At 40.8% G+C, this 72,089-nt stretch overlaps 3 protein-coding genes across 4 annotated transcripts; all 3 read right to left on the bottom strand.

Annotated features, from left to right (window-relative positions):
* Nucleotides 1-14,323: 14,323 nt before the first annotated feature.
* LOC133974901 (TNF receptor-associated factor 2-like) lies at nucleotides 14,324-27,339 on the bottom strand. 2 transcript variants are annotated; one of them, XM_062412716.1, is made up of 12 exons: nucleotides 27,151-27,339; nucleotides 24,769-24,915; nucleotides 24,283-24,492; nucleotides 23,683-23,761; nucleotides 21,730-21,828; nucleotides 20,913-21,074; nucleotides 20,747-20,821; nucleotides 19,931-20,005; nucleotides 18,808-19,380; nucleotides 18,416-18,593; nucleotides 17,717-17,865; nucleotides 14,324-17,351 (listed from the first exon to the last, which is right to left on the bottom strand). In XM_062412716.1, exons 3-12 carry the CDS (start codon nucleotides 24,468-24,470, stop codon nucleotides 17,133-17,135), a joined length of 1,797 nt encoding a protein of 598 aa, XP_062268700.1. In that variant the 5' UTR covers nucleotides 24,471-24,492; nucleotides 24,769-24,915; nucleotides 27,151-27,339; the 3' UTR covers nucleotides 14,324-17,132. The 2 variants fall into 2 exon arrangements, with proteins under 2 accessions (XP_062268700.1, XP_062268699.1); XM_062412715.1 differs by lacking the exon at nucleotides 27,151-27,339 and having other exon boundaries at nucleotides 24,769-25,316.
* Nucleotides 27,340-28,749: 1,410 nt separating this feature from the next.
* Nucleotides 28,750-36,599, bottom strand: LOC133974902 (GRAM domain-containing protein 2B-like). The gene is made up of 14 exons (XM_062412717.1): nucleotides 36,370-36,599; nucleotides 35,853-35,969; nucleotides 33,990-34,077; nucleotides 33,833-33,902; nucleotides 33,625-33,728; nucleotides 33,431-33,526; nucleotides 33,278-33,349; nucleotides 31,726-31,806; nucleotides 31,429-31,540; nucleotides 30,919-31,035; nucleotides 30,085-30,175; nucleotides 29,814-29,918; nucleotides 29,569-29,653; nucleotides 28,750-29,191 (listed from the first exon to the last, which is right to left on the bottom strand). The coding sequence occupies exons 1-14, from the start codon at nucleotides 36,456-36,458 to the stop codon at nucleotides 29,153-29,155; spliced, it is 1,266 nt and encodes a 421-aa protein (XP_062268701.1). The 5' UTR covers nucleotides 36,459-36,599; the 3' UTR covers nucleotides 28,750-29,152.
* A 12,644-nt stretch (nucleotides 36,600-49,243) lies between these two features.
* LOC133974563 (zinc finger protein 703-like) lies at nucleotides 49,244-54,110 on the bottom strand. Its single transcript, XM_062412180.1, has 2 exons — nucleotides 53,476-54,110; nucleotides 49,244-52,353 (listed from the first exon to the last, which is right to left on the bottom strand). Exons 1-2 carry the CDS (start codon nucleotides 53,710-53,712, stop codon nucleotides 50,824-50,826), a joined length of 1,767 nt encoding a protein of 588 aa, XP_062268164.1. The 5' UTR covers nucleotides 53,713-54,110; the 3' UTR covers nucleotides 49,244-50,823.
* Between the last annotated feature and the right edge of the window lie 17,979 nt (nucleotides 54,111-72,089).

Genomic DNA, 72,089 nt, shown 5'->3' with positions numbered 1-72,089 from the left:
AAAAAACTCCTAAAACAGAAATTAAAGTGTCAAAAACTGACTCAGTAATGAGTAGCTCCACCATTATTGTTGATCACTTCAAAAATTAATTTTGGCATGCTTGATGCAAGTGTTTCCAAAAGGCTAGTGCGAATGTTGCGCCAAGTGGTGAAGATGGCTTCACGAAGGGCATCCACTGTCTGGAACTGAAGTCCATTTTTGTAAACTTCCTTGCCATCCATCCCCAAATGTTCTCAATTGGATTAAGATCAGGGGAACACGCAGGATGGTCCAAAAGAGTGATGTTATTCTCCTGAAAAAAAAGTCTTGGTCAGACGGGCATTGTGAATTGGAGCGTTGTCCTGCTGAAAAACCCAGTCGTTACCACACAGACGAGGGCCCTCAGTCATGAGGGATGCCCGCTGCAACCCTCATGACTTGTGCAGGGGCTGCTGTTTGACGCCCCTGCACAACCTGGAGCTCCATTGTTCCATTGAAGGAAAAAGCACCCCAGATCATGATGGCGCCCCCTCCACTGTGCCGCGTAGAAAACATGTCAGGTGGCATCTCCTTGTCATGCCAGTAACGTTGGAAGCCATCAGGACCATCAAGGTAAAAAAAAATCTCGTCAGAGAAATAAAACTTTCTTCCACCTTTGAATGCCCCATGTTTGGTGCTCCCTTGCAAAGTCTAAACGGGCAATTTTGTGGCATTGAAGGAGACGTGGGCTTTGAAGACGTTTCTTGTTTTTGAAGCCCTTCCTTCGCAGATGCCGTCTGATGGTTATTGGGCTGCAGTCAGCACCAGTAATGGCCTTAATTTGGGACGAGGATCGTCCCGTGTCTTGACGGACAGCCATTCGGATCCTCCGGCTCAGCGCCGGTGAGATTTTTTTGGGTCTACCACTTGATTTTTTTGTTCCATAACCCTGAGGATCTTTTAAGAAATGCAAAATGACTGTCTTACTGCGTCCAACCTCAGCAACGATGGCACGTTGTGAGAGGCCTTGTTTATGCAGTTCAACAATCCTACCACGTTCAAAGACGGTGAGCTTTTTCGCCTTTGCCATCCAGAGATCTTCACAGTGTGATTACTTGACAGGAAATGACATGGAATCCACATTTTGGCACAGATTTTTGCTTTTAAAGGCTGTGGTCTTAAACTTTTGATCAGCTGATGAACAGCCTATTTGAGTTAAATTGTTGTTTTCAATAAATTGCCTGCAACCACAACTTTTGGTCTCTTGTTCCCATTTCTTCTTTTTGCATTTTGAAGCTCTGCTTAGAACCTTCCTAAGATCCAACAGTGCAAAATGCAAATTCATTCAATTTCTTAACGGGTCTTAAGATTTTGATCAGTAGTGTATATATGAAATGCAGGTACCATTTTTATTGTGTGCCTACTGCAGCTTAAACAAAAAGTCTGTGGCCCCTGTAGTCATTTATCTAGCTACCTGTATCTGTTTCTGTATACATGTCCTGTAGCAGGCAATCCATTAGTGGATACCAAAGCTCAAACTACAAACATTTTCTCTTCCGCAGGAGTCTTTCCAAAGAGCACAAGGCCTCCGGTGGCCCTGGAAGATCTCAGGAAGTTGTTCAACAAAGCTACTGGATCCAAGCACATTAATAAAAACATTGCAGTTTATTTATGGAACACTGCTATTTTGGAAACAACAATAAAACTGAATACATGTTATGTTAAGCTAAACATTTATTTGGATATCAATATTGTGATGTCACCCTACAGAATATAATCTATATGTCACTTCTTTAGTTGTCAATGTTTTCCATTATCCTAGTTATAGTTATACTATCCTAATGGTATAATTAAATTTTAGCTTACAAAAACTTAAGACATTTTGATCAAAAAAAATGTCTCAAATGTCTCATGTCTCACTTTGTCTCATTTTCATCTATTTACTTCATTATTGCACTTTAATTTAAAATATTTTATATAGCTTTAATTTGTAATAGTTTGTGGGGGTTTGCCATTTTTCATATTTTAGTATTTATTTGCACTGTTCTTGTTGCATCTACTATTACGCAGCCTGCTTCCTCTTACACTGCTATAAAACATTGTCACTAAGAGAGCACTGTCGATATATAACCGCACAATGTCAATCACGGTATGTTAATGTATCTTGTTCACAATATTAAAAAGTGTAGGTAAATCTAGGAAAGGAACATAAGATTGTTGATAGTAATATAATGAGGTGCTCTCAGTGTCAATGGATATTGGCTAGGCTACAACAAATGCATTGGCAATGTTCAATTAATGAACTGAATGAAAAACAGGTCTAATTATCAAGACAGAGCTAAGAAGCTAGTTTCCTGACCCCAAACCATACATCATCGATACCACTTATCCTTTGAAGCTTGCGGGGGGTCTGGAGCCGATCCAAGCTGACATATGGCGAAAGATATGCAGTGCACCCTGGACAGATCCGAAACATGTATAGACAAATAACCCGGCATATTCATATAGAGGCAATTTAGAATCTCCAATCAACATAAGTAGCATGCATTTGAACTTTTGGAGGAAGCCAGAGTACCTCGGGGAAGACAGTCACATCGTGTGAAGGACCCATACGCAGCTGATGTCAGCTGAATCCTTCATCGGCTGCATAAACCACATCGACCAAACCCAAATGAGATGTTCTGGTGTACCTGTTGGCCTTCTTCGCTTAATACAAAATGTTGAACATGTTTTTTTCACGTGTACCTTTAGCTATTCAGTTGAGTACTTCATTTTTGCCGTCATTAACTCTTTAAAAAACAGTTTGTAACTCAAGCCCAATGAATCAAGGGATATGTTGAACCGGGAAGGATCTACCCTGTGAGCCTTCATTGCTCTGGGCTGGAAGGACACATTTGTCAACCGCATTTGGAGGAGACAAAGGGGACAGTCCGCCGTGACATATCGGCGTGACATATCTAAAGCCTGAAACATGCTTCTGCGACTGCGTCTGCGTCTTTTCACGCCGCTGTGGCGCAAGACTCATTTTCATTCATGCTTCCCCAACCGTTGCGCATCTTACAAAGCAATTCCGTGCCAGAACACTAGGCGGAGTAATGCTTTTTGTCGAAGACGACCTTAGAGACGCCTTCTTTCTTCTTCGTCGATTGTTTATTTACATAGCCACTGCGGCTCCTCTTAGCCTTTTTCTGGCGGACAAATCCGCCAGTCAGTGACAGGTTATACAAGTGATCATACTATCGGATCTCTTCTGCCAAGTGCTCTTCTATTTGGTCCATATTCGTTCTTCTAAATCTTCCGTGATTTCTGCCGGTATCATGGGGCATGAAACCGGAAATGCAGCTCCAGAAGGGATGTAGAGCAGACCAATCACAGCCTTGCGGGCTGAGTGAGCTTGCGGAGCTTTGCCGTAAATTTTAGAAAAGGGGGTCGACACCCGTCAGCACGTAAGGAGGGATACAGAAGCACGTAAGGGACCTGGAAGGGCTCTTGCGCTTACGGGCCCGTGAAAACGCAGAAGCATGTTTCAGGCTTAATTTAGGACACAGCTAAGGAGAACATGCACACATATGGAATTGCTTAGGTCTGGCCTTAAGATTCTAACCTAGAACTTTCTTTCTTTGCTAACTACTCGACACCATCCTAGAGGAAATACAGCAAATAGCTATTTAACTATATCTGTCATCAATGAATGAAATCTTAATTTCCAATTTTCATAATTTTTTGGCAAATATTTATCTTCCTAAATTATATTATTGTGGTATGATAATTTGTTCTGCTTCATCACATCTCTACATTAGTGGGGAAAAAAACAATACTGCTCTATGTGAAGGATCAAATGACCCTCAGCTTAAGATACAATTCATTATGTGATGCAACGTGAAACAAATTATAATATATTGTCTCAAATATTGTACGGCAGGCTTACCAAAGAGGACACACACATTTCTGAGTTGTATTTTAGAGAGAGACAGAAACTATTTATTGAATGAGCTCACTGGCTTCCAGGTGGAGGATAAATCAACTGCAGGGGAGTAACATTGGTCATGTAAACGTTTCAGTCACAGTGGCGCCACTGACATCAGCCGAGCCCTTCATTATTCACTCCTTTACTTCAGATTTGATGATTGTTATTTAATTAACGAGAATATTATGGAGAAAATGTTTCTTATCAACACTCAAATAAGACTTATTTACATTTTCCAAAGACTAATTGAATGTTTTTAACATATGACCTGATACATCCACGATGGTTTGCTTGGTGCAAGCAGAGTGTGCAAGAGACGTTTATCTGTATCCTGTCTTTTTAATTATGTATTGACAAGACCCTGGGGAGTGACCTAATTTCATAGCTGACAAGCATTTAGTGAAGCCATGTGGGACATGGAAGCAAACAAGAACACGGCACAATACAGCACAAAGATACGTTAACCATTCTCAGACAGGAGCCTCTTAAAAGCTTTTCTACGTGCTGGTAATAACAAGAACACACAACATCAAGAACACTGAGACATGTGATTTAAAAGGACAGTCTGTTGATGTCCTACAGTGAGAGGACACAGTGGTAGGAGGAAGTAAGTGTGATTTGCCTTAATTAGAGACAACTCAATGATGCACAGTAGCAGGTTTGGTTCAGTAATCGCTTCATTATACACTGTATTCAGTACAGTAAGTAAATATGAAATTAAAACAATGAAAAAGCAAGTAAATTATAAATTTTGAAACATTCAATTTTAAGGATTAATGTGCATTGCACTTAAGAATTATAATTTATTAGCTCACAGTCATAATAATGCATGTTATGTTAGATAATATCATAAAGCAGAAAATCATCACAATGAGGAAGCTGCCATCAGATGGATTTTTTGCTTGAACTATTATTAAAACCAGTACTCATCTTTAATATGTTCTTACCTAATTAACAAATAATTTCAGCACAGATTTTCTTTTTATGTAAATTATTTTAGGCTCTATCAATGTCACTTACAATAGTCAGGATTTATCTATGTATCTGTATCAATCATATATTACTATTCGACAGCTGAGGCATTTTGATGGTCTTAATCATGCTAATAAACTCTGGGCACAGCTCATTTGGCTTAATCCCAAGCAGTAAAACAGCATCCAGGAAACGGCAATGGAAACTGTGGCTCCTGTAAAATCCACAAAATCACCATGTTGCCGCAGTTCACACATCGTTTACAGCCTGAACTCAATACTTTAAACAGACTTTGCATCTGTGTGAAATAATAACTCTGCAGTTCCTCCGTATTTTCGCAGATTTGTGTGAACGCAAATGTCGGCGTGAGACACTCCGCTTTGCCCCCATAAAGTCAGTAGATATCCAAGAGAGGACAATATTTGACCCCCCCTCTGCTGTGTTCACAGAGAGCAATTGGGAAGGTTGATGACGCTCTAAAGAAAACCAAACCTCCAGGTTAAAAAGCAGTGATAAGCATAGAAGAAACCAACAAAGATGTCAAGAGTTTGTGGTGATAAGACATGTGTAAGATGTGTTAATGTTGTGAAGGCGTCTGTGCAGAGAACCTCCCGCTGTGTTGTTCATGTGTGAAAGGCAAACCCTCCCAGCCAATTCTCCAGATTGTCCTAACATTTCTACAGACATTAATATCCAGTGGGCTTTACACGAGCCTAATAGAACTTTGACTGTCGTGCTTCTTGGCAGCCTCAAACTGCCTCGTGCTTGGAATACTACTTTTAGAGGTATGAAGACTAAATAAACAGAGGATCTGCAGGTGTTCTTTATAATCCCCTCTGAATAATACAACTGTGATGGTCCTTTACAAGTCTGGGACTCAGTTGCAGAAAAGAAGCACGGGAGACAGCCAGATAAAGTATAAAAATCAAACTTTACTTTAATAGTCCATTCAGGGGTAAGGCAAAATCCCAAGTCATAAATCCAGGCAGAGTCAAAAAGCAGATATTCCAAATCACGGAGGAAAAAGCTGGCGCGCATGCAAACACAACGGAGACAATGGCAATCTGGCAGAAGGTGAGGGGAAACACAGAGTATAAATAGGGAGTGCTTAATTACAAACAAGGTACAGATGTGTGGGGAAACCGACAGAAAGTAAAGCTAGACACAGGACACAAGAACCCGGACAACAAAATAAAACAGGAAGTGAATACAAACAAACAGACTAAACAAATGTTACAACAACAAACATTGGAGACCAAACGTGCCATGACAATCACCATCATTAAAACATATTTGTGGTCATTCCAGTGAGACAAAGGCAGCATACGTCACCCATGAGAGCACAAGTAAATGTTTAGATGAAAAAGGATACTGAATTCTGGAACAGTCTTTTTCCAAAGTTCAGGAATGGTTGCCATTAGTAAAGCTATGAAGACATCCCCTAAAGCTATGGAGATATGTGAGGCTGTACTACAGAGTGATACTTTGAACTAAGTCCTAATGCCAACAACAGGTCCAAATCTAACAGTGCTAGCATGCAGATGTTAAGCAGGTATCATTCCCGACTATGTCCAGACACCCATGTTTGCGGTATTTGCTAGCGCCACTTGTGTTAAGTATTTCCTGTGACTGCCTCGTTTCCCACATGTGTCTGTTAAGAAAAACATGTGTAAATTAACCATCACGGCACACATTTGTTCCATATGGGAATGCTGTCACTGAATCAAATACAAATACTGTACATGGCAAAAGAGGTCAGATGATTTGAAAGCCTGACTCTGATTATTAGGGGAAAATAAGTATGATCACCTGATCAATTTAACAGATTAAATAAATGCAAAAACAAATGTTCAGGTGTTGAGGAGAAACATGATTAAAAAAGAAATTAACAGGATAAGTCCTGAAGCACAAAAACTATTAAAAAAAAACTTTTGGTCCAATTAAAATGTCAAACTTAATCTAGTGTCAAATATGCAGTTATTTTTAATCTCATCATGAAGAACAAAAAATGTGTTTACATAGCCAGATCTCTGTCCACAGCTTTGTGTCTTAGTATTTATTTTAACACAGCTAAGGATTATGGGAATATCTGCTTATGTCATGGATCACAAAGAGTATTTTATATAATCAATCAACCTAATGATGATGCTAAATGGAAAGTCATTGCATCAGCAAAGATAAATAATCCTGAGGGGAACATGAATGTATACTAGAGCCGCAAATAAGAAATATTTTTCGTATCAATTAGTCCGAAATTAGTTTTAGTCCGTTAATAAAAAGTCAGACAATAGTAAAAGGTGTCTGCTTTGATTTCCCAAGGCTAAAAATATATTCAGATTGCTATTCTATTTAACAAACTGTCCAAAAAACACAAAAATCTGTTTATAGATATGACAAATAAAAGCAGTGAATAATTACATGTCAGAAGGTTAAAATAAGACAAATATTTTCGAATTATCATAATGAATTGCTGATTAATTTTGTTGCGGTCTCTGTACCCCAGTCTGTACAACATTATTGCCACTTCATCGAATGCATAATCAACATATTACACGTGATAAGACGTTTGCTCTGCTCGTAACTCAAGGAAAATTCCAGCTATCAACAAAGTCACTACAATTCATCATCTGGGGACCATGAATAGTTGTCAATGTCCATTCCTATTTACGTCACTGCCTCCGAAAAAAACATGAAGGCCTGTAGCTGCTAACACATTGATGATACCTAACACATCACATCACATTCTTCACCTAACAGACCAGAGACTGTGACATCCTTCAGACCACTCTATTTTCAATTCACTAATGCTGCAGGCTCGATTCTTTAAACAACCGCATAACCGGGAAATGAGTGTCCCAGCTTCACCTCTTGTTAAAGTTACATTGTACAGAGTCTCTACAGTAGTGAGGTCATCAGACATCCACTGCTGCTACTGTATACATGACTATGAGAAGAGTATTTCGTGCTTCCCACACTGCTGACCTCAATCTCTGGGAAGACAAAGAGCATGTAAAGCAGGCACAGGAAAATAAATTCAGACCCAACTCCTAACTTCTTTTCATCATCAACCAGATCCAGATAAAAGTAGTATGTTCCATGAAACCAAATAACACATTCATTACTCTCGTTGTTTAGTCTTAGGGATGCCGCTGGCATTAGGAGCTTGATGTCAGACTAAAAGAGAGCGGTCCAAAAGTGGAGAGGTGTTCAGAATATGCTGTTCTCAATGTCTGGCTTATGTACAAGTTACTGCTCCATCATTCTTGTTTGTTTTGTTCATTGTGATGTGTGTCTCATCTGTTCTCTGTCAGCTTAAAGCTACAGTCTCATGAAAATATAATAGTTGTACCTTTTAAAGCTAAATTATTAAATGCATTGTGTCAACTTTTTTTTTTTATGCTACACTTTGTTTTTTGCTTCCTAAAAATATACCCTGAGTAGGAGATAAGGCATCAAAGTTCACATAAAGCAGGCAAAGCTCTACTTGATATAGGTATTCAAAAGTAAAAAGATTAAGACCCTTAAACCAGGGAGGACACAAATGGCGTCTTCTTTAGAGAGCTTTATAGCATCCATCAACCAATTCCCCCCCAATAACAAATAATATCCAGTGTCCATCATGTTTCCACAAATTCAACATCTCCACACATATAAACCTCTGTGCGGAAATGTATGGAGGACCATACATGACATAAGTAAAAATAAATAAATAAATAAATGTATAAATAAATACAGAAATAAATAAATAAATGAATAAATAAAAATGGAAATAAATAAATAAATACAGAAATAAATAAATACATATGTTAATACCAAAAGAAATGTCAAAAGAAATGTCTTAAATATATTTTAACATTTATTTTTTCCCTGATACATTTCCTTTGCATTTGCAGTGTCCTTATGCTAATGAGAAAGGCGGGCCTAACCGCAGTGTCATGCAGGATTGGTCACAGGAGTGTAATGATCCAGCCCTACTACTTCTGCCTTTCAATGCTGGTGTCCAGTAGCTGTTTGCAGCGTCGAGCCAGTTCACACTTAAAATGAACTAGTTCAAGTTCAGAGGGTTAGTTAAGGTTATTTTTTATTGGGATGATTTAGCTGTCAGTAGTCCTGACTGTGAGCGTCACGTCTCGTGTTGTACTGAGCACAAGGAGCGAGCCGAGAGGAGGAGGAGGAAACATAAACTCCAGCTCGGTACAAACCACCTGCAGCTTCTGCTGTGATCATGAAGCCGCTGATCTCTGAGCAGATGTGACCAGAGAAGCTCTGTGTTTCCACTGTTTCCACTGTTTCCACTGTTCCACAGAGTCACTAACTGGCTGTTGCACGGTGAAGAGATCAAGTCTCAGTCACTGCCCGTGTCTCTGAGCGAGTGTGTGACGGAGCGCAGGGGCTGTGTGTGTGTGTGTGTGTGTAGTTCAGTTGACCAATCCTGCTCGAGACTGAGGTTAAGCCCGCCTTTCTCATTAGCATAAGGACACTGAAATGTGGAAATAAATAAATGTGGAAATAAATAAAAGTTGCAATAAAAGTGGAAATAAATAAATAAATGTTGAAATAAGTTTAAGACATTGATTTATTTAATTCTGCATTTATTTCCATATTTATTTATTTATTTCCACATTTATTCCAACTTTTATTTTTCGATTTCAGTGTCCTTATGCGAATGAGAAAGGCGGGCCTAACCTCAGTCTCGAGCAGGATTGGTCAACTGAGCTACACACACACACAGCCCCTGCGCTGTGCCACACACTCGCTCAGAGACACAGGCAGTAACTGAGACTTGAGCTCTTCACCATGAAGCAGCAAGTTAGTGACTCTGTGGAACAGTGGAAACAGTGGAAACACAGAGCTTCTCTGGTCACATCTGCTCAGAGATCAGCGGCTTCATGATCACAGCAGAAGCTGCAGGTGGTTTGTACCGAGCTGGAGTTTCTGTTTCCTCCTCCTCCTCTCGGCTCGCTCCTTGTGCTCATTACAACACGAGACGTGACGCTCACAGTCAGGACTACTGACACCTAAATCATCCCAATAAAAAATAACCTTAACTAACCCTCTGAACTTGAACTAGTTCATTTTAAGTGTGAACTGGCTCAACGCTGCAAACAGCTACTGGACACCAGCATTGAAAGGCAGAAGTAGTAGGGCTGGATCATTACACTCCTGTGACCAATCCTGCATGAGACTGCGGTTAGGCCCGCCTTTCTCATTAGCATAAGGACACTGCAAATGCAAAGGAAATGTATCAGGGAAAAAATAAATGTTAAAATATATTTAAGACATTTCTTTTGACATTTCTTTTGGTATTAACATATTTATTTATTTATTTCTGTATTTATTTATTTATTTCCATTTTTATTTATTCATTTATTTATTTATTTCTGTATTTATTTATACATTTATTTATTTATTTATTTTTACTTATGTCATGTATGGTCCTCCATAGAAATGAGGCTGTTCACTACACTGATAACAACACTGATGTGTCATGAAACTGTTTCTCTCCCGGCATATAGAGGAATTAGAGGAGAGCATGGCCTAGGGGATAGAGCGGGTGTTCTGCATCAAGAAGGTTGTTGGTTCGAATCCCACTCTTTCCCGTCTGCATGCCTAAGTGTCCTTGGCAAGATACTGAACCCCTAAAATGGCCCCTCATAAATGCTGAGTGTTCTAAAAATGTAAGTCGCTTTGGAAAAAAGCGTACGCTAAATGACATGTAATGTAATATGTCTAAGTGTAGTTGGACAAATAAACACTGTAAATGTCTGGGTTACCACTTCCACACAGATTCATGGTAAAGGTCCCTCGCTGCTTTCCAGATAATAATAAGATCTGCTGTCTTTCTGCTTTCTAAGATCATGAAAATAATGTTTGAGTGACTTAAGATAAGAGGACTTCCTTTGAAGCAGGAAACAGAGGAACTTGTGTCAAGAAAACCTGGAGTACAAACCTTGGATCATTCACAGCCGATGTTTGAGTGTGATTCAAACTTAACGTCCACATATTGGAGGAGAAAGGTTTCAGTCACACGTAGACGACACACTTCAGCAACACTCTTACATTTTCCTTCCGCGACCCCCACCTGCACTGGGACTGGGAGTCTGTCAAACATCGGACAGCTGTTCCCTCCAGCTGCTGGTGACAGGTCACTGTTACACAAGTCCAATTACAAGACAAGCTCTGTTGTTACAGCAGGTTTCACTGCCCCCCCCCCCCCCCAGACACCCCCATAAACCACCGCACAGACCCAGACGCACAAAGACCAGTGTGAACAGGCACCAGGCTGTCAATCATGTCCAGTTACAGTTGTATAGAATATTCAAGACGGATACAGAAAAAAGCTGATTCACAGGAGTTATACAAAAAATGCAGCATCACGGTTTCAGCCTATAAAAAACTCAGAATCAACCAGACCAATGTTAACCTCTGCAGGACAGCAAACAACCAGCAGCCCCAACTTAGCTCACAATGTTTCTGCATTTGTTCACATTCAAATCTGACTGACAGCCCCAAGACATTGGCCTTAGCCTGTTAGCACAAGTAAGAGCTACTTAGCTTAGCTGGTGTGAGGTGTTGGTGTCCAACTCCACCGGGCAGGAAACCGGCGTCCACATTTTAAGTGTCTGTTTAGGAAGTTGCTAACTATCGACTAACTAAAGCGACAAACCAACACAAGCACGGTTATTTCTTCTTTACAGTGTGTTTCACTGTAGCCAGGTTAGCTTACCCGTTAGCCACTGTACAGGTAAGTTTAGCACCAGGTCAGACGCCAGGACCATTTACACTGTGTCATTGAGAAGGGTGCGTTTGATTTACAATAAGTGAGAGTGTAGCACTGTATTTAGCAAAAAGTACTAAAAACCAGTTACATAAACACAACTACAGTTCTTCAAATAGGACTAAATGTAGCATACTAAAAATGTGAGGCAGTACATGAATAAAGTACCCTAAAAATTAAAGTACCCTAGAATTGTAGATATAATAATAATAATGAATTTTATTCAGGGGTGCCTCTCGAGACACCGCACAGATATCATATCAATCAAAATGTCTCAATAGCTTACCTGCCTACAACAATTGAGTAAATGTTCCTTTCCCCAAACTGGTGGGGTTTTTTTAAAAGCTTATCTAAAGTCACCATATTGTGGATTTCTTGTCATTTTTGTTTATTGTAAATTTATACTAGTATTGCAGTGTTTTGAGTTTTATTTATGTTGCAAATAAAAAACAAACAAACATTGGGTTGCACAGGGCTGCACAAAGAGGAGAAAAAGTGTCAGAGAAGAGTCAGTGTTAACGGATGGGGATCGTGAAAAAAGTCACTTGCGTCACTGTCCCTATCGATTCACCGACCACATCCTGTAGAGCTTCATCACAGCCCTTCCTCCACCAACCAGGCCTGTGGTAGCACTGTGAGGTTAACATGACATCTGCAACACGAGGGCACATACTTCACATCTAAAAATACAAATGAGAAATGAAATTGCTCTTTAAGCTCTGTACATGTTTTGTACAACACGTCCCGTGTGAACACGTCCCGTGTGAACCACAGAGGTTCTGTTGTTGTCCATCTGTTAAGTAACTTCAGGAAACACCCTCTAAATGTGCATCCGGACATCAGCTCTCAGCTGTGCACAATGCACAGTGTTGTCTGGTGGGTAATGAAAGACTTGTATTTGATTGAACTAGAAATTGGAAATGGTCTGTAAATTAGACGGCCAGGAAAGGTATAATAAAGTCTATTTCAATCAGCTTTTAATTGTAATCGCTTTGGATACAAGCTTCAGCTTTATGACATGTAATGTAATTTAATGTTTTATTTTTGGGTACTGGGTATTTTCCAGAACAGCCTCCCAAGGGTTTTGTCTGTTTTTTAACGGATCTATAGTTCCCTCTAGTGAGCAGTGCAGGAAGGTAACTACATAAATTCACTTAAATACTTTACTCCTATGCAACTCTGAAGGACTACATAAGCTTTGCTTTGATATACTTCTAAATACAATTAATTAATCTTTTCTGATGAATTAATATTTTCCACAAAAAATGAAGTACAATAGGCTATGGAGGTTAAGGAGGTTATGTTTGCATCAGTGTTTCTTTTTAAAAGGTTAATAAAGATTTCCAACACTTGGTGTACGAATGGAGCTGGAGAAGACCACTTCCTTTTTTTCTCTTATATTTTTGACCTGGAAAATCATGATTATTTGGCCTCTGAGGTATGAACTCTGCTGATTGCCATTAAAGATGAAATCAAGGTGTAACAACATGTTTGGTTTGTGATCATGTACGAGGAGTCAGTGGCCCAGCAGTGCTGGGGCTCAATGTTCTATTTACAATGTCTGTACTTTCATTTAAGTGATGTGTTGTGGCCCTAACAGGAAGAATTATTGTGCAGAGAACATCCCGCTGTGTTGTGCATGTGTAAAAGGCAATCTGCGTGGCCAATTCTCCAGATTGTTATTCTGGAACAAATTATTCCATACTTCATAAAACAGTAACGAGTTGAGAAAATGAAGCCTATATAAGCTTTTTTAAATAATAACATTTTTTATTGTGTGACCCTTTAGCAGGGTCTGACTGGACCAATAGATCACACTATTAAACCATAAACAATATTTCTGTCAGACAACTCACCTTCGATCATGTAATATATTTATTACAACAGATTTAGTGTTTGGCGTCTAGGCTCCAACTTAATCACTCCCCCATATGATTACACAGGAATGATGGGAGTGATGAGCAAATACTTGTAACCCCCCGTTGGAGCCTACAGGTGGATGCTGGGCCTACAGGTGGATGCTGGGGTGGTGGAGGGACTGAAGCAACAGGTAGCAATACTGCAGCAGCAGTGCGAGCAAGAGAGGTTGATGGGAAATGTCTCTCTGGTTAAATAGACCACCTGATAAGGTGGGTGTGTATTACAGATGGTTTTGGAGATTGAGGTATGTCACATGATGTATGTCACATGATGTATGTCACGTGATTGGCGCAGCGCAGCTCGAGTTGCCTGCCAGAACTAGCTCGCAGGCATCGCCATATATGTTGGTAGAAAAATAAAAAACTAAAAAATGTTAAACCAATGTCAGCCCTGTTTTTGAAATACCTTATTTACCCTGATTAATGTCTTTTACATTGTACTCAATACATTTTGTGACAATTTTAATGTTAAAACTTTACCATGATGTATCTGAAACTATTTTGTATAAATAACACATCACTAATATGAAAAGATAACACCAACACTGGGTTTAAACAACCCAAAGGATTATAATAAGCATGATCCTGTTTTACATACATATATGTGTGTTATATTATTGTTATATTAACCCAAACACAGTGAATTTAGTGTGTATTTAAATCGAACCCTGTACTTCTACTTAAGATCAGAATTTTTCTGTAATCAATCAAATCAAATAATCGCCGGGCTGAAACTAACAAACTTTATTACATACTGCATGTCCTTTATAGCATAATACATCAATTATCAACATCAGAATATATATGGCTCTGATTTCAAGGTACATAAATCACTCAACAAAATACCCTGTTTGGACAAACAACCGATACAAAGTGCACAAATAAAGTTGATTCAAGTCAACTGCATCACATTACAGAACTGCTGTTGTGTGTTTTTTTTTAAATGAATTAAAGCTTACATTCAGAAACCTCAGCCGGGTCTGTCATCTGAGGACAGCTTCATGGGACAGTATTAATTCTCTGGTGCGCACCGAAGTAGTGACCCATGCATCATTAGTAAAAGTGGCACACATGCACGCCCACACACACACACACGCACGCACACACATTCACACAAACACACTCCCACACATACACATAATAACTTAAAATATAAATCCTGTATATTTGGCACCATATTTTTTAGCATAGAACATAAAATCCAACTTGCAATACAACATTGTTAGTATACAGAGGTAATATCTGATTTTGGCACATTAACAAGAACACAGGAGGTTTAAAAAGTTCATGTAATTCTACTTATCACATGCTCAGTCGTCAGTGACAGGTTTTAGGAGTAAGAGATAGAAACTCACTCACTGGATATAGCAAGAATTCCTCAACGGTAAAACGCTCTCGGGTAAAAATCGTGGGTTCGCTTCACGAGGAACTACAGACTAGAGGTGCCCATGTTAGTGATATCAGGTTGATGTAGTCTTGATGACAAGGAAAGCTCCTTTTTTCCTTGGAAAGATCTTCAGCAGTGCCATAATGACTCATGTAAACAAACGGCGACAAATACTTTGAGCATGACCTCTGTAAACCCTTAAATCCAAGGTGTACTAAGACATAATCATATATTGCACTCTAGTCTTCACTGCACAAAGGGGTTGTCCTGGCCTGTTCAAACCATCTTGACAAACAAAAAGGTGGTATATAGATATAGAATTAATAAGGTATTCAGCAATACTATTTTTATTATAACATCTCGTGTATATTAACTTTGATATATAGATTATTTCAACAGTATGATATGAAAGATACATATTTATAAATTGCTATGAATATAGACAGAGGCATCCGTCGAAACAGACGCAGCGCCAGATATAACATAATAACTATTCTATGATTACGTCTTCTCATCCGAACAAATACAATTAAATGCTTTCACACGCGTAGGAAACCGGCGTGTAACTCCATAGTGAATATGAATTGAAGCCTCCCATGCACAGAGAGGTTCCAATACAGGTCGGGACTGGTTTTCAGACAGGCCAGCGTGAAACCTTAAAACCTCAGCATGCATGCTAAGTAAGTAGAACAGCAATCCCTGGTGGACACGTAGAATAATTGCAGGAACATCTCGATGTATGTCACTGTCGATCTTTGTGTTTGATTTGCGGTGCCGTATTGGAAATAAAGTGAGAGCACAATAAAACACTGAAGTTTAGAGATTAATCCGGGGCTGCACTTGAACATCGATCTGCAATAAATAAAGTCAACAATGGCCCATCACCTACAACAACGCATCACAACTTCTTCTTTCAGCCTCTCACCCTCCGCACACATTTACCTCCTGTTTATTTGTGCCAACATATATATTAGATCTCAGAGCAGCAGATATACACATATACCGTAAGGACAGAAAACAAGGAACGGACATTTTCCTTCATTTCGTGGAATCTGTGTTGACCTCAGTCTGTGGTGGGGCACAGTACTATGTGTTGAGATGTGAGCTAATGAGCATATCCCAGGGGGAAAACTCCATCTATGTGTGTTTGTTGGAGTTTAACGCCTCAGGCTTGACTGGCAAGCTGCCCTGACTCCTTGGTAACTTCACTGTATCTTCCACAGATGTACCAAACCACCGATCAGAACCACCAACCCCTATTAGGAACACGTACGCGACACTGACTTCACATGTAAATAGCCTGTTTCCAAAGACATGCAGGCAATGTCCACCATCACGGATGGCTAATTCACTAACAAGTTTCACAACAAACGAGGAACCCTCATAAAGCTCAGTCGTATCAAGGAGCCAATTTATACTTGAAACGGCAGCAGCATGCACTTTGCGCAAAAAAAGAGGCAAAAATAAACGCCTGTAATCTTATTCATAACATAACTCCACGTTTGTCTATGCAAATTCACTCCACACTGGAATTGAGAAGCTCACAATATCCACAGTCTGCAAGAAAAAGCTAAAACTGCATCAAGCCACGCTCTAAATCTAGTACAAGTCTACTGCCAGCGTTCTACAGCGACATCAGAATCATCACTTACACGACCTGTAATCTACAATCCTCATCTAACAGTCTTCACCTCCCAACTCTTCACACGCAGGAGATGATAAAAGATGCCGTAACGCTCTTTTCACTCCGTCAACATTTTTGCACCGGTGCTTACGTCTGTGTCCTTTGCTTACGTCTGTGTCCTTTAACTGAAACGTATATATGTGAATAGAAATGACACTTTATCCCTGTGGGACTGGTGCTGTGAAGTCAACAGGGAAAAAAATAAGTATTGCACCCCAAATGTACAGCAATGACGGTGGTTCCTGCATAGGGACCACGATGACGATGCCAGCGCTGCCTGGACTGAGCCAACTTGCGCCACACCCAGCGTACAGCTGCAAGCACGTTTGTCTCCCTAGAGCTGCAGGGGAACAGTAAGATGCCTGAACGGAGGAGCCCTAGAAGGACCACGATTGAGCCAAGATGAAGCTGTAATGGTCTAAGAGCTGCCTGGTTGCCGAACTGTCCCACCCTGTGGAATCACCCGTCTAGAGGCCAGTGAGGTCCACGATCGCCTTGATGAAAATGGTGTCGTCGCGGATGTATGAGTTCTTGGCATCGAGCTTGGAGAGCGGGCAGAAGAGCGGACAGCCGCTGGCGATGTTCATCTCGCTCACGGGTCTCTGGAAGGAGGAGGACGTGACATCAGGTCGGAAGGCGTCGATGATGTGCTCCCTGTTGCTCTGGTCCAGCAGCATCAACGTCACCTGGAAACAAGGAAGAAATGGAGAGATTATGCTTGCATGCATCAAATTGTGTTATGCACGGCCTTCTCTTTAACAATAATGGGCAAGATTAATTCTCCTTAATACTTATTATAAGTACTATTATAAGTAATGCTACTTTAATCCTGTAGCGCATATGATGTCTCATCAGAAAGTCACTTTGGAAGTCAGTTCACCATTTTGAATTTCATATTGCATGAGGCCAAACACACAATTTTCAAAAGATTTTGCTCTGGGAAGAAAACCCTTAGAATAACCTTCAGTAAATACAAACAACCACAATTTGATGACGAAAAGAAGGCTTCAAATCCTTCGTAGATACCCCTCGTTGCCTTTGTGTATTTTACCTTCTGGTTAAAGGGCCATTTGAGCAGAGCGTCACTCAGCCCCCTCATCACCACAAAGAACAAGGACAAGTGGCTGCCACGCCCCGTCCCATCTCCATTCAGGTAGATCCGCAGACACATCTTATAGCCATACTTGTTGGTGTAGAAGGCTGAAAGGGAAATAGTGGGAGGGAGAAAACAGCTTCAGTCATCAGGCTCCTGCAACACACTGTTGTCTTTTAACACAGTGCGATGTGAATGTCAGAGGAGAACATTGTGTATTCTTCAAATTCTACAAAACAGGATTTATGTCTATCACAGGGTCAATTTTGGATTGACTGAATTTATACTGGTCAGACTCAGGTAACAAATTTGCAGCTATGTAGACCCCTCCTACAATCATGGGAAGCATGTCGTGTGTAGGGGTTATCAGTTGTCTTACAGAAAGTTTCCAGGTTTTGAAACTACTGACTACTGATTCTCCAAAGACAACAGAGTCAGACACACTTGTAATTGGTTGTTTTCTACAACAACGGAAGACGGTCATGTGATAGCAGCCTGACCAATCAGCCGAGTGTTTATAATAGCCCTGCACCAGTCCAGATTTGACCCTTCCTCTCGCCCAATGTCTGCTCGTCTGCCCCAGCCCCTTCCATGACACTCAAAGGTTAAGCAGTATAGATGATGGATGCATTGATCTACAATAATGACCCATGATACCTGGTGAGAACATGGCAGGGGCTCGACCGACAATCGCTTCCTGTCTCTTTTTGGCAAAATCTGAGATCCTCCAGACAAAGACGCCCTCGAAGGTGGTGGCAGACATTTCTCTGAGCCGGCCCTCCATCTCAGCAACTGTCAGGTCCTTCAGCCCCACTGTCCTCTCCAGCTGTCGCACCTGGAATAGAACCCCGCACACTCTCCTTTAACACATTTTCAAATCAATCCATCTAATATCTTCCACATAAAAGGAGACAGTTAATAGTTTCATTCTTCTTGGAGAACAAGAATCGGTGGTCCATTTATAGATAGAGTTATATGTATAATGTCATGTGTGTTTGAGAGTGTGAAAGGGGGCAGTCTTGGTACTGTCCCCCCCCCCTCATTCCTACCTTATTACTGAGAGCCTCGATCTTATCCTGGTCCAGTTTATGCTGACGGTTGCTGGCCTCCAGGGTGGTGGCAAACCTCTCCACCTCTCTGTTCAGCACACACACCACATTTTCAAACGTTCCCGATTTGACCTCCAGCTCCGTGCACCTGCGTCCCAGCTCGGCCACCTTGGTCTTCTCACTGTGGAGCTGGAGCTCCAGCGCTGCTCCCACCGAACTGGGCAATGGTGTGAAAGACGTGGAAACAGAGAGGGTGGGAGCTAGAGTTGGAGGTGGAGGGAGAGGAGCTGAAGCAGATGGACCGGGGGGACCGGAGCTGGAGGATGAGGAGGAGGCGACGGCGGCGGCTCCCTGCACGGGAGGCCCAGAGGAGGTGGTGCTGAGCTGGGAGACTCTGGCCTCAAGCTCCCTGAGGGACTGTTGGAGCTCCACCAGTTTGTGTCCGGCTACTTCCAGTCCCTGGGGCTGCAGGCCCTCCATGCTCACTTTCATGCCCATGATGTAGTGCAACAACAGATTGAGGTGCTCGTAGGCGTAGGTGCGCTCATGTTCGTGAATCTTCTCCTTCTCCACCTTCACAAAGGAGGCGACAAACTGGAGGTCAAAAGTTTTGTACTGAAACAGTCCTGCTTGACTCTGGCAAGTCAACAGACAGAAGACACAGCCATAATTATGTCTGCTCTTGATTCTTCTGATTATGTGAATAGGCAGGCCTCTACCTCTATCTTTGAAGCCTCTTGACTCTCACTGGACTTTACTTTATTATCAGAGAATAAATCCATCACACATCAATGTGTCTTACATTAAAAGGGGGGGGGGGGGATTCTGGTTAATAGTATATAGTAGTTGTTGATTTTCAATCATGAATACGGATGTCTGTAAATACACACTTAAATATATTTTCCATATTATAACACTAATTAAGGCCAGAAGTGCCTTTTGTGTACTTAATACTTTATGTACTAATTTCTAGCTCTACTGCAAAGACGGTCTCATTAAAACTTTCTAACCCCCTTTTACCAAAACCTAGAATTTTCATATAATCCAAAAAACGAAAGCATGTGCAAAGATATAGAAAAGATAACATTGATTTTATATTATATTGAATAATGAAGTTACTTACAGAAATGTCACATCCCACAACATGAAATCGACATGGAGTTCTGAATTTGCTGCAGAACTTAATATGGTCCACATACTGGGGAAACAACACAAAAGCAAACAAAAGGACATCAGTGAAAAAGACAGCAAAGTATCAGATTCTATAAAAAATGATTAACTGTTAACATTTCAACAACCCAGCCGATGAATAAAGAACTTTTTTTAAAGATATTTCCATTTTCCTAAAAGACTTTTCAAACTATCTGAATGAAGAAATATTGTGTCTGATGCAATTTCGAGTCATGATTCAAATTTAATTTATGTCTGATTAGTTCCTGATTATTACTAATGTTTTTTTTATGTTACCTGATCTATTGTGTTTATATTGTGCTCATGTAATGAATGCTTTCTTTTCATTTATCTTTTTATTCTTGAGTTAATATAATTATATATAAGCAGGTCCCTCATTAATCTGTTTAATTTATATTTCTATCTTGTTTTATATGGTTGTAAAATGCATGTGAAGATAAAATAAATCTGATACCTGGATTGAAAGCAGAATCATAAATGGAAAACATGGTTATTGTTTTTTATTGTGCAGTGGAGAAAACACACATTTTAACTCACTAAATATTTTTTAGCAAAGTTTTGGAAATGTCTCCAACAGCAGGAAGATAATATATATATAAAATTCCAGTCTGTCTTTTTCACTTGTGTCTCTGAAACTGAGTGTCATCTTTAAAGTGGGGATAAGTGCTGCAGCTACATGAGACTCTGACCCTTTTTTGCGACGAAATGTTTCTCGCTTGTCTACATGAGTTTAACAGAGATGACTCACCTTCTCTCTGGGTATTTTCTTCTTGGCGCAGCCTTCACAGATCATTGGGTACTTGGGACAGATCTCATCATGTGCCTGGAAAAGGAAAAAAATAAAAAAAAGAGAGCTGCTGTGATGTACTCAGACATGACACGAGCGTCTTAAATCCAAATGAATAATTTCTAACCTTGATGTTTTTGAAGTGAAATGGCTCTTTGCAGTACTTGCAGTTGAGCGTCCTCTCCGGGCACTCTCGCTCGCTATGGCGCTCCTGTTCGTTGAAGCGGATGCGTTCCTTGCAGGATGGACAGGGGATGATCATGAACTCACACTTCCCCTCGTGGCTCTGCTGTAGGAAGGAGAGCTGAGGATGAGCTGTTGTGGCAGACTTTACAGTCAGGCCACAGACTATACTGTCTGCAGAACTTACACATACCATCACAGCAAGGTGAAGCTCGTAAGCTCAACATTTAGCTCAGAGATAACCAAACAAAACCGCACATTTGTATCCATCTAGAAGCAGTTCAAGACAGAGGGACACTGAAAGCATACCTTATGTCCCATCTCGTCATGTCGGAGCAGTGTTTCCCATTAATAATCTAGACTGTTGCAGCGCCTCAAATTCTAAATTGTCCTATAACTTTGTGTTTTGCTCCGTTGCTGCATTGCATAGCTGTGTGCAAGTTGTACTGTCCTGTTGCAGCTGCAGTTGTGTGCGTATAAGTCGCGTGCAGTGCAGTTCTCTACTGAGTCTGCGTACCTGTCACTGAATCTGTTGATGTGAGAAAGTGAAACAAAACTCCTGGATCTGCCAATTTATTCGGATCTGCACAAAGTTTCTATATGTTCTCTCCTTAATAAGACATCCTTCCACCAAGTGTTGTAGTAAACCTGCTACTAACAGACAGAGATAACAAAAACATCCCTGGCCGAGGTAACAAAGGATCACCTCCTTATCAAAGCAAAATGTTCAGGCATAAGAAAGTCATGAAATGCCGTCTCACCTCGTACTCTTTAATGCTGCCTTTCCAAGTGCAACTTTCATTGATACAAACAGCTGACAGGTTCTCAACTTCCCTTCGGACAGCGTTGTCAGGAAAAGCCTGAAAAAGCAAAAGAGAAAACAAACAGGTGTCATACTGTGTCTGTGCAATGTTTCCATTTCCGTCCCTGTTTCCATCATATTGATTTTTTATGTTTGGATTGAAATTGTATTAGATTTTTTTTCTTTCCTTCATTCGCGAGTTTAGGAGTGAATTGAAAAAAGCAAGAATCGCGAGCTCCAACTTTTGTCCTGCATGGGCTTTTGTTATGCATTAAAGTATTTCAATCTTTAAATTATACTTTACTACTGTTACTTAAGTACTTAATATTGTTACAGTTGTACAACGTGTAGTTTATATATGAGAGGGAAATATTTCACTTTTACTGACATTTCATTCGTGGTTTGATAACCAGAGAGGTAAATAAATCATTTTAAAAGGCAAATATTAGGGAGAAAATAATGCAAAGTCCTGTTCCAGAACTTTTTTTTCTTTTCTCACAGCCACTTCAGATCTTGTGACCATTTGAAAGGAGGGAGCACTATGCAAAACTATACAAATACTCAAATACTCCCTGGCCCTGACACAACCCTTGACTACCTCAACACACAGATCCTTCACAAACACGGTGTTCATAGTGGAAGGCAAAGAAAGACTTTCTCTATGTATGATAAACGTTTTTAACCTTTGAACATTGAAGTCTATAGAGCTAGCTTCACCTTAAGCACCTACAACAGTAACATGCTGCTTAAGAATTGATGCATCACGATCAGATTATATCACATGCATTTTTGTTCATAAGGCCTTGTATAAATTCAAGTAATTTGCATTATTATTCAGGAGTTACAGCAGAAGTTTTCAAAAACCAGGACTTTTATCACTTACTGTACATTTTGTCGATAATAATATTGGCTCTAATCAAGAGATTTTGAATGCAGGGCTTTAACATGTCATAGAGTATTTTTACATGATTATACTGGTACTTAATGTTTTTTTCTACTAGTGGTTATGTATGATGAAAAGCTACAGTGTTACCGTGATGAAATCAGGCTCTGCGTCATTTATAGATTTCAACCTGACAAAGGTCTCATCACCAGTGGGACTGAAGTGACAAACATCTGAAATGATTATATCTAGAAAGAGTGTCTGAGTCTGCATCAAAATGAAATCATCTTTGTTTGTCCGTGCATGTGCTTCTTTATTAGTGTCTGAGTTTCCTGGCAGGAAATTGTCGTCTTAGAGCAGCAGTAGAGGAACATAACGTTAATTTTCCATCCCAAAATTAATATAAACTGTTTATACCTTAATGCACTTACTAATTGGTCAATTTGTTGATTTATTGTTGTTTGCTTTGACTCATTTAGTTTTTCACGTTTGTTTTGTTATTTAAATTCCCCCCCTTGATTTACTGTAAAGAATAATACAACTTTTTAAAACATATTTAAAAATCTGAATTGAATGCATTTTGACAATAGAGCTGAAATGATTAGATCATTCAAATTAAACAATCATGCAAGTACATTTTCAAGATGAAATTCGAAAGATTCTCCAACTCTGCTTTTCTTAACATGATAATCTGAAGAATTGGGTTTAAGATTGTTCTTTGATTTAAACAGAACATCTGCAGACTTGAGCTTGAGCTCTGGAAAACTTAGACCACAAACTTTCACTATTTTATCACATCTTATAAACAATCAATAAAAACATTTTTAACTTATAAAGCTTTTTTTGATTAAAATATAACTTGAGCCTTCATGGCATAATTCGGATGAATTCGCTGATAAAATCGATAGATTCAGTTTCATCATCTCATCGAGATGATGAAATCGATAGATTCAGTTTAGTAAAAATATAAAAATCCAATAAGGAAAGATTATACTTTACTGTACTGGGTAAAAATATGTTTATACTCACACATCCTTGTTTCAAAATGGACGTAGGGTCCTCAAAAATGTCCTCTTTAATGCAGGCACTGCACTTCTGGGGTCCATTACTGCAATAAAACAACGACATCTACTGATATACAACTAATAAAAAACATCATGTAACAAATGGTGGAAAGGAAATAAGTAAATTTACTCCAGTGCTGTACCTAGGTAAGGAGTTCAAGTTTATACCTCTTCCCTACACATGTCAGAGGGAAATGAATATTTGAATCAAATCAATGCGATAGCAGTTTAACAAACAGCAGTAAACCCAATGACCTTATATCACTTTAACGGAAGTAGCAATGAACCTTATTAATGCATGTTTTTCTAGTTCTTTGTTTCTAGTTATTTCTTGAAGTGCTTAATTTAGAGTAACATTTGTTTTGATGTTTTTGTCTTCATCTTGTGGTAAAAAACAATTTAATGCCGATGTACCAGTTATTGTTTTGAAAGTAGAGGGAAGGGTGTAAGAATATGACCCTTCAGTCTCAGGTCACTCTCAACTCGAGAGCTCGAGTAGCTTTCAAAGGTTATTGGTCCTCCCCTTCAAACCTCTTGTGGACATTACACTTGGGCCGCTCCTCACCTGACTGTCCTGTTGAAGCAGTAGGAGCAGAAGCGGTGTCCACACTGGGCCTGAAACGGTCGTCGCAGTATGTTGTGGCAGCAGTTGCACAGGTGCTTGTCCTCCAGCTTGTTGCCCAGGATCTTCTTGGGGAAGCCTGGCTTGTTGCTCTCCATGGACGAAGGAGGGGACGGTTCCTGTGCGGCCATGGTGTCTGTTCACACGTCGCACCTGGGCAACAAACAAACAAACATGTCAGAGTACAGGACAAATAAATATAATTTATTTCATTTTGATACAGCAGTTAGATAAATGCTGATTAAGAAATTAGCCGCAGTGAATATTTTGCTAATGCTGTTTCTCAAAGATTCTGTATTTTTCAGCTAATTGAAAACATTCCTGAAACAAATTGCATTCACTTGTAAGTTACAACAATATTTCCAGTTCTTAATAGCATACATTTTTTTATTGGGTTGAAATCTGCAGTTCAGGCAATAAGATTCAAACCTTTTGGAAACTAAGCAGGACAAATGACCTCGAACCACGTCAGCACAATGGCCCAACAGCATCGTCACAGCTCATCTGAACAAATCCCTGTTTTCCACACGTCTTTCCAAAGTCTGATCATGTGCTGCACTGACAGTCTTCTTCACCCTGAGGAGGAGCACCTCTTCATGTTATTTCCATACACTAATGCACAAGATTGTCACATTCACTACAGTGTCACACTTTTTACAACGTTACAAAGACGATTTCTCAAAGTCATTGAGTGCTTCACGAAAGAAGACGACTATCAGCTGATCTGAGGCTGGACCCAGGATCATAGTTAGTAAATGCTTGATGTACATAGCTGCGTAGTTGTGTAAAGCCTTAAGAGTCAGCAATACAATTTCAACATCACTACAAAAACTAACAGGATGTTTAGTCCTGAGGGAAAAATAGGTCTCATGTAGTCACTTTTGGGATAAATGTCACAAAGCATAATTGGACGAATTAACAGCGTGACTGTGCCATGTAATGTATGTATCCATTAGGTTTCTCTCCTCATTTATTCAGGTTTTTCCTTTGATTTGAAACATACCTGTGTACAAATATGTATATGGTATAATATGTAATAAGGTTTCCTTTATAAAGTGTTTCCTGCGGTGGCAGACGTTTTCAGAACATTTACTCAGGTACAGTGGCAATACCAAGGTGGAGAAACACAAGTTTGGGCTGTCTATTTAAATGTCAATAAAAGTATTACCTAAAATATACTTTAAGGAGCAGAAGTAAGACTACTCACCTATTTCTGAGTAAATTTGAATTGATGCATTCATGTGTAGAAGTGGATCAATATTTAACTCCTTTTTATACCACAGTGCAACTTTTCTGTAGTAACACAGCATATATGATCTGTCCATTATATTTTCTTATGAATAATATGAATCTGTAGAGTAAAGCAATTAAATGAATGCGGTGGAGGAGGAGTTAATACTGTTGTACAACAAACTACTACAAATATGATTGAAAAGGTTTAACTCTATTTTGAGACATTGTCCCTCCACAAGCCGAGTCCACAGGATGGAGAACTGAGGGCCTGACTCAGCAGATTTTCTATTTCAGTGATGCAAATGTCTCATTGATCAAAGTCTGAAGACAGAAATAGAGCAAAATAAACCTGTTAGCCCCTAAGTCTATTCAAACAATACCATGCCTAACCATGACTGATGAAGGGAATGATAATCAATATATATAATGTGATGCATTAACAAGCGTCCATATGTATTATGATTCTTGTTTTTGTCATTCATCTGAATGAGTACTTTGCCCCATGTCATGAAACATGAGATGGAGTTTACCCTTCTGTAGGAGCTAATGATTACCTTAATCATTTATACTTGCAGATTATTTTCTCGATCAAACAATTGGTTGTTCAGTCAATGAAATGACATAAAATTGAGGAGAACAACTTCCTTGTTAGGGTCCTCCAGGCAGCTGTTGGTGCCTCTGACAGCAGCCTCCAATCTTTCAGTCACCACCTTCAGGTTATATGATGTATTGTTTATAATGATATATAAACAATACAGCTTCATATTGAACATGTGTATAATTTCCATTGTCAGGGTAGATATTGGCTATAAGCTGAGTATGATCAGCTGACTATATGTTAGCACTACAAGTTAGTTTACTCACCCTCATTTGTCATGGAGCATGTGGCAGCTTTTACACCTCGGTGGGGACACAACTAACGATTACTTTCATCATCGATCATATCAGCAGATTATTCTCTTGATTCAATTGATCATAGAGTGAAAACCCAAGGATACTGGATCCAAAAGCTTACAGAAATGGCTGTCACAAAAGCAGTAATTCAGAGTCTGGAACTAGTGATGGTTAAAGTGGATGTAAATAATATATAAAATGTTATAGTTGGGGTCCGCCAGGCAGCTGCTGGTGCCTCTGACAGCAGCGTCCAGCCTTTTAAACACGCTGTCACCCATCAGACATGACTGTACCATGGGTGTTAAACCTCCTCCTGCTGTGATCATGGTTCTTCACAGGCCAGCTGACGGGCCCACACCCTTTGTTTACATTCCCACATTCATGGCTCCCTGTGGTTGACTTGGCACAAACTGATGATGATGGTGACGATCACCGGCTGCCTCGCTCTCTGCTCCAACAATACACATCCAAGCCTACCCAGTAACGCTGCTGACAACCCGCACATCCATTGTCTCCAGCCTCCTGCTCCTTCTTCCTTGTTGCTAAGCTATCAGCATCCTGGAGTCAGAAGTGGTACCCAGCGCCGCCACGCCCCTTCCAAACCTCCAGCCTGCCGGGGACCATTTGCTGGGGAAGCGTCTGCAGAAGCAGCTTCCATCTCCATCACCGGGAGTTCACACTTACCAGCGGTTTGGGTCTAAGCCGTCATCGCGTGCACGGGCCGTGGAATCACGTCTCCCCGTGGCACGTTGCCGCTCGCGCACCGTGCGGAATGTTACACGCGCGTCTGCAGCCCGCTGACGGTGTTTGCTCCAGCCTCAGCCACATAATAGAGATGTGGTCCCCGAAAGCGACGGCTGTTATTGTCCAATATCGCCATTGCACTTTCAGACTGGCTGTTACGTCATGCAGGGGGGCTGAGCGCCGGTTGATAGGCAGACGATCTGTGGAGGCGTTCATCTCATTGGTTCAAATTTGAGGAGTGGGCGGGGGCTTTGTTTGTGCGAGCACAATGAAGCTTCGGTTTACAGGTTCACAAATACTCTTTGTTTTTAATGCTCCTGCTTCTGTTGGCATGTTAAACACACTGTATTACATCGGAGGGTTCAATGAGTTAATATGTCAGATCAGATGCAAGGTTAATATAACAGTACTATGTAAAAAATAAATAAGTTACTAAAGACAGTAAACTAATAATAAAGCATTGTATTGTGGGCTATAAAAGGTTGTAATGGGCTATAAAAGGTTGTAATGAACATGATGATAGCAGTAAGTGATATGGAAGTAATACTGCACATATAGTGTTAGTAGATAGATAATAGTAATGATTTCTCTATTATTATTATAATTATTATGTTATTGTAACATTTCACCCATTAAAATAATGGGTCATAATACTTTATCCCTCCATTGTAAATGTTAGTTGATGTTAACTAAGTTGTCCCTTTTTTAGTTTTTTGTAAGGTAATGTCTCTGTCCTGTAAATATGGCAGAATTGACTTCAAATTGACTTTAAAAACGAACAGGGCCCTCCTTTGTATTTAAAAGCGGTGTAAAAGAGCTATTTAGTTCAGCTATGTGGCGTATCTGTCATGCGATGTAGCAAGACACTATCCTTGATCTACATGTAAAACAGGCGGTTATCCCACTCCAGAGTTGAGCTTCTTTTCTAAGGGATTGATTGAAGGCAATCATGTAAACGAATAAACCGTAATTTGGTAATGAATACAAATTGGGCCGTTAACAATCACTCTAATTAGTTTTGGTGAAAAAAATCCATATTTACAACTGAAGAAATGCTCTATTTGCATAAGATATTTAAACATTTTACAGTGACAGTGAATTTCAGATTCCAAATACCACACAATGTTAATGTAAAATTCACTAATGGCCATGAATGTTAGTAAAAGATAAACAAAAACTCATTAAATAACATAAATATAATTTATTGACCACAAGGTTAAGACTAAAGAACATTAAAACAGCACAAGTTGACCTTTTCTGAAATGTTTGTAAAACCAGTTATATACGACCTTTACACCTAGATACCCTCTTAAAAACTAAATCCAACTGTTGTGAAATGTTAAATCAAAGCGCTCAGATAAATGCTACACATATGCTTCAAAATGTCGCTTCACTAACACTTGTACACACTAACACACTTTTCATCTCTAGCATAAAATAGTCCTGAGTGGAAAGGGAAAGATATTGCACAATTTAAGTTGACGTTCACACCAGTTTGAGAAAACGTTCTGAATGAGCTGTCCGGGCTTTGGCATCAGATCTACTGCCTAATCTGAGCTACAGAGGTCAGCCTGTGGTTGCTGTGTATGAAGATGGATGACATGACTGCTCCCCAACAGTGAAGCCAAAGCAGCTTGATCGCCGCCTGATGGCTGACTGCAGTATAGATCATAAACCCTGCCTCCTCCATGTTAGGTGATGTGATAGGTTTTCAATCTCAAAAGTCAAAGAAGCTTGTTCTTATCATATGTTTGGTTTAAGTTTTAGTCTGTTGATGCTTTTAAAGGTGAAGCTGAGGCTGACTTGTGATTGGTTGATCGCGTGTACCAGCGGAACCTCGTAACCAAGGCTCCATTTCCTGATCAATAACCATATACAGTCTATGAGTTTGCCCATCATGTCTAATAAAAGATAAAGCCTCTGTGCAGACCAACCATCTTCTTCAAGTCTCTTCAAGTAGCTTCTGCAGGTTTCTTTGAATCTAGGATGAAACAAATATACATTTATATTAACACCATATAAAATATTAAATACTGTGGAAACGTCCATAACTACAACTTTCTTGCTGAGTTAGATGAGAAGATGGATGCCACACTCTTATCTGTATGCTACATATGAAGCTACCACCAGCAGCTCATTAGCTTATCTTAACTAATCTGATTGAGAGTTTTCCACATCACATTTCTGTGAATAGCCATGTTTGATAGCAATCAACTCTTTGCTCATTAGTCATTGACTGTTTAGTCAGAGATCACACCTAATTTGACTCAATGTAAATGATCAGATTTACACATTTGTGTAAATCTGATCATAAAATATGAAAGATTGTCTTGTACAGTTTATTAAAATCAGACAAACCTTTTCTAGCTTGAACAGGTTGGTGGACAGTTCTCCATAGACCTCGGCATTCCCTTGATCCTGGGACCTGTGGCTCACTTCTTTTCTGCAAATAGATTTGCACTAAATCATGGACCAAACAATGTGTGGTGTGTGGCTCTAACCAGATGAAATGAAGCAAGGTGAGTGCATTCGGGAACGTGATATAATCTGATGTCTGGAGAACAACGCTCTACACTGAAATCTCCTGTGGGTCAAGCTCTTACTCGTTTCGGATGTGTTCCCCAATGGAAACCAAGGAGTTCAAACGATGCTCGAGAGCCACAATCTTGAAAGCCATGTAACAGGAGGACAAGACGAGAACACTAACTCTGCTCACACACACAAACACAGAGAGAAAGAGATGAACATTCAAACTCTGACATTTCTCACAGAACAACCGTTGACACGCCCCCGAGTTATGGAAATGGGAGTCTAACAATCGTCCTGTCAGACGAACCGGGCTTCTCATATTCCACATAATGAAAGGCCACTCACAACACCAAATAGATTAGGAGGATGGCCTGTAACGACTTGGGCTGAGAGGATTTGTCTGTGAGCGTGACTACTCTGGTTGGCTTGGCTGACCCTGTAAATCGAAAAGATAAAACAGAGAAAAGTAGATTTAGTAGAGAAAGTAAAACTGCATTTTTACATTTTAGAAACAATTGTTTTGGGTGCAACAATAAAGAAAAGTGCACATTTTGGGAAACATATAACCCCCTGCTGTTTGAGTGTTAGCAGGATTACTAAAAAACTTCTGACCTGATTTTCTTAAAACTTGGTAGTTGGGTGGGACTTTTTTTCTTTCACTTTTACATCATTGTAATTAAAAGGGCAATTTTTTGACATTTTAAAAAAAATAATATCAGGCAGAGTGTAGTGGTGCAGATTTAGATAGTGATCTGGATTTAGTGAATACAAATATGTGTTTTTATGGGGATATCTTCATTTACTGAAAATATTTGAATACTTCAAATGGATATTTTGCCTATTTAATATAAAAACAGTCAGCAGAACATTTCTGTTTACATGGTACATGAATCTGATCTCAATACATCTATATCCAATTTGTGCAAAGTGGCCAATCAACAGGCTTTTCTGCCGCCACACTCCTGATGTTAAGCCAAGCTAAAAAATAAAATAAAAATATGATTTACCATAAAGTCAAAGCACTTCTTTAAACATACATAAAAAGTGAATGATTCATATATTCATAATTCTAGATATTTTCGTTGATACTGAATTCCTTCTGGGGAAAAGTGAAACTCAAGACTACAGAGGCAGAAACAAAGCTTCCTTTGACTCAGACGGATCCAGTTGTTTAAGTACCGTTGTTGAGTGGAGCTCTGTGTTTCGGGCCTGGGGTCTGGAGGTGAATGTCTGCGAGGACTGAAACTTCTCCGCTCTTCACCGCACTCAGGAATGAGCCTTGGAGGCCGCTGAAGTCTGCTCAAGTAAACAGAGGGGAACCCATGACTGGAGCCGCCTACCCTGAGCCAGAGTAAATATTCACATTCCCAAACATCCTTACACATCAACATGTTCCCTATGTGAGAAGGGAAAGGCTGGCTACTTATGAAGAAGGGTAGAAACAATAAGCGGAGGATCTAATGTATTATTCAATGGGGTCCCAACTGTTTTCCGTGTCAACTGTCTTCCCAATAACAAAAAGCTCTGTGGCTCAAATTTCACTTTGAATGAAGCCACAGAAACAGCGGCCACCCTGAGCACATTCAGAGAGCAGACAAACTTAATGTATAGGTAGATTAAGGTTAAGTAAATAGTAGCTTTGTAAAGGTGGTGCGTTTACACAGAGGGCTGAGGATGGAGCACACACACCGGTTATTTTGTCATAATCTGGAGTTTGAGAGCCGGAGCTGCTGCTCTCCATCATCTCCTGTCGTCTCTGCTGCACCACCCCGTCCAGGTCAGAGAAGTCTCTGGAAAAATCCTGCAGGAAAAACCATACAGTAAAATGGACGCCACATACTGAGAGGCTATTGTATAACATGAGAGCAGGGCATTTCTATAGATCTTATGTCACAATGGAAAGTTTAAAAACAAATCTTCTCGTGTACAATGAATACGTCCGATGAAAACATTCCAGTAAAATGGACGGACAGACCCCTGACTGACCAGCGGAAGAGACGACGAGCTGCTGACTCTGAAGCTGTTTTCACAGGAAGACGGGACGGGGCTGTTACAAGTCTTGTCCATCTGTAACCACAGGGAACACATTTCAGTCTGCAGAAAATACAACTGGGTGATATGGCCCAAAATTATATCAAGAAAAAAAAATCAGATATTACCAATAACTATCACAATAAATGTCACCTTGTTTCTCTAAGGTTTAAAGAACGATTCTTGCTACAGAGTGAAGGTTGAGGCTTTAAACTTACACGTACAACCAGAAAAACATTTTCCAAATCTGAGGTAGAACATGTATAATCCTTCTCACACTACAAAATCTATTCAAAGCTATTCATGAAGAAAATGTTGCTCTTTTTTTAATAACACGGTTAATTAATAAAGAAACCGTAAACACACCACTGACAAATTATTAGCTACTAGGAAATAGCTGTAGGGTGAAAGTACTTGCAATATTCACTCGTCTCTTAGCTGTTTCTTTTTCTCTCCACTGAATCCTGAGTAAATATTGGATTGTGCTGATCACTGACTTGCTACCTTTGCTGTTAGTGTCCAGTTGGGCTGAGGACCTTTTAAACCTTTTGAATATTTCTATGGCCCAAATGACTGTCAGCAAATCAGGGTGACATGATACTGTTTTACTTTATTCATCTTGTTTACAACATGTGTGGGTATGGACCTGTCAGAAAACACAATGTTCCCTGATACCTGATTAAACTGCCGGTCACTAGTTCATTCTATGCGACAACCAATATAAAAGTTATTTCTAGCTATTATTTGACAAATATTCTGTGTGGTCCATAAACTCCCAGTGATTTTTCTTTATGGCCCACTTGCTATTGAAGCTGAATAGCCCTGGTGAAGGTCTGGATTTACAAAACAATCAGATCTCACCCTTTTATAGCAGCACTCAATGGATTTATTATGTTCACATTCACTGTGTATTCTTTATGGTTTTCATTTGTTTGAGATAGAGAATGAAAGAGTATTGGAGACACACTGATGATAAAAATACTTTTGAGATTTTGAGAATGAAGTTGTAATAACACAAGAAAAAGTCATAATACATTATAACTTTATTTTTATAATATTAGGTCTGTATTCTCATGTTATTAATACTTTATTTTCTTAATGTTACAACTTTATTTTTTATAGTATATATTATATATTTTTAATAGTACAACTTTTTACTCGTAATAATACAACTTTATACTCTTTCTAATACAACTTTATACCAAATTCTTGCAATGCTATGAGTTAATGCTAATGATGTTACAACCTCAATATTGTGATATTACAATTGTATTCACATAATATTATAACTTTATTTTTGTAATGTTGTCATCATTATGTTACAACTTTGTTCTTGCAGTATCTTTACTTAATCTCAACTTATTTTTGAGACGACCACAAAGTTGTTGCATTTCGCTGTTGAAGGCCTCTCCGATTCAGTCGCCATGTTTACTTTCATCCAAGCTCTAATAAGAAGATACTGATTCCCATTAAGATGAAGGAGTGTTTCCTATTAGATGTCACTTACCTCGGGGTGAATACAGATGGATTTGAGCAGTTTGTAGGTGGTGTTTCGAGACAGGAAGGACACAAACACATGCTGGGAAAAACAGAAGTTTACAATCACTCTCCTGTTTGTATCAAACGAAATTCAAACAGATAGTCTCCACAGTCCTATTACCTGGTCACTTGTAGTTTCAATCACGAGGGCGTTTGGCACTAACAATGCGGTTTTGGTTTTTTTGATGAATGTCACAGACATCACCGGGATTGAGATCTGGGGAAAATATGATTTTTTAATCTCAGGTAATTGTCACAGTGAGAGAATTCAACATGGTGCTGGTGCTGAAGACGAATGACTTTTCAAATTCGTACCTTGGTGTCTCTGCCAAAGACTTTGGACTGGAAGCAGATCCAGTTATCAGAGACAAACATTTTGCCCTGATATAACATGTCTTTCTGCAAGGCACATGTGTAACCTGTCAACACACGCACACCCTCACGTTAAGATTAGCAACCTGATCGAATCCAATCCGATTTCTGCGCTTTTCCCATCAAGGTAAATGTTTCATCTCACACCTACTTTGTTTGAGCAACTCATCTTTGCTGACGTCCTTGAATAATTTGTGATAGTGGGCATTTCTCTTCGATAACTGAAAATATAGACATTCTATTTGTACGATTTTGCAAAAATTAGTTAAAAATCCATCACAGGGTTTGGTGAAAATACATATCCCTACCTGATTGGGCTGCGATTTCTTCCTTTCAATCTTGGTGTCAAAGTCGCTCGTGCTCAGCATTGGTGAAAGCTGCTCCACAGGTTTCACTCTGGCAAATAAAAGGTCAGGGTTTGCGGTTAGGTGGCATAGAAACAGCTGAGGACCACATGCAACACCAACTACAACAGCAACAGCTTCAGAGGAGTCACAGCTCGGGATAACACACCAACACTTGTTTCTACTGTTCCACACAGACTCTACAATCACGCGTCCTTCATGGGACACTGCGCGAGTCACCTGTGGTTACGCAAGAGCCGCTTACACAGCAGCAGCAGAATCTGTAAACAGCTCTCAGTCATGCAGGTATCAAGTAGTTATGTGGGATTATAGAGTTGTGCTGCAGTTAGAAGGTGAAAAACAACACCTGATGTCATACTGAGAGGACCCTAAGACCCAACATCTGTAGATATTTATTTAGTTTGGGTTATTTGAGGGTAAAATAATGTTGAATTTGAAATAATCGGCTATTTGTCAAAAGAGATAAGAGCAGTTTGCAAAGTGTGTGTGTGTGTGAACTATTGACAAAACACAAACCTGCACACACAGCTAATCCTGAACGAGTCCTCAGCAGTGAAAACAGGAGATTCTCAGCGACCTCACAGTAACACATGATTTTCTCTATGAGCCCATGCCTTGAGGGATTTGTTTAAAGTCACGTGATTGTAAAACAAATCAGAGGAAGTCTGATGGAATGGTCACTTTACCCTGTGTGTACAGACGTGTAAGAATATGTGCGAGGATTCAATCAGATTCCAAATATTTACTTCAACTCTTTCTTTCTCTGTCTAATTGGTATTTTAGATCGTTTTTGTTATGTGTGTACATTTTATGTCATGTGTTCACTTTTGTCTTCAAACTCCCTTGTTTCTCTTTGTATGAATTAAGTTTTTGAATTGAACTGAATGATGCAATGTGTTTTTATGTCTAAGCAACTGAAGTAATACTGCAGAGAGTTGAGGTTTAATCAGAAGTTATATTCACCAATCAGCAGCAAATCCAGTTTCTCTTTGCACATGCAAATATTTACATTTAGTATTAATAAGGAGTGCACCTAACAACTAGTCTGCTGATTCATTTCTAAACAGATTGATTCAATGTTGGGTGAAGTCACAGTGGCGACATAGGTTTTTGCCTATCCAACAATTGAAAATCCTAATTAATAGACCAATATCCTAATGAATTCAATATCCAATACAACATTATAATTTAAATAATATTATAATATTATAAAATATAGAAAAGCACGACATTCTCACATTGGAGAAGCTGGAATGAAAATATTTCTGACTTTTTACATCGATAAAAAAATCGATATTATATACATTTTCTGTCAATACACCAAAAGTATACATCAACAGGTCCCTTTGGTTATACTGGGGTTATCAGCCTAATTGGTGACACTTGACATCCAGCCTGCTATTTCATATTTATGAGCAGGGAACTTTTATTAAATTGTTTATAACACAGTTAAAACAATTTAATGTATTTACCGAGCAGATTCGTTTATGTATTATGTTTATTGCATATTGTTTTGATGATGTCCTGACATCTTGCTCTTTTCAGATTGTTGTTGTATCTGTAAGGATCCTCCAGTGTCTTGACAGGCAAATTATTATCATTATTAGTAGTGGCAGTAGTAGTAGTAGTAGTAGTAGTAGCAGCAGCAGTTGTTTTTCCCTGCACTGATAAGCCTCATAAAGAGTCAAGGCTGGTGTTTAAGCAGATAATGAATGAGAATATAGTAGAACACAGATATTTAGGAGAAATTGTGATGACCAATACTGCATATCGATTAACACTTAGAAATAATATAACCTGCTGCACCTCAGGCTGGCTGGTTTCCTCCTGCTCTCTGAGGGGTCTGACTCTGCGTCCACACACAGCAGGAGGTCTGCAGGCAACCTTCCTCTCCTCCTCTCTCCTCCATTCTCCACTTCAGACCTGGACACATTCAAACTCAAACACTGTTCTCTTCTTTTCTCCTCCTGCAATGACTCACCTTGAAAACACACACACATTGTCCAACTTGTTGTGACACATCCAATTTTTGCAGGAGTGGAGTGAATAGAAACCCAACACACTCTCCAAGTAGCAGCCGAAGCAGAGTAGCGTGCAGTACTAAAACTTCATGGGAAAAGTTTTGATTGGACTTCACTAAATGCAAATAAAGCCTGTCTGGTTCTATCCAGTGCCACGTACACATCACATGCATCCATTAATCTATCAGCACGGCCCTTAAAATAAGATCCATGCCAACAACCACAATGCATTAGGCCTGTGTGGCCTCCACTGTGGCGGGACAGCAGACCAGGCCCTTCCTCTCCATCTCACCCACACTCACCGATTCCCCCGGGAGTCCCTGTTGAGGAGTTGCTCCGGAGTGGATAACGGGGTCAGAGGTCTGTCCGCCGGCTCGGTCATCTCTTCCATCTGTTGCACACTTCATTTATATTGCACGGGCTCCAGCGTCGGTCCCCACTGGGCCACCCTGCTCCACAGAAAGGAAAAAACACAAGAGCTCCAGGAAGCTGCAACACGGAAAGTTTGGGAATTGCTCGTCGACGAGCCCGAGGGAGAGGGAGGCGGAGCCGGGAAAAGGGGGAGGGCGCACCACGGAACAACATCAGGAAGAAGAGGGAAGGAGCCGACCTCTGCAGGAACTTAAGCCTGAAACATGCTTCTGCGACTGCGTCTGCGTCTTTTCACGCCGCTGTGGCGCAAGACTCGTTTTCATTCATGCTTCCCCAACCGTTGCGCGTCTTACAAAGCAATTCCGCGCCAGAACACTAGGCGGAGTAATGCTTTTTGTCGAAGACGACCTTAGAGACGCCTTCTTTCTTCTTTGTCGATTGTTTATTTACATAGCCACTGCGGCTCCTCGTAGCCTTTTTCTGGCGGACAAATCCGCCAGTCAGTGACAGGTTATACAAGTGATCATACTATCGGATATCTTCTGCCAAGTGCTCTTCTATTTGGTCCATATTCGTTCTTCTAAATCTGCCGTGATTTCTGCCGGTATTATGGGGCATGAAACCGGAAATGCAGCTCCAGAAGGGATGTAGAGCAGACCAATCACAGCCTTGCGGGCTGAGTGAGCTTGCGGAGCTTTGCCGTAAATTTTAGAAAAGGGGGTCGACACCCGTCAGCACGTAAGGAGGGATACATAAGCACGTAAGGGACCCGGAAGGGCTCTTGCGCTTACGGGCCCGTGAAAACGCAGAAGCATGTTTCAGGCTTAACCCTCGCTTTAATCATGCTGCAAAGTTGCAAGGTGTTCGGTGATTCAAGTTATTACCGGTTATAAATCAGGTCAAAAGGGAAACTTAATATCCCAAACCCACAGCTATTACAAGGTCGGATTGTGCGTAAAATCTGTGCGTAAAAACCTCTCCACCGTACAAAGCTGAAATGAGCCGTTGTCAGGTTCACTCTGTGTAGCACTAAAGCTGCTGGTCTACTTCTTTAAAACTCATGGACCTTGAATTCATGAAAAACGTTGTTACTATTTCTATTACAGCAGAGGGCATTTTAGGGAGACGCCCAGCAGGGAGCAGCAGAGTGTAAGTGATGTATTGTGAGTACATTTCAGGTGAGATTTATGTACAGTCTGGATTTTACCCTCAGGTAACCCTGGAAACGATGGAAGAGGCAGACAGTATGACACTGTCAAAACACAAAGTATAGTCAGCAAAGAGCAGTATTGGAAAGTAACTTATTACATTTACCCAAGCACTATGTTCTCTCTACTACCCTACACCTTTACCTTACTACAGCCCAGTTCAAAATATTGAATTTATTAATATTGTTGTATTCAATGTATACATAACACGTATAAGAACTAGTTACATTTCACATTAAGATTTTCTTCTACAAAACAAGTGTGATTCTTGAACACCTAAAAGTATTTTTACTGATAATATTTTAATGTATGACTGTATGACTGTATCACTGGCAGCATGTGAGTAAAAGTACTGATTATGCAGCAAAATGGAACTAGTCAAGTTTTATACTACACTATAATGAAAATGATTGATATTACCGCTGTATACATGTATAAGAAGCATTTTAATGCTACAGCTGGTTGAAGTGGTAAATTTAGATCTTTTATATAACAAATAATAATAATAAAGTTCTTTAAGTTAAAGGCCCAGTGTGTAAAATTGAGTCGAAAGGGATTTGTTGGCAGATATTTAATATAAAATAATCTTAGTGATATTTTCACTAGTGTGTTTCATCCAAATTGTACAAGTTGTTGTATTCTTTACCCTAGAATGATTATAATGTTATATGGATTTAGAAATTGTTTGGGTCATCTGCTTCTTAAAGGTTTAGCAACTGTATTTTAAATATTTTTCTATAATAACTTCAGAAGATGTTGGACATGAAGGGAAGTTTGACTAGAGTTAAATGCCTGGAAACACCACATGACGAACTACCTCATTGGCCGTCCAGCAGGATCTGTTGCTGTCTCCACTTCTGCTCTCCAACCCCCAGGAGGCGCTGTCGACTCAGTTAATGAAAACATTAGTCCAGAGGTTTGCAGAAGACTTGTCAGTTCATTAAGTGTCCTGGAAACGAAGGCACAGCCAGCGATTGTGAGCCAGCAGCTAGTTAGCCTGTCATTAATCATGGCTGACAGGGAGCAAGGGGTTAAAGGTGGGAAGCTCTGTGAGGGATTTTACACTGATACTGGATTATTCATAGAGAAGGAGAGCAGGGAGACACGGAGATCATGTCTGTTTACTGTTTCACGTCTTCAAATAAATGTGATCAGGATTGATTTGCTGTAATATATAAAACATATTTTCATCATCTGTCATTCACCAACTAAAATATGTAATTACATTACTTTCTCTAATAGAAGTGCCGAACTGTGACCTCTCTTTGAAAGTGATACATAGCAAAAAAGCAAATAAGGTTTAAAGGCTGTTAACTTAACAGCCTTTAAACTACTGGGCAGAAATAGTTCAACATCGGATAAACTCAAGTTTCATGAGACCATTGATAACTGATAACATTTTCCTTTCTCACCACTTTAACCATATTTGTTACTAATTAAACGGATAATAATTGACACACTATTCATCTGGTACACTTGACAGTTATCCATCTAAGCTGAACATAAAAGCAGAAAAATAGTAAAGTTAAAAAACCTTCCAATGATAAATTACTTGAAAAAAATTCTGTCAAGGAAATTATAATAACTAATTACAGAAAAGCCATTCTAGGAAATTATCAGGAAATTGAAGTAAGTGGGTAGTTATGAAATTGTACTTGGAATTTATCATTGACATTCATATGGATTTGCATGACAGAAATTACTATATTACAAATTTTTTGGGGGAATTGGAAACTTTATTATTATTATTAATGACTGAATTGCATGTATATTGTTTGTTTGTAGATATGTTTCACATTTTATAGCTCACATACTACACATGTTGTGCTAGCTTAACATTTAGAAATAGCTGGGAATGTAACAACCATTACCACCTGTAATTACAACTACAGTATATCGTTTTTTCCAGGAAAATTATCCAGGAAATTACCTGGAAACGAAACAATTCCATTTAAATCTTTAACTTGCAAAGAAACTAGTTTGTCGAATAAATACTAGTGCAGCTACGCCTGCGGTGGAGTTAAACGTTGCATTCTTTTTGAGATGCCAGGCTAACTTCTTCCCTGTGTTTTCCGTAGTTATGCTAAGCTAAGCTAATCTTCTCGCTTCATATTTTGCACAAAGACATAAGAATGACATCAATCATCTCTTCTAACTCAGCACGAATCTAAATAAGCATTATTCTGTAGCTGCTCCTGGAAGCCTGGTACAAAGAGTTGATGATTAGATTACATCAAGCATTACCGGATGCCCACTGCCAGTAAACGTGTGTGTGTGTGTGTGTGTTTATGTGTGTGTGAAAGAGTGGGACTCTTTCTTCAGCCTTTGCCTTCTGAGAAACATCTCCGTCTGTAGGCAGAAGCCCTTTCAGTGCCTGTCAGATATTCCACCACAGAAAGACAGAGAACAAGGAAGGCATAGAGAAAAAAGGGGGGGAGGCCGGGGGGAGAAGCTGAGTGGGGGGGGGGGGGGGGGTCTGTGTATGTGTGTGTGTGTGTCTCTGAGAGAGAGAGCAAGCGAGCGAGTGCAAAAATGGTATTTGTGACGGGGGAAGATTGAAGTCCTGTTAAGTGCTCTGCTTGAAAGCATGTCTGGCCTCATTAGCTGTCAGTTGTAACAATACTGAACTGGCAGTGAAGACAGGTTGGAGTCTGGTGGTCATAAATCACTCCTCGACAGCTGCCTGACAAGCTGGGAACCAGTACAGAGGCACGGGGCACCTCCTCGGCCTCGACACTGCACAGACGCACACAGCCGTGCACACACACACACGGTAATCCAAGAAATCCTCGCTCCCGCCCTGTAATTACCTGGGAAAGGTGGAAAATGTGGGATTTTGTACGAGGGAAACGGCTTTAATTTGGTGTCTGCCTGTGTTCGTGTGTGCGAGCCGTCGTCTCCAGTGCACGTCTGTCTGTCCTTGGCTTCGTCCATTAGTTCAACGAGTAGGGGGGGGGGGGTGTCGAGTCAGGGCTGCAGGTCATTAATCATGGCCCCTGACATGCAGAGCAGGAGGCCAAGGCTCCCCCATGCATACAGCTGCCGGACCACACTCAATGCACATGGCGATGTGTTGACCCTGCGTCCCCCCCCCCCCGCTCCTGACGCCTGTGGCTCTCATCTGTCCAACTCCCTTACTGTTTGTGTCAGTCATCTGTGCTGTCCTCCTTCTCCTCCTCCCACTATCCTGACCCTTCATCCTGACTCCTCTTATCACTGGAACACTGCATTCACGGCTTTGTACTTTTCATTTGACCCTCAACGCAATTTCGGGCCTCGTTTGCAACATGGCTGCATCGCTGGCGGCAGACAAACTGTCTAATCAGCGACAGGACATAGAGGATTCTCATGATGGTTTTTATAGACATTCATGGTTCCCACATGATGTATCTTAATGGAGATTCCCTGACTTCCGCACTATACTGCCACCATGAGGCTGACATGTGACATTCATGTTTCTCTTTGGGTTGATTGTACTAAATTTGTCAATCCCCTGGTTTTCATCATAGAGCCAACATCATCATCATCATCATCATCATCATCATCATCCTCAGCATTGTTGTCATCATCGTCATCATCATCATCATCATCATCCGCACTGTTGTCATCATCATTATTGTCGTCATCATCGTTATTGTCGTCATCTTCATCAAGGTAAAACCATGGATATAAAGATGAACAACACGTCTCCACTTTCCCACACTATCCAAAAATGTACGTATATGGACCCAGAGTCAGGAAATGAATAATGAATAATTAAATATTTTAATAGTCCTTTGTTCTACAAATTTAAACAGGTCCCAGCTTTGCAAGTGATGATGCGGTGTCTTTCTCTTTCTAAATGTTATACGTTTGTATGTATAGTCAAATTGAAGTCTCTGGGAACTTGACGCACTTATTTTGTAACTGTTAATATATGTAAAAAAAGTTAAGTAAATTAAAATGTTGGGAAATTCTGGTAGTTTGATGAATGAAAATACTTTTACAAAACTATTTTAACTGTAGGTCATTTTTACAGCTTTTTCCCATGATCCCAGGCCTGGAAAAAGCTAGTAAGTGGACATCGAGTGAGGATTATTTTGTCAAACCACTTTTAAAGGAGATGGATGAATCTTTACGCTGAAAATAATCGTTGAAACTCGACCTCATTTGTGCTTCATCTGCACATTCCCGTATTTGTGTGTCACGCTCCAGCAAACAGAGCAGTGTCCTCCACGTCCAAATACCCAAAGACACAAAAATGAGAAGAGCTGATGTGCCATCTCGCTCTTCGTTCCCAGCCACTGACATCACATCACCCAGACCCGCAGCTGCTTGCACATAATGATGAAAGCCAGTCGGGCTGCGAGACACTGAAACACTGTTTCATCATTCACAGCTACTAAATCACGCATCCAGGCACAAGACATCTGTTGAAAGCTGATTCCTTATCGGCCTTCCAGCGTGATTTTGGGAACATCTGGAGTTTCTGAGGACTTTGGCAGCCTGTGGACTGGAAAGCTCACAAAGACAGCTAATTTTCTAGAAACGTGTTGACACTTACACTCTAGAACAGGTGACTACTGCGGCAGGAAATGTGTTCACAGCAAATTTGGTGCACATGAAGGAAACCAGAAAAAAAACTATCTGAGAATTCCTTTCAAAAGAAAGTGACATCTTTCAAATTACAGGAAACAGTTGAACATGGGGCTGATAAATATATTAGGTTTGAAAGTGACTCACTCAGCCATATCTTAGGTACTGCTGTTAAACCTTTTCATTCTGGCACAGTGGAACCTACGCCAGGATCCTGTTTGTGGACTTCAGCTCTGCCTTCAACACTATCATCCCGAATCTGCTACAGGAGAAGCTCTCCCAGCTGAGTGTGCCTGACTCCACCTGCAGGTGGATCACAGACTTCCTGTCTGACAGGAGGCAACGTGTGAGGCTGGGTAAGTATGTCTCTGAATTCAGATCCATTAGCACCGGTTCCCCTCAAGGCTGTGTTCTTTCACCTCTTCTCTTCTCCCTGTATACCAACAGCTGCACCTCCAGTCACCAGTCCGTCAAACTCCTGAAGTTCGCGGATGACATCACCCTCATTGGGCTCATCTCTGATGGGGACGAGTCTGCCTACAGGTGGGAGATTGACCATCTGGTGACCTGGTGTGACCAGAACAACCTGGAGGTCAACGCGCTGAAAACAGTGGAGATGGTTGTGGACTTCAGAAGGAACCCAGCCCCACACACCCCCATCACCCTGAGAGACGCCCAAGTCGTCACTGCGGAGTCCTTCCGCTTCCTGGGCACAATCATCTCCCAGGACCTCAAATGGGAGCTGAACATCAGCTCCTTCACCAAAAGAGGACAACAGAGGATGTTCTTCCTGCGGCAGCTGAAGAAATTCAACCTGCCAAAGACAATGATGGTGCACTTCTACACCTGCATCATCGAGTCCATCCTCACCTCCTCCATCACCATCTGGTTCGCTGCTGCCACCGCTAACGACAAAAGGAGGCTGCAGCGTATCATCCGTTCTGCTGAGAAGGTGATCGGCTGCAATCTGCCATCTCTACAGGACCTGTTTGCCTCTAGGTCCCTGAGGCGTGCAGGCAAGATTGTGGCTGATCCTTCTCACCCGGGTCACAAACTCTTTGAGGTTCTTCCCTTGGGCAGGAGGCTGCGGTCCATCAGGACCAAAACCGCCCGCCACAAGACCAGCTTCTTCCCGGCTGCCTTTGGCCTCATCAACAAGGCCCGGGACCCCCACCTGACTCTGACTTTTATTCCACCCCCACACCTCAAGGATGTGTTAAATTAACACATTATCTCATATTATATTATACTGTATTACATTGCATATTGCAATCGGACACTGTTTACTGTTTTGCATTTTGCATTTCACTTTTTACTTCACTTTTTATATCTTTTATCTTTCATATATTTTTATTCAGAAATGTTTATGTCAAAATAAATGCTACTTTGTATAAATATTGGAAAAAAGTGAGTAAATAAGAAGTAAACAGTGAGTGAATATATACTGGTTTTCTATTTTTTATTGCTTTTCCTATGTATGTTGTATTTATTGCGTTTTATGTTTCTACGTTCATTGTATGTACCAATAACCAGAGCAAATTCCTTGTAGGTGTAAACCTACTTGACAATAAAATACTTCTGATTCTGATTCTGATTCTGATTATAGACTATAGATAGTGTGACATGGGAACGGAAAGCAGGGAGCATTTGGCTGATACAGGGGGGCTCGAGCCTCCGCAACTAGGGTGGTGGCTGGATCCCCAGCATGGGTTCCCCATGGTTTGTTTTGGCTCCTTGGTTTCAGAGTTCAAGAAGTATGGAAGACAGAAATGGGCAAAAGCAGGATTCTTGCTTCAAGAAGACGGTACTTAGATTGAACCGTCTGATGTTATCAGCCCTAAACATGTAGCTGACTTTAAGCTGACATTAGCTCATAAAGTTTTTTTAGTAGTATTCTTGTAAAGGGTCTTATCTATAAATACTTTATAGCTATAAATGTTTAATATCGTTACTGAAATAAAACATTTAATGCTGAAATACTTGTATGTTGTTCTTTTCTTGTTCTATTACACATTCTCCTTTCTTTCCCCCATAACCTTTCTAAGCTTTTAAAAAAACAAACTTTACTGATCCAACACACACACACACACACACACACACACACACACTGCTGAACAAACACATCCTGTCTGATCTGAGTTAGTGGCAGAGATCAGGTCTGGTGGTTAGACTAAACAACAGAATTTGAGTGGATTTGCTCTCCGTCATTAATCATCCTGACAGCTTGAAAAACAACATTTCCTCCTTAATGACTGTATTTGAGTAATCACGTCTGCTTATTTCCATGCAAGCATCTCATTCTGCTGCATGCTCCCTCTCTGCCTCTCGCTCCGTCTCTCTCCCTCCCTCTCTCTTTCTGTTGCCATCCCTGTGTGTGTATTTTGGAGCCCTTTTCTGACCTCCCAAGTCTGTGGCGTGGTGTCTGCTCAGGGTCACGCCGGCCAATTACAGCCGGTTACATTCATGAAGAGGGTGAAAAACCACGACCAATGAGAAAATGTGACCATGAGGATCCAGATGCGGAAAAGGGAGAGGATGGTGTCACCCCCCTGCATGTGGCTAACCCACCAGCGCCCGCTGGCCTCCAGGCCTCTGCTAGGTTGCTGCCAAAGCACGTTTTTCCGCTAAGCATCGGGCCTGTGATGCATGAGAGTTGACAACTGGGCTAGGAGAGCCTGAGATCGCTGCCAGATCAAAACCAGCTGGGGCCATGCATATTAGCAGCAAAACCATAATTGCGTTTGCCCTTTTGTACACCGCTAAACTCCCCCTGTCGACATTTCTTTTCCAACAGACATGGGGGAAAGAGACGTGGGATAGATCTCTCTCATTCCCATTTTAGAAACTGAAATACCTGCTCAAGTGCAGGTTAATCTATTGCTTTGTGTGTAATTTAAGATATGAGCGCTGTAGTGGATCAGCTCCGCTTGACAGTGGTTTTGGTGAGTGTTTTTTCTGCAAGCGAGAAAAAGTGCATTTTCAACATTTCTCCCCTCGGCCTGTGGGTGGATTGTAAGTGATGGGTTTATGGCGGTTTAGATGCATCAGTATAGCATGGCTGACATCTGTGTCCTCTTTATTTTTGGACCACTTGAAAAGCCCTTATAGTGGGATGATGGATGAAGTGATAAAGTTGGAGGGGAGACAAAACGAAAGCAGAGGAGTCCATTTCTGGGAAGCGGTCCACGATCTGTAACTCACAGACAATTCAGAGAGAGCCGGGCAGATGTTCATAATTTGTGACTTCGCTTAATGGTTTTAATGCAAGCAACAATTTTACTGCCTCTGAGGACAAAAGGAACCAGTCCAAAAACAATAAACTTCTCCACAGCGCAGAGTGGCCACTGGAAAAAAATATCCTTGGTCGTCTTTTCCCTCAAACCTCACTTGATTCCACCCTCTTATTTATCCGGCCTCTTTGAGCTGGTTTACGCTGATAGAGCGATTAAAGACTTGTCATGTAATGAAGGAGCAGCCCCGCAGTCTGTCACCATTAATCACCGGAGCTGTCAAGCTGCATCCAGGACTCACTCAGACCAACCAGGCAGTCAGCCCTCACCTCCAAGACCAATACCCACAGCCTTTTTATATATTACAGTGAAATATGTCCGCCACACTCTGGCTGTAATTTAGAGTGCTATATAAAAAGGGGGCTGTGGTAACCACGAGTTGTAATGTGAAGGATGAATCCCCTGGTTGACTTGAAGAGAATGTGGGTGGGAAGAGCGGATGAGTAACCTCCAACCCCTTAACGGCTGCTCATTTGGCCTAAGACAGTAACACAAAGGAAGGTCGGAAAGTTTTGTTGGATAAATCATGAATGATGAGTCAGCTTAACTCCGGAGGGTTGTGGGGGGAAGAGACCAGAAACAGATGAAGAATATAAATAAGTACTTAATAGAAAGAAGTAACAGATAGCAGCTATAAGAATGACTTAGGGACGGTAGGAAAAGTATTCAGGTGAGGGGAAGGACAGGAAAAAAAGTCACCATTTTAACCATCTTAGTTAAACATATGCTAATAAGTGCAGTCAAGTTGCACTGGGAATGTCATTAGTTTTACAGGTATTAAAAAAACAAAGAACTGTACTAATTAAAACTTGAACTTGAATGAAATATCACCAGAAGTTCCAAAGGTGTGATCGTCATAACGACAACAACAGTTTTATGCTGGGGGCACACAACATAGCCAGCTTTCATGTTAACCTTCCAAAACAACCAGATGAACACACACCAGTGTCACCAGCTGGCTGCGACGCATCTTTTGCATTAACCAGATTCAATTGGTTTAAACATGATATAATTGCCTGGTGACTCCCCTGCCACATGAAAAGTTGAGCTCTGCCCAACATGATACAACAGAACAACAATGCATTTAATCAACGCATGACGTCATCCCATTTAAAGTGAATGAACAGCATTTTGGTTTAAGCATCCAACTCGGAAGTGGGAGTCATGAGTCAGCAAGATTGTCAGTAGCAAATTTCATAGCAAACCGTTTTGAGGTTCTTTAAATATTTTAGCCTGAACCAAAATTGTCAACCTCACAAATGATACAATAGAAGTCAGCATCTGTCGTGTTCCTATCCTCACCTCTAGGGAGCAGACATGTCTATACTGATTTTATACTACAACTACAACTACAGAAATTGAAATGTATTTAAAATAATGCAGTGCCATTTAAACATTAATATTTAAATGGTTTAAATAATATACCAGATGACAAGCTATAAGTGTAATGACAGATATTCAAATCAAGACAAACAAAACAAAAATGTAATTACTTAAAAAAAAAGTCTTCACTGCTCCCTACCATTAAAAACATGAATTGACTTCAATAATCTGAACCAAAATTACCTTAACCCTTTTTTGTTTTCACTTATAATATTTGTACAGTTCACCTCAATTCACTTATCAGGGACAACACACTATTATCTAACAACATTTGACAGATTTAACTAAAACGCTAATTTTCTTTAACCGGCCCTGCGATGTTGATGTCTTTCACTAAATGCAAGAAAGAAATACAAAACCAGGATTTTGTTTTCATAACCTTGGCATCGACATTATCGTTTCACATATTGCACCACTGTGTTTCTACGGGAGCCCAAAATTGACAAATCAAACACTGGCTCTAGAGAGGATCTTTCATGATTTCATGTTACCTGAAGGCCAGTACGTAGGTTCCCTCTACAGTCTACACGCTCGGAGGGAGTCACTGGGGCCAGAGGTATTGATTTGAGTGCAAAATCCAACTTCACCACTAGATGCCACTACATCCCAAACACTGAACCTTTAATTAAACCTAAAGTTTTAATTTGGTCATCCAAATTAAACACTATACTTCACACCCTTGCTACTGGGAACACAGCTGAAATACCTGAAAAGCAAAAAGCACACTGAAACAAACAAACTGATCGGGAACGATTGGAAAGCAGCAAACCCATTTGCTCTACCTAATAAACTAAGTGTGTGTGTGTGTGTGTGGTTCTGGAACATATTGGCAACATGAAACCTCCAGAGTGGGCCTCGAGGATCTGGTGCCCTCCTGCCGAACTTGGACACCCCACAACAGCATCTTGGAGCGATGAAACAGGAGCACTTTCTCTTGTTACAGTGGGGACGGGCTGCTTTGACCCCGGTGGGTCCCTTGTCAGAGTTCTGAGTGACCAGCGTGGGTCATCTATACTTCGCCAAGGGTGCTGTAGTGTCATGTTGCGAGGAAATGGCATATTACCACTGCCAGTCATGCGGTAGCCATGGTAACTCGAGCGGCTTGTCATGAAGACTTCGTCTTGAACGCACAGGGGAAGCAGCACTTTGGCTCTGATGCTTATCATGATCCTACTGTGTGTTTACCTGATGCTGTGGATGGCTGCCTCACTGTGCTAGTTCGTATTGCTGTGCCTTATTTCACGGGTAACATCACTGTGGAATATTTCCATTTTTCTATTTATGCTCTTTGAAGAACCTGCTTTGCCTTTCTTTAAATATTTATGCTGACTATGTCAATTATTATGCACACTAACGCACATTCGATTAGACTTTTCCATGCTGCCTCCGCATCAGTCTTTTCTTTAATAGCACTAAATCCATTACATTAGGATGCTGCTACTTTAAGGTGACGCTGCTTTCACTCCAGAATACAGGAATGTGAGCCGTAGCCCTCTGGTCTGCTTACAATCTCACTGTCGACAAACGGTGAAAAATTAGCGGAAGTAAAGCACACCCCGAGTCATCAATCATGTGAATCTTTCACCGTAAAAATAGAGTGCTGTACAGATCTACTCCCTGCTAAAACCTCCCTGACATGTTTACTGACAAACGTTTACGTCTTCCTTTCACTATTTCAACACGTTACCCCCCCCCCCGAAAGGTAGAGTGACATCGCCTGCCAGAGCTGGTTAAAGAGCTCAGACAGATTCAAAGACATTTTGTAGTGAACTGAGCTTATTGAAGAAATATTTATCTGATCTTAATACAGCAGATACAGGTGAAGAGGAACCACACATCCTATACACTAAGAAAAGATTGAATTTATATTGAGAACTGTATTAGATTGAAAGAGTGAGAAAAAACAAATACACTTAAAATGACGATGAAACTATGAGCAAATACATTAAAACAATTGTGTGTCATAACGCAACTCTATTAGTATGATACTGTGTATTATAACATTATTTGTTAATTGTTTTTGTTTATTTATATTTTCTATTCAAATTTATTTCAGATTTTTTTGTCTTATTTGTTGGTTTGCTTCACAAAACTAACACACACACACAACTAAAAGATAATGATAAATACATTATAATGACATATTGATATTTGTCCACTTGATGATGACTACATCCCCATCATGGTTTTTGTGTATAATGTGTAAGTTCAGTGTGTGACCACGGCCAGTAGTGGGCTCCTCTGCCCTGAATATGTGACAAGCAACAGATGTTTGCTGTAGATTCTGATTCCAACTCCTCAGTCTGGTGGAAAACTGACCAACTCAGAAATGAAGACAAGAGAAAATACATATTCAGTGTGATTTATTTAACAAAATATGATCCTCCACTTTCACTGGATGCCACCACAGGGTGCCCCATTTCTTTTTATACAAAAAATATCACATCTCGTTTTTTTTTTATTTGCTTTGAAAATAAAGAAAAGAAAACAGCTGAGGATTGCAGGGAGAAAGACAGAGAGAGAGAGAGAGAGAGAGAGAGAGAGAAAGAGAGAGCAAGAGAGAGAGAGAGATGTGATTTCAACATTCATTCTGGAGCATTAAGACACGATATATTCAACACCCGTCATCTGGCCTCCCACATGTTTGCTCAGAGGACTGTAAGATGAGAATAGATTTATATGGTAAACATGAAAGCTAGATTCCAGGTATTAAATAAATACAACTTCTCAGGAGGAACAAAACACGAGAAAAACCCCAAATTATCGGAAAACATGGGGTAAACAGTCACGTGTGTCTGCTATGTTGAGTTTACATGCATCTCTTGCAGGGTGGACGGTGACTGCTGCCAGACTAACATCAGCTAATTGCCACCCCCTGCCGCACGACATTTTCCTGCTCTTAATCATCGTCATTTGCAGCAAGGGCCCTGAACATCCAGGAGCTATTACACAGCGTCCAACCATCAATTTGCAGAGCCCAGGGTGCGGAAGGAGTCACCTGTGGGGCGGCCAAGTCTGTTGCAAAAGTATCCGAGCAATGTGCAGACATGCAACAGCCGAGTGTGTCCTCTTTTCCTTAGGGGTAGAGCCCTGATTAGAAATACCAAACCTCAGATATAATATGTAAAGAAAATGTGAAGATGCTCTCAAGTCAAAATCCAGGACTTGATTTTTCATCCTAGTTCCACTTAAATCCAGTCTGAAGTCACAAGAAGCAGCAACTTGCCACATTAAGTACTGACTAATTTATACTTTGACATCTTGGTAAATACACTCATTGGTTCTGTGGCAGAGAATCAGATGAGCAGACTGAAACCAGTCAGGTCTGGACATTAAATATAAAGCTACAGGCAGCAGCAGGCTTAGCGCAAAGGTTCTGTCTCCAGGTAAAAGTTCACTATACTCGGGAACAAATCAACTCTAGAGAAGCAACTATTAGTTGATTTACAGATTAGTTGTTTTAGCTGATTTTTTCTTTAAATTTCCTCTGATAGACTAAGTGATTAGTCGATTAATGAAAAACATAATCTTCAGATGAATCATTAATGACGCAAATTTAGTTGCAGCCATCTTACGAGGGGCTATGTGTGAGCCCATCTTGTCGTCTGCAAACTGGTCCCTGGTAAAACTGAAAACTGTAGTTTTTACATGCATACACTTGATTTTTAAATGCAAAAAAAGTGAAACTTAAATCATTAAATACTAAGCTTTAGAGGAACTCAGAGGTGGATTTTGCTACAATTGCACAAAGCAGGCTAGCAGTTTCCCCCTGTTTCCAGGGTCTGTGCTAAGCTAAGCTAACTGGTTGCTGATTGTAGCCTTATTTTTTGCAGATGCTATATTCTCATCCAACTCTCCACTAGAAAGCGAATAAGCACATTTTCCAAATCGTCAAACTATTCCTCAAAATGTTTGAGCAGATGGAGTATCACTGGTATCCCAGTGCAGATGCGGATCCAAGTCTTTGACTGTAGAGAGCATAGTGTGGGTAGTACGGGCCTGTGGTGGGCAGAGAATGCAGGGAGATGGAGGGGGGACCAGGGGGCAGGTGGACCTTGCTGTAGGGGTGATAGCGAGCTAAACCAAGACTCGGAGGAGCCCTGAGCGATAGGGAGCTGTGCATGGAGCCCGGACTGCTCTGCTGGGGGAGGTGAAGGTGGCAAGAGGCAGGTCCAGAGGAGGAAACAGAGAGCATCTTACTGTCCATTCCTATAGAGAGTGCTGTGTGTGTGCGGAGGTGGGCCAGGAGCTCATCTGAAGTGGGGAAGCGTTTGTCGCATGGCCCCCCAGCTGAGACCCAGTTACAGGCGTGAGGCAGGGGGTCGTTGGGGAGCATGAAGCCGTACGTGTAGAGTGGATGGGAGAGGGAGGAGGGCGCGCTGGATGACAGGGAGCCTTGGTGGAGGGAGTGGAGCGGGTGGGAGGGATACACCAACGGGAAGCCTGATTTGAGGCTGGAGGAAGGGTCGTGGATGCAGGAGTTGCAGTTGCTTCCGCCGAGATGGGACATACTTGGGTAGCTTAGACAGTAGGGGTCCCTGCATAAACCCTGCATGAGGGAAGGAGGGGAGGAACCCGTGAGAGGGCTGGAGCTCGGGTGCTTTCCTGGGAGGGCCATGCCCCCAACACCGAGGCCCGACTTTGTTGGGTCCAGCCCAGTTACAAACTGGGACGGGTAGCCTGCGTAAGCCCCAACTACAGATCCATGGTAGCCCATGTTTGATGAGGGATGGGGGAAGAGTGGTTGGCTTGTCTTGTAAGGGGAAATGGGTGTAATATGTCCAGAGCTGAGGTTATGCTGGGAAGACTCTTTACCTCCGTCATGGTTGGAACCATCAGAGCTGCCATTACTGCAGTTTGTGCTGGCTCGAGCGTGGCTGGAGTTCGCATGGTGTGGACTCTCTGAGCCGGCCTTGTTCACATCAGCGTCTTTTTTGGGAGGATGATTATTGCTGCTGCTCGTGCTGGAGGGACTGCCCCTCTCATGTGCAGCTTCGCTATTGGGCGTCTGACAGTGCGACGTGGGCTGTCCACCAGGGGACTGGCTCTGCTTCTGAGGCGGCTGCTGTTGCTGAGCTTGTCCTGATGGGGAGCCGCTGCTGGCTCTCGAACCTGGTGAGGCAGCATGGGGAGGGTAGGACTGCAGGCCACTGGTTGCATTTCCATTAGTGGTAGCATTATTGCTGGGCACTCTGAACGCAACTTTATCGCTGCTGCTGGTGACTCCGTCCCTGCGACAGTCCCCGTTTCCCTTGTTGTAGGGTTTGAAGCTGGATTTGTCCTCCACAGAGGGGCGGCGCTCCCTGAGCTTCAGGATGGAGATGGACGAGCGGCTGCTGGGCTCCTTGTCCCCATGGCTGGAGGAGGAGCCCAGCTTTGAGGAAGATGGAGGGTCTGATTTACCGATCTGAGAACAGGTCTGCGCCAGCAGGGCCAATGGGCTCTTCTTGGCATCCAGCTACAACAAAAATAGATGTGATTAGCCATTACATTTTTTTTTACTTCATTCTCTTCAGAGACATTTTGTCTTTCATGCAACCTCAAAGGCTGCAACTATGGTTTTCCATATTGATTAATCTGATAATTACTATCCCAATTGAGAATTTAAGACAGTAAAATCTCTGAATACAGCTTTTTAAAGGCAAGCCCGAAAAATTCCCCCAAACATTGTAACATTGGAATTGTACACAATTCCCGTGTACAATTCTTCTTAGAGCTGAAACAATTAGCCAATTAATCACTTAGTCGATCAACAATTAAATAATTTACAACTATATTAATTGAGTCAATCCTTTAAGCATGAACAATATGAAATATTCCAATTATTCCAGAATCATAGCTACTAAAATTAAAGGACTTGGTGTTCATCTTGATTGATTATGGGTTTTCTGGTTTAAAAAAAAACACCAACAACAACACTAAAAAAAGGGACTGAAGACGTGCTAAGACTCGTAATTCTTTGACATTTCACAAAGTACATTTTCTATCAAGATACGACATATGTAGAGTAGAGTAGTGATCATGAAAATCAAAGTTGCAGCTGCAACAATACTTTTACATTTAATCATCATGATATAGAACAACGGCAAATCCTTGAATTTAGGCAAATTGTCTATTACAAAGTTGCTTATTCATTGTCAGTCAAGTGATCATGCATAGACTGTCAGGGCTAATTAGAAAGTATAATTTAGATCTAAGGGTTGGGTTGTTATGATTGTTAATAATATAAGGACCAGCATTTATATAACTTTTTACGATAATGACACAAGACAAGGTCATGGTAAGAGTTTGTTTGTTGCTTTGCCAAACAGATGCTTATTTAATTACTTAACTATTCAGGTCATCATTTAATGTGGAATCAAATACATAAATGGTTAGCCAGTAATGTAAGGCTATTTATACACAGGACATTTCTCCACTGCTGAGGAATTTAAATTTCTGTTCCTCTGTTTCCATAACCGATGTCAGGACTTTAAGACCTGTCTCGGTGGATTTTCACCACATCTCTGAGCTCAGGAGCACTGCGGTGCACAGGTGGAAAAGACAAAAGTAGCAACACGGTGTGGGAGACAGTAAATACCTCTATGCTGACTGGTACGGACGTCAGAGGCTGTAAATATTCCGGGTGCAGCAAGTGTCCAGTGTGCGCAGTCAACATGGTGAGGACTCGGATAGGAAGCCGCTTCGACTGACGGAGTGGGTCCAGGGGGGCCAACAAGGAGACCACTGCACCGGGGCGAGGGTCTCTTCTGTCGGGGGTCTCACTGGGCACGATCCGCTTACTGACACGAGCTGATCCGGGAGGGAGATATTTCATTGGGGAGAGGGCGCTGCGCTTTTTCCTCGGGGACCGTGCGTCAGGCTACTACTTGTTCGTCCAAGATAAACAGAGTTCAAATGTTGCTGTTGTTGTAATCCACGCAGACACCAGACATGTCTTAGAGAGGAAACAAACCACAGCCGGACGTCCTTAAATGTCCCGGAGGACGGAGAAGCCTCTCAGTCCCGTTGCGTCCTCATCTCCCACACGGATCCTACTCCCATTAATTGTCTCCAACCCGAAATAAGAATAAAAGAGAAAAGGCAAAATCCACCTCGTGAATTGCAGCGTGTAAAACAAGCGGACACTGTGTCCTTTCTGAGGAGACACCTAAAACCGCAGCACTTCACAGAGAGTCCTGAGACTTGCGCGCAAACGTCCCAGTGCGTGTCTCCGGTCCGGACCTCAGCAGCTCACTGACTCCGCAGAGGAACAGGCGCAGTGTGTCCGCTGGGTGGCCGCATCCATAATCACATGGGCGGTGAGGACGTGCGTAAAAGGCGGAGCCAGGCTATCCTTACACCTACCCCTTTCATATATATACTATAACTTGATATGATAACTCATAACCCACTCATGGCCTTCTGCTGCTGATACAGTTTTCTTAAGAGATTCATCAGAAAAGGACTTTCCTTTTACATGTGCAACTTTGTATTTCATTAAGATGTGGCCTGCTTATTAAGATTAAGAAAACCTGTGTTGAATGTTTTTATTTTTTTATTTTTTGGGGCCAAATGGGGACAAGCCCCTAACTACACTGGCATTCAGAAGCGTGTGTAACTCCGCCTAGGCCCGACAGTCCCCTAATGAATCCGAATTGAATTCACTAGATCTTTATTTTTATTTGGGTCCACATGAAATTGGTCAAACTCACAAACATCTGTCGCCTAAAAATGCAAGATTTTTCTCATCAAGATCTATGAATTATCCTCGGAGAAATCAAGATCAAGAAAGAAGAAACAAATAACTTCAGTGTGAAAGACAGTGAAAAGGATTACTGGATCCGCAGCCTGATCTGGATCCACACCAAAATCGAATGGGTCACCAAGCAGAACCTTTTGAATCTGAGATATCATTTCTGTATAAGTGGAGATGCGTCATCCATCTTTATATTCATCCTTTGACACTGACACCCTATTTTGAGGTTGATCCAAACCATACTAAACAATACAAAGGCCAGGATCACTTATATACTGTATATGTACGGATACAATATCAAAGCAGCTAATAAACAATGTACGGAAGATGAATATCTTATATGTTGGGGTAAATACATTATTAAAGGGTGAGTTTCAAATATATTTCAATGACCAATGCCAAACATTAGATATTGCCTTTAAATTGTGTCTGGTAATTACTTGTTCACATGCCTGTTTAAGGCCAAACAGGGTCTGTCAGTAGTCTACCACTTTTGGTCATGCAGAGGTCATTCTCATCTTGACCCTTGACCCTCTGCTGCTCTATTGACCTATCAGTAAACCAAGCTAATAAATATAAATGGAGGCAGACATTAGCGAGGCAAGGCTGTGACACTGAGGCGCGTGAGAAGCAGTGTGTGGCTCTTCAGCGTGGATGGACTCACCTTAACATCACAGAATGATCTAAACAATGACTAAGAGAGAAAATATAACCTTACAGGAGTTTGGGGTTTTTAGCAACAAAGAAACTACAAAGGAAATGATCTGTGGACTACAAATCACGAGGTTCAATCTCAGAGTTCAGCTTAATGATGTTGAACATAAAATATTTCACATATGACCCCGCAGTGCACCCAAAAGGAGGTCTAAATGAAACCACCCAATCATGAATATGTGAAAAGCTCAACTTTGATAGGATTATATCATTTTCACCACATGAAACATAGATCTAAGACATGAGCTTTCAGAAACCAACAGTCTACTGAAAACTTCACAGAGAGGGATAATGTGAGAGGACTGGGATGTGAGCCTTATTAAAACATAAACATGCTCTTTTTTGAGGGTAACGATGCAGAAACCAAAGTGAGTCAGCAGAGGGAATCAGTCATCAGGTCACACAAGCCATCCTTCACTCCGCTGTCAACAAGCAGATGCAGGGCAAACACTAAAAAGTGTTTACTAGTCCAGATACTTGTACTTCATAGATCAGAGATTCTCAAATTCTCAAGCGTGCATGAAAATGTGTCGTCCTCTGAGTCATAACGCAGCAAAATATGAACGCACATGCATGATATACAAAGTCCTAGATTCTATGTGAGAGTAAACTTCCCGGGATATCCATCAAGAATATGCTTAGGTTCAGACATTGGGGCTTCAGTTGTTCACACTAAATTATTTTCATCTAGATTTCTTGAAGGCTAAATATATAGACCCAAGATTCCTGATCACCATACTGCTCGTCATGTAGTGTGAACTGCACAGTAATCTTACTAATAAGACTAATTAACTCAGTGGCAACATTATACTTCCTTTTTGTACCCTTGACGCACCCAAAATTATGGGAGTTGTAGTTCCAAAACGTAAGGTATGATTAAGGAATAAAAGCTTCACTGCCAACTCTCCAGCAGTTGCTGAGATATTTTGATCTGGACCAAACCGGTATACTGACCGACATCTCCATCCCTGAGGTCATGCCACTAGTGTGACTAAAAATACCAAAATACTGTGTAAGAATAGTCTTGGATTTCTCTAAACAAACACACTCAGGCTTCTACTTTTGAAGGGGGGTTCTTAAGGTCATTGCAGTGTCCAGTGAATCAGAGTTGAACCTTTTCAAAAACATCTCTGTCTCGCTTTCTGATAGCTTTTCCAGAGACTTTGTAATTGATGTCACAGCATGTGTTTGGTGGTGATTTAACATTTAAACAGGGCAGGGATCTCCAGATAAGAATCAGCAACATATTAGTGTTAATCAAATGAACAAAGCATATACAGTATGTGTCATGTGCAGCCACGCGGTGAGAGATGTTTTGGATGAAAGCAGAGCAGATATTGTAGTTATATATATGACAAATTCTGTCCCCTTCATTATTTCACGTTAATCTGCTTCCACATTGCATGCATATACAACGCAGGGTGTTTTTTCTCCTACTTTACACTGAAAGTGACAGGACAAAGCCGAAAAGAAAGAAAGGTATTCGACAGATGAACAAACAGGACAAGTCACATATTTCCTCAATGCTACATTCAAAAACCTTCTCAAGTTCCCTCACCTGTTTGTAAAGGTGTCCCACGATGCGTTGTGAAGAAAGATATCTTCACTGTGACAATTCAGGAATTTGTCACGAAACGGAAAAACTATTCACCTGCAGCTGCCATTCAGATTTAAGGATTTTATGAATGTTGATTTATTATTAAATTAAGACATGTAGTATCTACTTATTAACAATTTTATTTAATCTCTTACTTATGAACTTCATATGCTTTTAATTTGACATGTTTAGTGGCAGATCATTCGTTTTGTGGGCTTTTACTGCAATGAGAACGATAATACACAGAGCATGTCACACTCCAGCCTATTTTCTTTTATTAATTAATGCCATTTTTACCAGTGAAGGAATATGTGATAAAGACGCATCAGCTCTATATTAATGGTTCTATAAATCTGGAATGTTAATAACTTTATTGCATTACCGCCTGCTGACTGACTTTGCAATGAGCTAATTTTGCTAACCTAATTATACAATGAATTGGTTAAAGTACTTAAAAATTATGGCTGACAAGAACTATTAGCAGCAGCCCAAAATAGTCAGAGTCTGAGGGGCTTTGATTCTGCGAATCCTTTGTAGCCTCAATCGAGGGTGCGAAATCATCCCTAATCCCTCATTACCTGTGGGCAAAAAGGCTGCATAATGTGAATTAGCTGATGGATATTTGTACACGTCCTCCAGAGGCATCTTTAATCTTCAAAAGCAATGGTTTGCATGTAAATAGAAAAAAAGGGTGAGGAATGAACACCTATGTTAAAACACAGTTTCTGCAAAACACGCTGTTTATTTAAAAAAAATATTTTCTACTATCGTTATCGGCCTTCCAGGAGATATGAGGTCAGTAGTTAAGTAAAACAACAACATTTGGTTGAAGTAACTGTCGCCTTGACCTCGTGCCCCAAACAGCAGAACAGCTACTCACAGCCATCCATCAATGTCCCACTTGTGATAAGAAGCTGAGAGCCGGAGCGCCATCTCATCAGGAAACAAGGTCACAGTCTGCACCGCTGTACAGGAGACAGCCCTGTGTGTCTGGGAGGAAAACAGAGAGGCCAGGAGCAGTGGTCTGATTTGTCCAGTGCATTGGCTACTATAATACAGAAACAGATATATAGACGCTGCACTAACTACTTTAAAAACACATGAAATCAATCATTACAGATGCCTCTGCAAATTATAGTATTTACCTGTTCTTCTCATCTTGCAGCTGTGTTAAACCAAAGCATGGTCACTAAAGTAATTTTCACACATGAACTCAGGAAACTGTCTCGAATATTTGGGCCAGACATTTCCAGAGGAGTTTGTCTTTCACATAAGAAAAACGTGTCAATAAAATGTCCAGAACGTTCAGGTGAGGGGTCCTGCCTTGGTTCAATGGCGTTGGAACTTCTAGTCGAAATCTCTCAAAGCTCATTATCCTTCCAAGTGGATCTCTTGGTCTGTGTCTATGAGTATGGATCCCAAAAATATGAGATGAGAAAGAGGAGCCATTAAGATGCAGATGCATCTTAATGGCTCCTCTTTCTCTTCTCATATTTTTACTCTTCCAGTTTTGCCTCTTTTGCGTGAATGTCATCAACACTGCCATTCACTCGTTGGGACATCTTCCAGACATTTTTATGATTAAATGAATGACCTAGCCTGGATGCCAGACGAACTTAGCCCCGCCCACAACATTTGAGGTCATGGAGTCGCTCCGTTGGGGAGAAATTATGCCCGGTTTGAAAGTGACCAGACCAATCAGATTGTCAGGGCGGGCTTTATGCGATGATGGACAGATGATCAACAGTAACGTAATCAACCACGTCATCAAAGTGCGCTTGGGTTGAATTCATTTTCAACAAACATGCCTGCCGCTGGAGAACTGAGGTGTGTAGAGGCTACCATTGACTCTGTTTTAGAAGACATCGACAGCGCATTCATTTTGAAAGAGGAACAGTGAACGCGGAGGCTAAAATTTGTCATGAATATCGTTTAAAATCATTTTTCAGTGGGTTTCCTGGCCCATCAGCTCGCGTCAAGCGCAAAAAAAAGACTCGACGCCGGAACGATCTCTGCACGGCGCCAGGCAGCCTTGGAGCAGCACGGCGCTTCGGCCTCCACTGTGACCAGCACAAAGGTTTAACATGGGAGTGGATGGGAGCCAGCTGTTATTTAAGGCTTAGCTGCGCTGAGGCGTCGCTGAGGCATCGCCGAGGCGTCTGTTGTGAACCCGGCGTTCGTAAATAACTCTAGTTAGTAAATAATGAGTCGTTTAACATTCGTCACATACTACGTTGCTCTGATTGGTTGTAGGTCTATCCAATTGAGACAAGATTTTTCTGGTTCGGTTGAAACACGCCCCATAATCACAGCCCAATGGAGCGGTATCAGACTCACATTCTGACTAGAATTGTGAGTATGACAACGTCAGGCTATGAATGACCCTAACTGTCACCACAATTATTCCCTAAAAAAGTATTTATTGTTTAATCAAATGAAACCAAATAAATAGACTCACCCTCACCTTACAAAGTCAGAAAAATGGTTTTATACAATGAGAGACACATTGTTAGGGTTGTCGTGTTTGCAGTGTTTAATCCAGTTTTTTAACAAGGCAGTAAACAGGTTTAATTTTGCTCTAAAGTTGGGCCTTTTAACCTGGGAGTCAATGGGGGATTGACTTGTTCTTGGAGCCAACTCCAAATGGCCACTCAGTGAACTGCAATTTTTTGCGCTTTGGCTTCTTGTCTTAGCACAGGAGATTGCTGCTTGGCTTAAACACTGTGTTATTTATTCACAACAGAAAAACGTTATCACGTTATCTTTATGCTACAAGTAACATAAACAATCATTTTAGTTTATGAAGCCTCCTCCTCTCATACAAAAGTTGTATTAAAACATATTGTAATGACTGTAATAATAAACACATCACATCCTGGTGCATGGTTTATAACTTCTTTAGTGAAGCAGAGAGACAGAGAAGCCAAAGAAGGTCAAACCCAGAGTAAAACTGAGGTCACCATAAACAATAGGATCCTCTATTTAACTGCATGTCCTGCCTTGAAGTTGGTCATTAACAATCCCTTTGTGTGAGTGATTTTTGTTTCCTGCTGTTGCTTAACATGAAGCTGGTTTCTTCTTGTTCCCTTTTTCTACTTCAAGACACAATCAAAGCAGCAACACAAAAAAAACAATGGAACTAGATGTGAGAGATGGACTAAACCTGGTCTGAAAGACTCCCAGCAAGACAGTATATCCTCAGTATTTATGTTGTGTCCTCACTATGGCAAAAAGACAATTCATAGTGAAACTGTAGGCGCTCAGAGTGACCCAGAACACATTTGCTTTCACACAGCGGAAAGAATGTGGCCGCTTGCATTCTAGATTACCTCCGAATGGGTCCTGAGGGATTGCATCTAGAGATGCATAGAGGACGACTTCGGATGCGTAGTCGACTGTACTTAGCTCTGACCATGAGTGACTGGAACACTCAAGACGAACATCAATACCAGGGCTGTCACTTTTTATGCTCTATATATAACAATGTAAAGGACAAAGACTTTTTGTCATCTGTGTACCTTGCAAACCTGTGGGCTCACCTGTTAGCCGACCAGCTGAGCAACGTAACATTCGTTTGAAACACATTGTGTGCATGTGCGTATGGGGGTTTTCTATTCAAAAGAATTCCATGTCATGTCGAATAAGTTCAAACTTGATTTTTGTGGCTTTCCTAGTTATACTGGATCTGAACGGAGTCTGTGCTGCATATGCAGTTTGCTATGGAGTCTATGGCACTGTATTATTTTTACAGCTGCTTACAGTGAAACACAAGCAGTCATCTAATGATACAAAGAATCAAATACATAATACAATATGAAATTGATCACTGGAATTTCTAATCTTAAACATCAACTAGTCTGTTTCACACTGTGTCAATTATTGCATATAATTCGCTTAATGTATAGAATCAATAAAATTTAAGTCTGCCAACCCATCTAATAAACTTTCCCTTTGAATCATGTTCGCTTTTTGTTCACGAAAAGACAAGAGCGTGGACTCACAAAAAAATATACACTTTCTCAGTAGCACAGATGCATTTTGCATGTCCTGTGGGTGGAACGATCCAGAGAAATCAGGCTGCCAGAGGATGCCAGCCTGCAATCAGATTGTACTGTGCTGTTCAGTGAAATTTCAGCTGACATCAAAGATGTTTTTTCACACCCCTCCAGATTTGGCTTTTTGTGAAGGATCTGATTCCAAAAACTCAGAGCTGCCTGCTGGCTACTGTGTACCCAAAACACACACACACACACACACACACACACACACACACACACACACACACACACACACACACACACACATACACACTCACACACACAAATGTCTTCCTTTAACTGCTTTGCATGCAATAGTTTTATGTCAGCTTTATATTTTAGTTAAATGTTATTCCTACCCTCCTCATATGGTGGAAAAAGATTATTATACCCATAAATCACATTGATTTAGGAGGTTTTTCATTTAGTTGAGGCTGTGTGCATGGGCTGTAGTAAGACCGATAACCAGTATTAAAAGTATTTTTTAGAACTAAAATACAAGAGTAAAAGTATCTTAAGGAATATGTTTTTTCTTCCCATAGACTTTATACATCTCCACTTACTCCCGCTGTAAAGAAAGGAAACCAAAATATCCTAATGTTTTTTTTTTTGATGTACATTATACATTTGATGGTCTGCATCATAAGATGGAACATAAGGTGCAATCGTTAGCATAGCCCACTAACCTAACCTTTGTAATAGCAGCCTACCATTTCTACCCAGCTTAATGAGCTTTTTACTTTAATATCTGTTTCATGCCAACAGGAAACAAATACAACATACAGATTTAATTATTTATTCCAAGCATCTAAAAAGCTCTCTCTCATGTATCCATAAAGCGAAAATGTATATTCTTTGTATGTTAACTAGCTATGTGCCAGCAAGAGCAGCTTATATGAAATATCTTAAATGAAAATAATTTACAGCTACTAGCTGGAAATGAGAAGCCTGACACATCCAGTAAAATACACTTTCACTTTCAAAGAGGCTAAATAGATTAGAGGGCTTTCATTTGAGAACAAGTGAGCCAGAGACACTGTTATTAACTCAAGCTAGACACAGCTGATGAAATCCACATGTGACAAATTGTCATTTCGGGCCAAACAAAGTCAATAGTCGTAAGTATGAATGTAATAAAATGATAAACCAATATTTGTCTACCACTGTCTGAAATCAAAGATCTATTGTTTCCAAAACCACAACAAATTTGCCACGTTATCATCATGACCTGCGGAGGTGTCATGCTGGTCAGTTGGATCACATTCTAGGACAAAGCCCTTTCTTCAGTCAGCTGCGAAAACGGTCTGCAAACGTATTACACAACAGTCCATCAAATATATACACACTGACATTGGTTCTCATTCCATCTATGGTGGAAACACTTTTTTTCACTGGATCTCTGTATTCACTAGTGGTTGTATTTTAGAGATCTAGTGGCCCGTTTCCTTGAATGTTGCAGGGAAACTGATTGTGACTGCACAACCCCGGGGGGGGGTAAACAAACCTTTCCATTGCTCCCAGGGGCCTTCACGTCATGCAGTAGCTGAGCGATCATTTACCATTGACCCCCTCCTCTTTGAAACAGGCCTGGACACTTTTGTCAGAGCTTATGCCACAGATTTGTCTGAAGCCTACATCCGTCTTGGTCAAATGACATCGGAGAGGTTACGAAAGATTTAAGATTCAAGTAAATAAAAACATTATAGCGGGAAGTCTGCTGATATTTTGGACGATGCTGAAGTTCAAAGTTCAGTACAGAGCACATTTATGGCTCTGTTTTTTTTAGGCTAAAGGTCAATGTAAATAGGCAACGCAATCTGGTTTCTAAATAAAGGAATGTGTACCTGGTAATAGATTAATTGAAATCCCAATGTCATTGGCTTGAATTTGGGGAAATTCATTTTATCTTTGACGGCTAATGTGGTATTGCAATTAATCATTTAGGGACGTTTAATTATCTATACGTTGCTGGATAGAGGAGGTTAAAGTGCACATGTACGACCTAAGTTAACAGCTAAACACAATACACAAATATAAGGATGAGTTTATTGAGTCCTTGGTCAAAGCGAACCAGCATGTAGGAAAACAATAAACACTTGATAGTGATTAGAGGAACTAGATTGGCATTTTCACAAGCAGAAGGAACCAGAGGAAGGGCAGCTTAGCTTAACCTTAAAACTAGGAATCAAGAAGTTTTAAGAATACTGTGTACTGGTGATTTATACTGAAACTAGGGAGTCACCAAAACAATCCTTTACCCCATTTTATTAGTGTAATTAGTTTTAGCAGTACTTCAAGAATGAATGTTTTAATAGTCATATTTCCTGCAATGATTAGTGACAGCCGGGCAGACTCTGTCTCCGTTCAGGCAAAGTGACCGTGCAAACTGTTTCTTAACTTTCATGGTGACGTAACAATGACTGAAAACTGTGTGTGTCGACAGAGCAGATGCATGAAGTTAAAATAGGAATTATTGCTCTTACATAGACGTCAACAAGGAGGAGTCTATAGATCCCACAAGGTTGTTTGCAACCAGTTTGTCCACAAACATGTTGATAACTACATCATGAAGACAAAAACTTTTTCACCATCAGGTACATTTTTATTCAGTTATTATAAATGCATCCACTGCAGCTCAATATACCTCCGACAAGTTTATGTTTAAAAGAAAATGTCTCATAAAGAAATAGCTCCAACATAAGTCTGGTCACATTAAACATGTCCTCTCTAGGCCATTTTGTAATTCCTACAGATTTCCTGTGTTAGTAATGAGAAAGAGGGCGACACAGAAGTCAATTGCTCTCATACTGGATTCCCATTGATCCTGAACCTGTCTATAAAATCAAAGGAGAGCAGTTAGCTCCAACAGAGCGCTGAACCGGGATCTATGTCACGCATCGATTCACCCTGTTCAATAACTTACTCTGATAGAAAACCCAGTGAGTTATTTAAACAGATTAAGCAACAGAGGGACGAAAAGATTCCAAGAGAAAGCGACGAAGGCAAACTCTTTGCTCTCGCCTGTACCTCATTCTGATGGCTGTATTTACTTAACCCTCAGCACAACCCTCATTCATAAATGTCAGGAGTGGTTCAGTGCACCATTTAGAAACCCAAATGTGAACTACACCAAACATAGGCTGTGTTCCTGCTCGCATACGGCCGCATAATCACTGGTCAACTGCAACCATTCCAGCCCAAAACACACCATTCCAGAGTGGAGATGCATTTCAGCGTTCGTCCCACATCTGTCATCGCTCAGCGTGCACCACACGCCTCCTCTGCTCTCCCTCCAGATATGCCAGCACAGCAGACAAAGTCTGTCATAACACTTGACTTGCGGTTTAACAGACTATGGCAACAGTGGAAGGTGGTAAATGAGATTGCTTTCTTTATTTGTATTTCTGCCTTCACAAATAAATCAAACCCGGGAGCATGGATGTCGCACAGCGTCCCTGAATTTAAATCAAACTGCCCTGCAGTTACTCTGCATTTTCTCAAAAGGGAGAAACGCTTTGATTTCAAACTTCTGGAGGACATTAATTTTGTCACGCAGGCAAAGGTGTCTGGTTTCAGGTTGTGTGACAGCTGTAGGACGCTGAGAGCGACGGCGGCGTCCACACTGTGCCTGTCAGTCACCGAGGCAGGGGAGAGAAAGAGCTGCTGTCAAAGCACTTGTCAGGTTTTGATGTTACAAAGGAGGGAAGATCTCAATTAAAAGGCCATTATTGTGCGAGTGAATCAGTGCCCATCAGCCATGCAACTTCAAACAAATGATCGTCACCCTAATCTAATTGATGTTACACGTGATATTTGACGGTAGAGATCAAGATAAAGGACGCAGCTCGTGTTTCTAGTTTGGCTGCATCGGAGTACATCACAGAGCTGGGAGGATGAGGAATTACTTCAAATTAAAGCAGTGTTTTGTCTTCCTGTTGCACGTAGTGATTATTTACTGGTGTGCTCCACGGATAATTCTGGAGTACATGTGTAAGCCACACCAAAATGTAAAGAATCATGAATTATTCTGCTGATCAGCCACCATACCTCCTTTTAGTTTGTGATGACGGAGTGCTCTATTTAGGAAGTTAGACTGTTAGATTGTCTGGGGTCTAATTTATCTCCCCGGGATGAATTCATGAATGTGAAGTAGTGCCATATTTCACACGTGCATCCCCTCCCTCGCATGGAATATTATTACCGCTGCCCCAGAAAGTTGTGGAGGGGACCGTTTTTCACCTGAACAAGCATTACAGTGTCATGTCGAACATTATTCACCGTGTGCGGAGCGCTCTGACACGCCGTGAAATATTCTCCACGCTGCCCTCAGATTTCTGCTGAAGTAGGACAGTTTCCCCTCCAGCTCCGAATGTATGACGGACTTTAGAGGGTGAAATAAAGCCAAAGTTTTTCCGCAGAATCATAAATACAGATTATGCCGGATATCAGTATGGATTACTTTTTTTTTTCCGTTCTCCTCCTGCTGCTTCACCCCCACCATCTCCGCCGTTCATATTCGTATAGGATGTTGATCAGGCATTTTTTCTTCCCTAGAGTATCCCTCAGCACATTGGCAATAACGACTTGGAAATCCTGGAAGGGTAGCAAGAGCAGGCTACACTGCTAAAAGACAAACTTTCCGTGATTACTTTATCGATTGATCGCTGTCGGGACAATTTCAACAAATAAGATAAAAAGTTTCCAACCCGACCTTTAAAGTGTTATATAGTATGTAACATAAATTGTATGTAAGGATGGACAACATGTCTCCAGTTCCTCCTGCTATCCCGAAATGAAGCCAAAATATCCCGGATACCAAGGCACTGCAATCTTGCCCATTTGAAGATGGCGTCGTGATTGGTGGATGATCGACTAATCATTCACATACATGAGTGTGACAAGAGCAATTTATATGACAGAAATAATTTAAATTTGACATTTTTGACCTTTTAAATTGGCCCAAGTCCCATTCACTGAATGGAGGGGTCAGGGTTCATGACCTATACTGCAGTCAGCCAGCAGGGGCCTATCAAGATGCTTTGGCCTCACCTTCATGGTCTATGGTAAATAACTACAAATTGAGCCCAGGTTGTGTTAATTTAATTAATTCTATCTTCAAGGATTAATTAAGTTTGACCTGTAAAAAACATGGGCTGTTGACTTTAATTCCATATAAAATTGAAAAATGTCCTGAGTCAAAAGTCTTTAATTTAAATGGGTGAACCCTACACAAACCTTGCAGTGTTACGCTTGGCAAACTGTCTGGTTGTCAACCTCAAGGCCTTTCCTGTCATAACAGTGAAACATAATTTGAAACGACTAACACAACAGCTTAAACCTAACCTCTGAATTGGATTATGTTTTTCTTTTAGCGAGCATTCAAATGCGACACCATCGTCGTGTCGAAGACATTCTGAGTCTTACGGCTTTATATCCTGTATGTAAAATAAAGTGCATGTTTAAGATTCTTTTAACAAGGTCAAGCAGGCTTCCGTCAATTAGCTTACTAGCTACAGTTGTAACCTCAGCGGGGAAAGTGAATGGTCGCAGGGTTGAAATAAGAAGTCTGACACATCTGGTAAAAAAAGACTTTCACTTTAATGTGTTATTTTGTGGGCAAAGGTGCAAGTTTTCTATTCACTTCCTGCCAATGGTGCTGTAAATTACTCACAGCTTGGCCACATCCAGCCTGCATGAGTTTTCGGTGTCTCATGTATCCTTGCACATATGTGTGTGTGCGTGTGTGTGTGTGTACCTGTGTTGGCGCGAGGTTATACGGGGGATCGTCACACGGATAACACAACTAAAAGCACTTTCCTCCACCGCGCTCATGATAAATGGGTTTCAGAAAAAGACTGAGCGTATATTATATCAACTGTAAGGTGTACACACGGCCGAGACCATAACTCTACTTCCTTACCTGAAAAAAAAAAATGAAGTATGGGCGCTGTATATTTCCCCACTCGACACATTTACGAGCCCTCCCTGTTGTATAAACTCGGTGATTGGTATTTCAAAGCCCCTTGTCAGAGCGAGTACTGAGTGCTGCCAGCTACCTCAGCAAACAGTGGAGGCATTTCAGACGGAGAGAAAGTAAAACTGAGAGAGTTATTGTCTTTGCAAAGTTGAGAGCCTATTAAAAAAACTCTCTTGTGTCTGTGAATTTATAGTGTTTGTGCTCAGTGCTGTTAAAATCAAAACCATGGCCTGGATGGGGCGGTTCATTCCACTGATGCAGTTGGGAAAAGGAATTGTGCCTTATTGCAGGAAAGACCCGAGCGTTGGCCCAACAGTAAAAGACTGTGAGACTTTCTCAAATACAGAGACTGTTTTGTATTAACATGGACAGATGAGATGAATCATTAAATTACAATGTCAGAACTGAAGCATGGAGTGGATTTTAGGTCACATATGCGCTTCCTCTCACTCTCCATCTATTTTGTTTTCTTTAAGTGTGCGGGAAAAAGTTTTGCCACAGTCTGTTTCACGCCCTGTCCACACGTTCACACATACACAAATGTGAAGCGAATATTGCAGGTTCACCAACATTGAACCCCACGCGAAGCCACGCTGCGATTCGCCACGCCAAAGGAAGCGAATGACTTATCCGCCTCCTCGATTGCACGGCCTGGAAGAGGACTGGAGGTGAAGGTTGCCCCCTGATATATTCACGTTTGTTTGACCACGCCCTAATGCGGATATTTAGCAAATTTTTTCTTGTTTTGAGCCGCTCGTCGATACAAAAAAAGCCATGTTAAGTCACTAAAGGGGCGATTTTTACAAACACCTTCCAACCTGCAGACCTTACTTTGCGATAACAATAATCAACTACAACAAAGCTGACAAGTTACCGGTTGACAGGAGAATAAGCTCACTGAGCATGCTCACAATGTGCCTCTCTGGTGTTGACGGATCGGGTGTAGACTTATTTCTATCTTCATGCCCAGGACGCTCATTTGTAGTCGCTTTTATGTTCTGGTCTGGATGGAGATATTTTGTAAAAAGGTGGGGATTATTAAAAAAATCTATTAAAAAACATTTTTTTTTGAGACAAAGTCAACATATATATTTATATGGACAATACAATTTCCGAAGATGTCAGTAGGGTCATAAGTCACAGAGTTCACAGTCCTTCATGCACTGACATGTGTTCAACAACATGGTACACTTTGCACAGTGCTGTGAAAAGACAGGAATGTTTCATCAAAGGGTTCGACCATTTCCACTTTATAATATATCTCATGTGTTACTTACATAAGTTCATATCTGCCAGTAAGCGAGAGAGAAAAAGAAAAGTTACGGATGAAAAGTTTTGAGTTGTCCAGCCAATCAGAGAGCTGTTTCCTCTCATAACTGTCATTGTGTTAGCTCATTCGATGGTCACATCACGAAGGGTAAAAGGAAGAGCAGTGAGGTCAATGGAAAAACCAATGGAAAACTAAATGTGCTTCCAATTTCCAGATTTAACCAAAAGTAATTGTGATAATATGTATGTATAATAATATGTATAATAATATTGATTCATCTTATTTATTTTAAAGAGGATTCATGTTGTTTATAACAAACTCTTGTCAAACGTTTAAAAATATTTCCTTTATTGTTTTCTTGTTATAATCATTTTCTCCTTCCTTTTGTCTTTGTTCGTATTTTTTGTTCTTCCCATATTCATTTGAGAACCCAACACAGAAAATTTAAAGATGACTTGTTATAAAGTTGTTTATTAATCTGATACGATTTGAAAGACATTTCAACAAACATAGTTGCGATAATGTCACTTGATAATGAAATTGAATATTGTAACTCTACATATATTTTGTTCAGTTACTAAATCACCAAAACCTGGCCAAAATCTCCAACAAGTTTTTTTGATCTGCTCTTACATTCATCCATATGGCTGTCAGATTTTAATTATTTCTAATTGACTGTGTTTCAATTTTCTTAAAATTATTTTGTCTTGTCGTGAATGAGAATAGGAGGCGATCCAGTCATTACGGTCAGCTTACAACAACATGTAAATGGCTGCAATCATCAAATGAAGTTTTTAAATTAGGCTGCCACCCAGAGCACAGAGAGGAATATTATTTTGACACTCCGTCACCCTCCGGGGGGAAACGGACCTTTTTGATGTGTGATCCGCCGGGGCTTGCATCGGCTGGCAGATTTTATCAGCAAACAAGACAGGCAGAGCAGAGCACAGACTAAATAAAAAGGGGGTTGAATGATAAAAATGTCAAGGATTATCTTCACTTTGCGAGGAGCTGTGATGTCGTATCAAAACGGATTCGGTGGGAATGATTTGGCAGGAGGAGAAGCGATGACCGGAGGGGGGAGGCGAGATACAACAAGAGAGGGCTGTGCTGTGTGTGCGTGTCTCCTATTTGACTATTCAAATTGTTCCTTTCTTGATTTTTTTTTTCCACTGTCCAGACAATAATCTCATTATTGACGATTCACAGAAGCATTAAGCAGTCAACATAAAGTAGAAATACACGATGCCCCTTCCACTTTATGCATAACTGAGAAAAAAAAGAGACAAAAGGCCTATTGAAGGCAAGTAGGACACTTACATTCCTCTTCATTTCACTATTGACCTCACAAACTGTAACTACCGACCATGTATCCTTGTTTTGACCTCTGATCTTGTGAATTTAAATTCTGTCAAACGTATTAGCTGTTGATAAATCAAAGCAGTTCCTGTGTTCTCCCCTCAAACAGAGGCAGTGCTTGTTCCAGGCGGTTCCATCCAGGGATCTAGCCTTCTTTTATTTCCCCACCAGCACCAGTGCCGCCGCCATCTTTCTGACAGGGTGACAAACGAGGGTGTTACCTCTGGCACATCGGCCCGTGTGTAGAGTGTACGTCAAGGTATTAGGGAGCAGCGGCTCCCAGAACTGGAATCGTTAAAGGTGTTTGCGTTCCCAGTCGATTTACAGGTTCGAGGAAATAAGTCGCATGTCGGTTGAGGACAACCGTGATCTTCAAAATAAGTCGCTGTTGTTTGAAGTTGCTTGTTTTGAAGATTTGAGGTATCTGCTACACTGAAAAAACAGATGAGAAGAAAAAAAAGTAATTATACAGTTACTATAGAATTTTTTAACTTAAAGGATCTCTGTGCTCATGTGCGTTTTGCTCTGTTTCAGTTTTCATCCCCATGCATTCTAACAATGCCTGAAAACGTTAATATTAATTTCCGTAAACAGAGGTTTTTCACATCAAGCCTAGGGGAACCCAGAATGCCTTGCAAATCAATCGCAAGCTGGGAGAAAGACCCTCAAATGTAGCATTTTCTCCATTAACAAGGATTAAAAGAATTAAGATATAATTTGCATATCTAAGTTTAATAGCATTTCAATGTATTATGCTCACTTTTTTCACAACAACCTTAAAACAGATGCTAGCTTTAGCATGCTAGCAATCATTTTTTGCATGATAGTCCTTTTTCATTGATAGTTTCATTTTTAATTGCGTAATTTTTGCTTTACTCGTGGCTCTGCCTGCCTCTGCTGTAATTTCTGGGGCAAACAACGTATAATGATAAACAAACACGATGCTAGCCAGTTAGCTAGGCAGCTGTTTTTTCCTACCACTGTTTGTATTGGTCGCTCATAATGGATCTCGATTATTCAATAATGTTTCCTGCGTAACATGAACAAAACTCAAATACATTTCCAATTGACAGTGATGGTGAAGACAACTCCCATGATCCCACACTGCTTCACAACGTCTTTTTTTTAATGTTTTTATTGAGAGACCCCTGGTGGCCAAGGTTATTGCACTTTTAAACAGATGAGGTACGATGTCAGGATAATGAGACACCAACTCAAACTTATTACACCAAGTGAAGGTTTGACTTACTAAGTGGAAATGATGAGACACTATGTCATAAGTTTGGCTCATGATCTACATAGTTTGACTCATCATTTTAAATAAGTGTCTAAAGCCCGACTCACTCACATACTTTCCATTATCTTGATTGAGTATGACTTTATTATCTTTATCCGCTCAACTTCATATCTTTGTTTTTTATGGGAGAAATAGACTTTTGAGTCATAACCTTCATTATTTTCTCTGGAAATAAAATCATTAGGAAAACACAACAAATCAATGGTGTGTTGATTTCGTATATCTTTTCATTTCTGTGAGTCAGACTACACCAGTGTGATGCTACCAATAAAGGATAAGGAGCATTGAAGGGATTGTGTGATTATTGTTTTGCCGCTGCTCTTTGTGTGTGCGGGTCTGTGTGTGTGTTGCCTAAGGACTGTCATTTTGCTGTCACGCTGCCACTTAACATTGAACGCTACATCCCCCTCCTCTATCTGTCGATCACATTGTCACAAAGTCTGACAGGGAGGATTAGAGCCAAAGACGCAGAGATTTGTACGTGTGTGTGTGTTTTTGTGTGTGTGTGTGTGTGCTGGTGTGACAGAGGCAAAACACACTTTGTAGTCTTCACCCATGACCCACATTTTTTTCTCAATGCAGGGCCTGCAGCGAATGGGAGGGTTTCAGGTAACGTGTGCCGGTGTGTGTCAGTGTGTCACTCCAAACCTTGTCATCCATGCTCGGCTGCATCCAGACTGCCTGTGGATTATTGCTGTCATCACCTGAGTGGAATGCACCTCAGTCTCATTCTGTCATGTCTGCCCATTTTGATCTTTGAAGTGTGACAGGACGACACACACACTATCACACACACAAACACACACACACAGTAGAGTCGGAAGAGCTGGACCGTTGAAAGGCTTTATTACGGATCCTTTGAGGGAAAGTGGAAGTTGTAATAAGAAGTGGAATTTGTAGGAGCATGCCCTGTTTGTTTGTTGTTGAGCTGACTTCTGCCCTTCCTCATACTCAACCCCCATCCTGAGGCAAAAGAAAGACATGAAGCAGGCCCAGACAAAAGTGGCATACACTTGGAGAACGAGGGGATGTTAAGAAATGACAGCGAAGTGGAGTGAAAAACCTGTTGCCTCGCCAAGCAGAGATGTTGCTCAAAACTGGAAAGCACGTCTTTGCCTTTTGATGTGAAGAGGATCGGACGTGGACGTTGCGTCACACCTTTCACCCACCGGAGTCAAACAAAGCACAGGCTCTCTCTCTCCGTT

The sequence above is a fragment of the Platichthys flesus genome, chromosome 19, assembly GCF_949316205.1.
Source record: "Platichthys flesus chromosome 19, fPlaFle2.1, whole genome shotgun sequence".
NCBI lineage: Eukaryota > Metazoa > Chordata > Actinopteri > Pleuronectiformes > Pleuronectidae > Platichthys > Platichthys flesus.
Note: the sequence above shows the minus strand (reverse complement) of the source record. Positions and strands in the feature narration are given on the sequence as shown.

What these genes read in the sequence shown, in the direction of transcription:
- LOC133974901 (XM_062412716.1), bottom strand. Translation starts at nt 24,470, where the DNA reads ATGGCCGCACAGGAACCGTCCCCTCCTTCGTCCATGGAGAGCAACAAG. An exon ending in CCATTTTGAAACAAGGATGT is followed by an intron (nt 21,829 to 23,682) that starts GTGAGTATAAAC and finishes TTGCTTTTTCAG; the next exon opens with GCTTTTCCTGACAACGCTGT. An exon ending in AGAAAATACCCAGAGAGAAG is followed by an intron (nt 20,006 to 20,746) that starts GTGAGTCATCTC and finishes TTGTTTCCCCAG; the next exon opens with TATGTGGACCATATTAAGTT.
- LOC133974563 (XM_062412180.1), bottom strand. Translation starts at nt 53,712, where the DNA reads ATGAAATATCTCCCTCCCGGATCAGCTCGTGTCAGTAAGCGGATCGTG. An exon ending in CCGTACCAGTCAGCATAGAG is followed by an intron (nt 52,354 to 53,475) that starts GTATTTACTGTC and finishes TTTTTGTTGTAG; the next exon opens with CTGGATGCCAAGAAGAGCCC.
- LOC133974902 (XM_062412717.1), bottom strand. Translation starts at nt 36,458, where the DNA reads ATGGAAGAGATGACCGAGCCGGCGGACAGACCTCTGACCCCGTTATCC. An exon ending in AGATGAGTTGCTCAAACAAA is followed by an intron (nt 33,729 to 33,832) that starts GTAGGTGTGAGA and finishes GTGTGTTGACAG; the next exon opens with GTTACACATGTGCCTTGCAG. An exon ending in TCTTTGGCAGAGACACCAAG is followed by an intron (nt 33,527 to 33,624) that starts GTACGAATTTGA and finishes TATTTTCCCCAG; the next exon opens with ATCTCAATCCCGGTGATGTC.